A 72,089-nucleotide genomic window follows, 5' to 3' on the forward strand; every position below is an offset into this window, starting at 1 on the left:
ATCGATAATCTAAGATATGGAAGAACCAGAGTAAAAAAGGTCATCAGAAAGTAAATAAAATGCATTTGAGGACATTTAGTCAAGAATCTGCCCCATCTTTCAGAACATGTGAGACAGACAGAAAAAGCAGAATGTAAATTGTGAACATTGGATTTATTGGATGGTTGTGAAGAAGGTTGATGTGGAGCTGATCAACATAACTCTTCAGAAGCATGCCTCTGGTCTTGTCCCCCAGAGTGTTGTCGGCGTTTGTCTCTCTCATAGGTGGCTCACATCAGTTATCTACTACTAACTCAGGACTGGTAGGCAGCAAACAATGTCAATCAGAAAGGGAGGGAACACGTTAGAAGCAGGAGGACCAATCAAAGCATGGGTCAGAAGAACACAAACAGTCATCTCAGGGTTCCAAAGCCCAGGAGTAATGCCAGGGTGGGATGTACCAACCTGTATCAATTATAAAGAGTAATGTTTATAGAGGGGAGAGCTGCCCCACAGCACAAGGACTCCTGGGGAGACCAAGGCAAAAATAATCAGAAGAGACCTTGGAAGACCGCAAGCCCACTGCATCAGCCCTCCCTACCAGGCTTCCAAACAGAGACATTCACTCACAGGTAGCCATGCCTTGAGGGTCGGAGCGAGGACTCAAAAGTCTTGATCCCAGAAGCCGCCACTTCCTAACGTTAATATCCATTGATCTTGAGCAATTTGTGACTGAGGTATACAGAAGCCTGCATCACCATGATGAAAAGTGGACATATTCATCCCTAAAAAAGGCAACATGAGTTTGAGAGGATGGAGGGAGCAATGTAACCTGCTTGGCGAAGGCATCATCTGGAGTAGGCAGCACCGTCTCCTAAGTAGGCCCGCGACATAGTCTACTCCAGGAGGCTGAAAAGGATGGCGAGGGGAGTGTAACTCGCTCTGCCACCTCACAGTCTGAGGTTCCGTGAATTTTGAACCTGGGTCATAAAGGTCGTGGTTCTGTTACGGATTTGGTAACAGCAAACCGTAAACAGTGAGTTCAGCAAGTATGAGTGTTTTCATCATGTTACACCGATGGATTCACTGTGTATTTGAAGATTTCGTTCTGAACCATTGGTTCCATTTTGTGCATAGCAGCCATTTTGTGGTTGCCCTCACATAGGCTTATGACTGTGGCTGAACAAGTCTCTGGGACACATGCACCTTAGCTTGAGTTTGTACTGACTTCTGTTTGACCTGAAGGAACTGACTCCCTTGCCTGAGGCTGACCTCGTTGAGCCAGTTCCTTGTTAGGCAGCTGGTCAGATAGAGATCAAAGAACAGGAGATTGTAAAGTTTGGTATGCACATACACACCCCTTATCCTACCTCTCATCTGTTTCTGTTCCTTTTTTATGACCTGTTTACGATCTGGGTTTGTCCAGATTGTGTGGGAAGGTATGTTGGGTTTTTTGCATGCTTACATAAGCTAGGACTGCCCCTTACTTTTGTGCTGAGTCATGTAACCTAAAACATATATTAGGGCTCTGTTATCTGTATTTCCTCAGACTACCTCATTCAATTGGTAAGGCAGTTGGATGACGTAGCCTCACTTAATTAAGTTTAATAAAGATGTCTTTTTCATATTTCAGCTTCTGTGCCAAGTTCTTTATTGATATTAGTAAGACCCCTGAAAATGAAGATTTTACATTTCCTCAAATGGCGCAGCCAACGCGGGGCTCATCAGAGAAGTTACTTTCTGTGGGAGTGATCTTGCCAGGAGACTGAAATCTACTGAGGAAGACAGAACAGGATTCTACTAAGAAGGTACTCTGTGCACAGGGATTCTGGAGATTCTTTTTCTGCAGCCCAGTATATTTCTGATCTTCCTGATTTTGATCCTCCACATGATGTCACTCCTGAGTGAGAACCTTTTTGACGTGAGTATTATAAAAGACCGTTAGGTCATGTAGAACTTGACAGTTAGAATTTGGATAACGTTTTGATTAGTAAAAGTAAGAGTTAAGTATAAGTGGGTCGCTCCCAGTCCTTTGTTCTTTGGTTCTGTGGTTCTTTGCTTAGTTTGTTTGGTCCTTAGTTTTATTTGAAGATTGCAATTTTCAAAAGCCGAGGGTCTTGTATATTTACAAGTGTATCGATAGAGATAGCCCCTTGAAGTTTGAAGCTAGATTAGTGAGCTATAAGATGCCTGATCTTAGCAAATTTGGAGACTTGTGTTGGCCAACTTTGTATACGTTTAGATTAGCCGGCTTCCCCTAAAGGGAATATCTAAATAGGGTAGATTTAAAAACATATTTCTTCCTTGGTGATTTTGTATCCCCAGGGAATTAAAATATGACATAATACAAAACAAGGATCCTTTGTTCTGCGCAGTTTTATGAATAAAGATATGCAGAACGATTTTGTTTGGTGTTCTGCTAGCCAAAGTTATTGAAGTGAGTGTATTTTCGCTTCTTGGACATACATCAGTCTGTTGGGCTGTTTATGCAGTCTTTTGGAACACTATTGAGAAGCGTTTCTTGTAAATATGACTTACAACTAGTATTTGCAAATGGTTTGGTTCAAGTACAGTCTGTAGGCTGTCCTTTGTTTTGTCCTGAGTATTGATTTGTGGGTTAAATGTGTGTTTAAATGTCTATGTGGTTTTCTCATTAGTGCAACTTTTGTCAGTGAATAGCGATGGCGCTATTCACGAAAATGCATGGCGCGCCGTACTGTGTGTCCGGAGTTTTTGACCCCTTTCTGTTGATGTCTGAAATGAACTCAAATGTGTGTTTGTGTTTTTTTTATGTTTTCAGTCTATTAAGCAAAATTTTTTAAGCATATTCTTGGGTCTGTTGTTAATTACAAATTGTCCTTTTAAAGTGCGCAAACATTTTGTCATGTTATAAGTTAGGTTTCTGTGCTTAGGCTTATAAATGAATGCGTCTAAAATGATAGGTAAGGGATGCAGCTCGCTTTTATATGTGGAATTATAAAAAATGATTGGGTTTATTAAAAATAATTAATACATTTTGAAAAATAATTATTAAAAATAAGTGCTACAAAATTCGTTTTTTACTATTCATGAAGCTTAATGCTCATACTGCGACCTCCTAGCATTATAATTTAATTTAAGTTGTGTTACACTGCATAATGAGGACATTAGCAATATGGAATCTTAGCGCAGGCGTAAAAAACTAATTTTTCTAAGGATTTACATGAGATATGTCTAATGTTCAATCTCTGTAATGTGTAAAGAACATTCTGAGGATTATTAATATGTAAAACAATTATAGGATATTTATTTTTAAGTGCCCCAAACATTAAAGTCGAATTCGGGTAAAATAGACCATTTAAAACAGTATTTTTGCCATTTAAAATAGCTTTAAAGTGCATTAGGCCTCAGTAAATGCATTCATTTAGGTATAATTCAAATTTGCAGGTTGTCCCCATTTGGGTTTACTTTTAAATGGCCCAGTGAGATCCAAGAGACCCGAGAGCAGAGGACGGCCCGGGACCAGGGTTCGATTCCCGGCGCGGCAGGTTTCTGGACCAGGGTCAGCGGACTCGATAATTCTCTCGCCTCGGTGCCCACTCTGATCAGCGATCACACTCGGCAACTCTGGGCATTAGCTTGCCTCATCTTCACTAACGGCCCCACCAGACCGCCGGGGATGCCTGGTCTCACCCTGGAGATACCCATTAAGGGACCATCTCTCAGGGAAGCCAGGAAGGGTTTCGCAGCGGTCGAAGCGCCTTGGGACCCTACGGGTAAGTAGTGCGCTATATAAATGCCAATACATTTACATTTACAGTGAGATCCAATTAAGGTTGCTGAAATGAGTACCATTGCAACAAGCATTTGTTCTAAAAACTGGTATGTGTGTTATTAGGTTCTGTGAATCATTCACAGTAAATGTAGTAGGCCTTCTGTCTTAGTCAGCCTCAGAATGAGCAGACACTGTGGGCTAGGAGAACAGGCTGCTCAAGTTGCGCTAAGATGCTACCTTTAGTTTTCCTGTAAACAATGGAAGAGGCTGTCATGTTGATATTTGTGACCTTTTAAATTCGAGCCTTGTCTCTGTGGAATGCATAATGACCTTGCTAAACAGGCCTCTGAAAGGTGGGATTTCTGGTTTCTCCACAAGAACATCACTAAAATTAAAGAACTTAATTCCAAAGGGACAATATAAAAAATGTTTCTTTGAAAGTCCCAACATCATGACGTTTGTATTTTTGCTCTAAGAAATAATGTCTGCTGTTGCTTTATTTGACAGAAAATGATTGAAATTTTGAAGGCTACATGAATAAGTGAGAACGATTTGCCAATTAAGAATTATTTTTTACAGTGGCACAAGGCTAACATGGAGTGTCAGTGAAAGGATTTTACTTTTTGAAAGTTAAAAGGGCTTCATGTTGCAAGGTGACTGACAAGATGGTAACAGTTAAGTAATGGAAATTTATTTTTGTGTTTGTTAATACGTATCATGTTTTGTCTTCTGATTAAAAGTTATAAATGATATTCATTGGTTATGAGAAATGTCTCTCTTTTGTGTGTTGTGTATTTTTTTTCTCTTTTCTCGCTTCTGCCTACAGATCATTTATGGATTGTTCTGGGTGATTTAAAGAAGTCAAGACACGTGAGTTCGGTTGGTTGAAAGGAGATGTGTTTTTGCATAACTCCTTTGGAAAGAAATGTTCATTTTTTTTTTTTTGTGTGTATTTGGTCCAATCATGAATTGTTTTTTCTGGTCCTGTATGTTAGAAAGTTGTATTTGACAGCAGATATCCACTAACTGGTGATCTACTGTCAAAAGGAGGGTAAGAAGGCCCTAATGGCCCTAATATTGGGTTTTGGGACATGGTATTGTGCGTCACCGCTCATTTATATATGCTACTGTTTTGTGTATGCTTTTTGTGCAAGTATATCTGATGGCTTGGCATGTACGTTTTGTGTTTGTGTGTATCGCTGCATAACAGTTGGGTTGATTTGCTAAATTTCACAGATAATGATATTTTCCTACTGTGCACAACAGACAACACTTCATCAGTGTATGTCAAATTTGGCTTTAATGGTATTTGAAGTAAAATAAAAATACAGGATCAAAGTATGTCACATGCTGTTAGTCACGTACTGCCCCTCCCCTTAAGGAACAGGCAGCCCTAAAATTATGTATTCTGATTGAACGTAAGGATAAAATTATAGATCTGTGACTCTTGTACATGGTGACCTAATTTCTATATTACATTACTCAGTTTTGTTCTGCTTCCGAAGTAGTGTATGGCTTTGTACCATAAAGGAAACCAGGTTTCATTTTTTTCCCTGAAGAAGGAACTGGAACATTAGCTAAGGTTACCGTAGATGGTGTAGCGGCCAGCGGTAGAGTTACATTTTTAAACTATTGTGATTTTTCTGTGTATCACTCACACTCTTGGTATTGTGTCACATGCTTGACTATCACCCAAGTAATTTCTTGTTCTTCCTATACATTTTTCTTTTGTCACTACTCCCCTCACCAATGTCGCATCATGCCTAGTTATTGGGGATTTTACCTGTGACCTAGTCCCATTTCTCTTTTCCATATTTCTTTCACTAGTCAGTTTTTTTTATTATTGTTGATGTATTGTTCAGGTTCACACTTGTATGATCAGACTGTTTTTTTAAGAATTTTCTTTAGGCCTACTTTGATGTTTCCAAGTCTAACTGTCAGGGTAGTGATGGACTGGTTAACTGACTCAATATTATAGTACGATAAGTTTTCCACCTCAATAGGAGACACCTTACGTTTTTTTGAATATGACAAATTCAATGCCTATTCTAATTTGGTTTTTAGTTCCTTTTTCTGCTGCTTTTATTTTTGATGGACCAGATGTATTTTAAATAATGGAAATACCAGGACTCTCTAGTTCTTGACTTTTGTTTCCACATCTTGATCATTAGCTTTTGTATTGCATAGTCCACCTGATGCACAATTATTAAAGGGAGGTATCTACATGTCTCTGATAATATGTATCATGTGATCTCTCTTTTGAGGTGTTCTAGATAAGGAATTTAGGAACACCTATATGTAATCATTGAGAAAAAAATGTTTGCCCCATTAGACAATGCCACCATATGTGAAGACATCCATTTAGATAGAATTCTCGTGGAGTTATCTACCCTTAGATGATGGAGGATATGCTCTCACACAGAAACCCAATTGAAAAGCCTAGAGGCACTGTTTTGCCTACTGCCTTTATATTTGTATTGCTTTTTGAGAATGACAGTGTATTCTAGACCAAAATTGTCCATTGGCGTGTGGCCACTCCTTTGAAGATCGCAGGCCACCTGTTTGCAGTCCCCTTGTTATACAATGAACTGTTTAAAGCATCGCACTTGCTTCATCAGAAGGCATTCAACATCAGAAAAGAAGGAGGAGCTGGTTTTGCCACAGAACCAGAATTTCAGTGCAAAAGAGCGCCTGTCATGCGCTGGTTAACCTCTGACAGTGTGCAGTCCCTTGAGCCCCTTGGCCTGAGTTTTTGGCCACACACCCCCCTTTTTTCTTTGCTCCAATGGAAGTGCAGTGCCCGGCGGATCCAAGATTGACAAAAGGCACTACATTCTGGTGCCCATTAAAGAGCAGCCTGAGCGTCCTCTGACCCTGAATGATGAGTGTTGGAGCCTGAGAATGGTCCCGGGTCTGCACGAGATGACCTGTGCCCTTGATCAATGGAGGTACAATCAAAAAACAATGTCCCAATAGGTAAAAATTAAACAGTCAATTAAATAAGCATGCACTTCGCATTACTACAAGGAAAGGAGGAGAACACTCTAGAATTTTAAGACAAGATAGTCAAATCATCTTATTTATAATATACGCTCATGGTCGAGATTATACAGTTATATAAGCAGCACTGTGTAAACTCAATTACGTGACAACCATAAAAATTTGGTGCTCTACAAAAGTGACTGTCGTGGAAGTGAAAGTGGCAACGCAAGTGAAGAAATAAACAGCGTGAACGGCGCACTGTGAATAAGGTGCAAGTTATCTACAGTGGGTGGCTCGTATCATGTGACAAGGTGATATCACAGATTACAGTTTTTCGCATTATTTGAACCACATTGGTAAAGTACGCCAAATAATAAGCTGTGGAGTCGACGGCGTTTCGATCCACGTTAATGAGGATCATCATCAGGACTTGGTTGTCTAACTCGGGAAGTCCTGCAAAGGAAAGAGAATGTGTCAGGGACTGGGTGAAGGGAACTCGGAGTGTTGGGCAGTGGGAAACTTTGGAAAGGTAGGTATTTACCTGGGAGGAAGCTTGGTTTAGAAGCGATCAGGAGCGATCGTCAATAGTAGGCTGGGGGCCTGCCCGGGGGCACTGTAATTGGAAGAGTACAAATTGGTGCATAAGTATTCATAGTTATAGATTAATGTGATGTTAATAATAAGGGGTGCCGAGGGGGCGGATATACGTACTGGTTCGTAGGATATAAGCGGTTGTCTGTGATCCGCCAAGTATCTGGACGTGTCCTGTAAGGAGGAGAGACATGAGGGGTGTGATCAGTACATGTGCACCCACAATGCCTGATAGTCAAAATATTGGGGGGGGGCACAAAATCAACTATGGTAGGCTCTGTTTGTATTTACCTTAAGTCATTTTCTAATTATTTTTCAGTGTTTGAAACGGGAGCCGGAAACAATCCAATGGTTCGGAGCTCACCAAGTAGCTGCGCGTGTCCTGCGAGGGGATAGACACGAACAGAGCAGTCAATGTGTGGGAACGTAACCCGATATTAAAGGTGGTAAAAGGAATCTCAAATCGGCAAAAGGGAGCTCCAATGCTCTTTACCTTATGGTCTACGTGCTGGAGCCGGAGTAAATCCTCGGTTCTGGTGAACAGGGGCGTTCGTGCCGGCGAGCAAAGTTACTTCCGTGTGTGGGTGGGACTTAGGCGTCTTCACGCCGGTTGGACAGGGCAGGCAGGGGGCGGAAGGGGAGGCGGAGCTTGGGGGAATCCCGGATGATAATGTAAACAAAAGCCCGGCGACGCTATTGATGGAGTGATGTCGGACGGGCACATAAGGCATCCTAAAGTGTACATATACATATTAGCTCAACAGTTGGAGTTCTGGACTTTTTGGTTCCGTCCAGAGGTGTCAGGGATAACACCCGAAGACCCCGGAGTTCTACCTGTCTAGGTGCACAAATAAACAGAAACACGGGCTTCTCGATGGTGGCGTCAAAGACCAAAGGTTTATTACTGCAGGGACACAGAAGTCACAGAAACTACACACGGGCAGTATCTAGGAGCCTGTTCGATTTGTACATAGTGGGTTGCTCCTTATATACTAATTTTTAGGCTTGGGGCAAATTCTTTACATGCTAGTGCATTTCTAAACCTTTGTGTCCTAAACAATAAATATTTGGCGTTGCACAGGAATCGTCAACAATATCTGATGTCAAAACATTACAAATGAGGGGTTCCCACTATTCCATCATAATCCCATGTCAACTTTTCATTCAAGAGCCGGACCGCCTCATCGTAAATTTCGTTACCTCCCCCTAATAAAGGCCCAGAAGGAAAGGAGCAGAGCCAGGTGCAGAAGATAGAAAAGCAGGATAAGAGATGTTTGTGGGTCGTAAATGGGCAAGGCTACCAGCTTCGGCCGCCTAATCATGATCAGGCCAACGAACACGAGAACCAGTATAGCGGGACTGGCCTCAGGCAGAGGAGGCAGCTTCTGTCGAGTCATGCAGCCATGGCGTGTTCTGTCCTAAGGTGCACGTGTCACTAGCAAGGTGAATCTCCGGCTAAAGCTTACGTGTCCTTAAGTGAAAGAGGTCACTGCGTGTCCATTGACTATGTGAGGGCAAGAAATACAAAATGGCTGCCGTAATCTAAGATGGATGCCATGGGTAGATCAGAAATGTGTTTGTAACAGGAGTGCTCTTGCTCGTAGCATAGCGAAAAACACCAGGATATGCTAAATGGATCATTTGCGGTTCACTGATACCAAAATTATGTATTTACGACAATGTTGAAAACACGGGTTCAAATCGTCACGGAACCTCAGACCCTCCTTTTGCCCTTACATAGGCAATCACTCAGTCTATGTCAGAGTCTATCTCTATGCTCATCAGGTCAGTGACATGTTGCATCATTATCCTTTCTCGCACCTTTTCTCCAAACCCAGGTGGTTTTCTGCAACAGGTTGCAGCACAGAGACTACACAAAGCGGGACCACATTGGATAATAAGGCAGCACGAGAACAGAAATACTAGGATGATACCAATGACCATCAGAACCTTCCATCCCCACGCTGATAATAGGGTCCAAAGCCACTCCATTAAGGACCAGTTTCCCTTGTCTACATGAATAGACTCGGAAATCTTGTGTAGCTTAGAGATCGCTTCATAGACAGTCGGAGCATTATTGGGAATAAAAACACAGCAGCTCGATTGGATCATTCTGCATACCCCACCTCGATCTGCAAGTATTACGTCTAGAACCATACGGTTCTGCAACGTCATGAGACGATCCGCCTGAAGCTCAGCTGTTAAGTTACTAAGGGCACCAGCAGTTTCTGTAATAGTAGATTCAACTACCCGTGTTAGCTGACGTAGATTTCTACTATTGGCCATAGGCCCCCAGAACGGAAGGAAACCTTTGAAGAAGTCTCCAGCTTCCTGACCAGCGGTATCTTCCTTGCTGAAAACACCTCTTGCTACTCTGGTCTTGTGATAGTCTGAAGAAGCAGTGTACGTTGGAGGCAACAGTCGAGCAATATAACATGAACCTGAAAAGTCAGCAGGCAACCATGTATACGCTCTGTCTTGACAGATGAAGTAGGTACCCCTAGCAGTAAGAAAGGCAGGGGAGGAGTTAGACGGAAACACGTAAGTCTCAACGCACTCACTCTTCCCTAGCTGAGCTCTCGGATTTCTCCCATTTCCTTGCAAACAGACTTGACCTCGGTGAGGTACGACCCAAACTGGAGTGGAGCTCTTACGCTTGCTTTCTCCCAAACTAATGCGATACTCTGTAGAATTCCAACTCAAATATACCCGTAATTCATCTCTAGGGTAAGATGGGGTATTATTGACGTCTTTAATCATGTCAATGATTCCTTGAACTAAAGCTTTATTGGCAGAGTTGTATTTAGTGGAACGTGGTGGACGTGGAGGATAGGTCTCAAGGGCATAGGCAAAAATGGTCTGAAAAGCCTGAAATGATCCATTATAGCTAAAAGGCAAGACTAGATAGGGAATGCCTTTATCCATAGTGTGGGGTATCAGGCCACACACCCAGCAGTCCGTTGTGTTAACTACCAGTTGGTGTTGATGCAAGAGCTGTACAAAAGTGTTATTAATGAATTCTGAGCGTCGTGCTTGTTCATGTTCAGGAAACGAGTGAAAAGAATGCATAGAAGCAACAGTAGGAGAAACAGGATCAAGGGGAGGTACTGTAGTTGTTAGCGGTGTAAAAATTAAATGCATACCAAAGACGATTCCACCCACGAACGTTATTAAAACAATCAAAAACGTAATTGCACATTGCATCAGAAAGCATTTGCTATGAAGAATCTTGTAAAGTCTATTTCTGCGAACATAAATTACATTCTCTCGTTGCAGCTCAGGAAGCTCCATCTTCTACAATCCGCTCGCGACCACTGATGATGTGTACGTAGATGAAAATGCCTCTATCAGCCCTGGGAGTTCCCAGAAGTAACAGAAAGATCGACCTTGTGTCTGACCCCCGCAGATTCAACTAGGCACACAGCCACGACCCTACGGCTACCCAGACGGCAAGGCAAATTAAAACAACATAACAATACAAAGTATTAGCAAACTTCCTGGCTGGAGGCAATGTATCGAAATTCAAATGTGTAAAATAGGCAGTTTCCTGCTTTATTTGTCCATATTGCGAGATCGTAAATTGTATCTCAATTTTGCAGGAGCTGTTTGATCTGGAAACAGTGTATTTTCAGCAGGGGTTGCAATGTTCAAGTTCGCAGATGGCAAATGTTCTTTTGATGCAGAGGACAAATGTTCGGAGTTCAAAGGAGCAGTTTCAGAAGGGGAGTCAGAGTTCGGTGAATCAGTGATAATTCTGCATCGCTGAAAGGGATGAACCTGGGGACTTGTTCAGTTTCAGAGGCATCGATTCCTTTCTTCACCCAGTTATCATAAGGAAGCGGCAGAGGCACACGCTTGGCGTGCGTTGCATGGATCCAGTTCTTTCGGCCAGCCACACGAATAGCAGTTCTCGTTGCCAACAACACTTGGAATGGTCCGACGAATCTGGGTTGGAGATTTCTCGTCCGTCCAAAATTTCGTATGACCACTTGGTCACCTGGTTTCAGCTGATGACCTGGACTCTCCGGTGGCTTTGGCAATGCATCGAAAACCTGTTGGTGAATAAGACTCAATTTAGCAGTCAAGTCGAAAAGGTAATCAATTAACATTGGGTATTCCAGCTGTTTAAACTCCTTCGGCCTAGGTACCCCCCAAACATTTGCAGGACGACCAAAAACAATTTCATACGGACTAAGCCCTACTCTAGAATTCACGGTCGCTCTTGTGGATAACAGAGCCAAAGGTAGTGCATCTGGCCAGGACAAACCCGTGGATGCTTGTATCTTAGCAAGTTTTAGTTTGAGGGTGCCATTGTAACCCTCAACTAAACCAGCAGACTGGGGATGATTCGCACTGTGGAACTTCTGTTTTATCCCTAAGCCGGCACACACACTCTGCATAACTTTCCCTACGAACTCACTTCCATTATCGGACCATACAATCCGTGGCATTCCAAATCTGGGGAAGTATTGTTTGAGAAGGATTTTGGCAGTGGACAAGGCAGTATTGTCCTTCAGTGGATATGCTTCGATCCATCTGGAAAAAGCACAGACTACCACTAGGACGTACTTTAGATTATTGCAACGATCCATGTGAATGAAGTCTAGCTGAATCACTTCAAAGGGGCAAGAAGGAGGAGCGAAATGACCAGCGGGTGTGGGGATTCCCTTGCCAGGATTATGCATCAGGCATACCATGCAATTTCTCACCACTCTTTCTGCACACTTACTAATCCCATCATTCTTCCAGACTGGAGCCAACATCTTACAAATCCCTTTAGAACTGATGTGCGCTGCTCCATGCACCATCGTTACTACTGCAAGCACATACGCATCAGGCAACATCCAACGCTGTTGTTCTGACAAATCAATCCAACACCCACTCGAGTCCAATTTACCCGTATTCTCTTTCCATGCAAGCTTTTCCTCCTCAGTCGCCTCTTTCTGAATTTCTTTCACACTTTCCACTGTGTCCTCACACATTCCAGACTCAGAAATCCATCTTGCAGACGTTGCAACATACATTCTACTCATCATATTCCTAGCTGTCTGTTTAGCGGTCTCATCAGCAAAAGCATTCCCACGACCAACATCATCCGTGATTGCTTTATGAGCACTGCATTTCACAATCGCAACTTCAGTCGGCAAGGTTAGAGATTCCAACAAGTCATTAACTAGCTGACCATGTTGAATCTTAGTCCCATGGGACGTAATGAAACCTCTTTGTTTCCACAAACGGCCAAAACTATGGGCCACGCCGAACACGTACTGACTATCTGTGAACACATTCACTCTCTTTCCCTTAGCTAAAACACACGCTCTCGTTAGTGCGATCAATTCTGCAGCTTGGGCAGAATTCTGACTCACTCTTGCAGTCTCCACAATCGTACTCAAAGTCGTTACTGCATAAGCAGCAGTCACATCACCATTCTCCAATTTAAAGCAAGACCCATCAACATACAACGTGCCATCTGGATCTGGTAACGGAGTGTCTTTAAGATCAATTCGTCCTTTTGTCTCTTCCTCGGTTCTGAAACAACAGTCATGTGGTTCCGAATCACTCGACTCCTGATTAGTCGGCAACAATGTTGCTGGATTCAATACATTGCATCTTTTGATCTGAATATGACTCGCTAGCAGTGTCAGCTCGTAGCCTGATAATCTAGCACTGGTAAGGTGTTGCGTTTTGGTTCGGTTCATGAGTGTATCCACAGCATGAGGAACCATAACCACTAGCATGTTATTCATAACCAAACCAGCAGATTGTCGAATGGACGCTGCAGCTGCTGCTGTAGCTCTCAAACAACTAGGCAACGCTCTGGCTACCGGATCTAATGTTGATGAAAAATACGCACAAGGGCGTTGTTTATCACCAAATCTCTGTGTCAGAACACTCAACGCGCAACCTTCTCTCTTGTGAACATAGAGCGTGAATGGCTTACTGTAGTCAGGTGTACCCAATACAGGAGCTGAACATAATGCATTTCGTAACTCAGAAAAACTCTGCTGACATTCGGCAGACCATGGCACCGGACTCGGAAAATTTTTCCCAGTCAAAGCTACCAATGGTTTTGCCAAAAGAGAAAAATTTGGGATCCATTGCCTACAGTATGAGGTAATACCTAAAAACGCACGCACTTCTCTCTGTGTGCTAGGAACACTCATCTGTGTAATTGCTTTTATTCTCTCTGGGGTCAACTTTCTTCCCTCCTTTGACAAGAGATGACCTAGGTAGGTCACTTCTTGGCAACAGTATTGCATTTTCAAAGGTGACACCTTGTGATTCAAACTAGACAAATGATGCAATAAGGAAATTGTAGCTGCTTTGCAAGTTTCCTTGTCATCGGCAGCCACTAGAAGATCATCGACATATTGCACTAAAGCAGAACCAGGAGTAAGTACAAAAGAATCTACCTGACTTTTTAATGCCTGACTATAAATGGATGGGCTTTCACAATAGCCTTGTGGAGCACGTTTAAACCTGAAGCTTCGACCTCCTAGAGAGAAGCCGAAAATATCTCTGCTCTCCTCGGCTATCGGAATGCTGAAAAAGGCATTCTTCAAGTCAATAACTGAAAACCATGTGGCTATAGCAGGAATCAACGTTAACAATGCAGTAATGTCTGGAACCACAGGAAACTGTGGAATCACAATTTTGTTAACTTCTCTAAGATCGATAACAAACCTATAGACTGGAGGTTTTGAAGGATCAGTGCGTTTCAGAATTGGTAATACAGGACTGTTACAGACATTTCCTCTAGTTTCTTCTACTACGTCTTTCTTGATCAAATCTTGCACAATCAATAAAAGCGCACGTTCACCTTCACTAGAGATCTTGTATTGTGGGATTCGTGGAAATTTGACATTCGCTCTCAAAGTGACTACATATGGTGGAATTTCTAAGAGACCTACATCGTTAGGACCAGTCGCCCAAAGAGAATCAGGGAGAGAACGTAGCTCTGGTGGGAGCGCATCCATTGACAAGTACATCGGAGAGATGATTCTCTTACCCAATGTAAGCTGTACTCCTGAAGGAGAACAATACAATGTCGCGTACAGGCGTTTTAACAAGTCTAAACCAAGCAGATTTTCATTACAACCAGTCGTCAAAATCAAGGGTGCTTTCAATTGACGGGGTCCAACGGAAATAGACAAAGGACCAGATACGGGGTTGTAAACAGGGGCGCCTGAAAAACCTACAGAAACATTTGTTAAGCCAGACAAAGGTGCGCCAGGGAGTTTCGCATGAATGATAGAACTTTTTGCTGCACCAGTATCCAACAGAAACGGTTCGACTACACCTGATGTTGCTACTGCGACATAAGGCCCACTCTGATCTACTGGAACTGATACTACTCCCTCTCTTTGTCCATGGCTGTCCTAGTACTCACTTTGCTGAAATTCCTCACTAGCTTCACAGTAGTCTTCAACGTGATACTGTTGAGATCTATTTTGTTGTGCAGACTGTCCATTTCGCTGATCAAAATAATTAGAAGGGCGGTCATTCGTTTGTGGAGGCATAGCACCTCGTCCTCGACCTCTGAATTTGCATGGAACCACCACGACCTCTCTGAGCTGCTGCAGCATTATTCTGTGCTAACACTGGACACTCATTCTTATAATGACCTTCTTTCTTGCAGTAAGCACACTGATTCCATTGATATTGCGGTCTCCTTGTGGAACTCATTGCCCCTACAACTGCGCTCCGAAGCCAGTCTTCTCAGGTTCCGTAAACTTTTAAAAACTTTTTTGTTCTCCGTTTAATCCCTGCATTCTTTTAGTAGTGTTATGTTCTGATAAGCGCTGGGATGCCTATCGGTAACCAGGCGCTATACAAAACTCAGAATAATAATAATATAATAATAATCTGAGAACCATAATCTGTCCTCTGATATGATCCTTGCTGTGTATTAGTCTGATTCGTGCGGGGCGGGTATGCTTGCTGCAAAAGAACTTTAGTTTTTAAATCTTTTGTTTTCTTATCTGACTTTTCTTTCTCCTCTTTCTCCCTATTTTCATAATACTGAGCAGTTGCAAGTATTTGCGCAGTTGTAGAGACAGCCCACGCACTTTCAGAATCTTTTAATTTATTACTAAGCTCTGGTAACAGATTGTGCACAAATTTATCAACAAATAGTCTCTGTCCTCCTTCCGTGCTCATATCCTGACCACTGTGATCTACGAAAGTCTCTTCAAACCTTGTGAAAAAGTCGGAGACACTTTCGTCTTTCTTCTGCCTGCATGCGGACAACTTGTCCCAGTTAACGCGCAATGCTGGCATCAGAGTCTTCATTAAATCGATTATTCTACCCGGTAAATCAGCAATTAGAGGTTCGGGTTTGGAACCACCTACTTGTTGACCATCCGCTGCTATTATAGCTGCCCAATCACCACCTAGAGCAACTGGATGATTCTCTTTACGAATTTTAGCCCAAATTGGCTGCGGTACTACATTACCAAATAACATGTCAATGTCCGCTAAATTCATCACACAAGCTTCAACTGTCTGTGCTAACTCTTTGTAGTATCCGGCGGGATTCTTACGCGGATCAGGCAAGGCCTGTTTCACTGCTAACACTTTGGCTCGCTTCCATGGAATGTGTATCCACACTCTCTGGAATTGGGCCGGAGCGGCAGCAATACCACGGCCCGCATCAGCTTGTACAGCTTCGCGCCAAATTGGAGGAACCTCCCTCATTGGATATTGGCGACCTTGTTTCGTGCTACGTTTCTCTAACTCCCTAGGTGAACAAAGGGATGGATCATTCCTATAACTTAAAATCAATTCCATTGCTTCCTTTATATTCTGACCAACTATCATACCTGCAGCAAATTCTTTCTGGACTTGAATTAATTCTTCTAGATTTGATTCAGAGTCATCCTCTTCCAATTCCTCACGCAAAAGGGAGCACATTTCATCAAACACATATCGCTGTGTCGGTTCATTCCATTGCATAAATGTATCTAATACATCTCTAGTACTATATCTTCCACTTTTTGAAATCCATCTAAGAGCTGTGGAATCTAATATTCCCCATTCTTCAGTACTGGGAAGCTGACTACGTCTCTGCACAGAGTCAGAGGCAGGAGTCTTAATTAAAGTTTTATAGAAGGGAGATAGAATATTAGAGACAGAATCAGTGATTCTCCGACGAACAGAAAGCGGAGTCATAATGCTAGCAGAAGCCGTAAGTAGAGTAGCAGTTGGAACAGATAAAACAGGAACAGTAGGAGTAGCAGGCAAAGTAGCTTGTGAAACAACAGGTATGAGCGGTACAGGTATAGACAAAGAAGCCGGTAACCCTGGAAGAGGGGGTGCCGGAGGAACATTAGCATTGACCACAGGAGGTACAGGAGCTTGATTCAGGGGAGCAGGAGCAGGAATACCAGGCTGTCCAGCAACCGGTAATTGAACATTCGGTAAAGGTGGAGCCGTAGCACCCTGTGCATACGGTGGGGGTGACCTTAACAAGTAAGACAACAGGGGATCCTTTTCGGGGTCCTCTACTATCTTAGCTGTACTCGATGGCAAGGCAGGATAGCACTTGTCTATCGCTAAATTACGCTCTCTATTAGCCACCTCCATCGCTTTCTCAGACTCGTTGAGTTGCAGCTGCTTAGCAGACTGTTCTAAAGTCAACTCTTGCTCTTTCTGTTCTTTCTTTAACTTCTTAATTTCTCTCTGTTTAGATTCTTTTCGCCAATAACGGAAAGAATCAAACATTGCCGGCCGGGCTTTCTTCTTAAACAATTTCATTTCCAAATTATCAAGAACTTCGGGTTCAAAACTACCATGCAGTTGCCAACTAAGGACACCATCTTTCTCTGTATATCGGATCCACACCTCATTATAAGATATAGGACCCACACCAAACTTACAATACAGATCATAAAGAGGAGTTCCAATCGGAGGAACCAGACATGAGTCCTCCAACCGGGAATCACTGTTGCAACCAAAACACAACAACATACAATTTTTCCGACTTACCATTTTATAATCCGGAACACAGAACAGACAAATCACAAACAAAAGGTGCGCACTCGAACCAAGAACTTAGGCCTACCAAAGCGAACAAATGTATCGATACCCAAAACTAAACCAAATGATTATCGTAACTAGAACAACCAGTGATAATCTTACGAATCCAAACCAAACCAAGAACTAAAAGGATTATCCAAACAGGAGCAACCCTTACGAAGTAACCAACTAGCAACCACTTAATACTTAACTGAGGCACTGAAGACGTCACCAAGGAGAAACCCGTCTTGTCTCGCCGTACTAAGGACTGCACCTCGGGTCCAAGACAGGGCGACGGTCAAGGCAACGGACCACTGCAGCTGTCCGAACGGGAACCCTCGTGGAAGAGAACGTCGGGCCACTTTTGCGATATGCCGGGATCGATGAAGTGGGGCGCCTCCCTCAGGAATCTTCACACGAAGCTTCTCGAACTCTTCAGGCTTTTGGACCGGTACCGAATGAAGTCGCCCCACATTGGGCGCCAATTGGAGTTCTGGACTTTTTGGTTCCGTCCAGAGGTGTCAGGGATAACACCCGAAGACCCCGGAGTTCTACCTGTCTCGGTGCACAAATAAACAGAAACACGGGCTTCTCGATGGTGGCGTCAAAGACCAAAGGTTTATTACTGCAGGGACACAGAAGTCACAGAAACTACACACGGGCAGTATCTAGGAGCCTGTTCGATTTGTACATAGTGGGTTGCTCCTTATATACTAATTTTTAGGCTTGGGGCAAATTCTTTACATGCTAGTACATTTCTAAACCTTTGTGTCCTAAACAATAAATATTTGGCGTTGCACAGGAATCGTCAACAATATCTGATGTCAAAACATTACAAACGAGGGGTTCCCACTATTCCATCATAATCCCATGTCAACTTTTCATTCAAGAGCCGGACCGCCTCATCGTAAATTTCGTTACCTCCCCCTAATAAAGGCCCAGAAGGAAAGGAGCAGAGCCAGGTGCAGAAGATAGAAAAGCAGGATAAGAGATGTTTGTGGGTCGTAAATGGGCAAGGCTACCAGCTTCGGCCGCCTAATCATGATCAGGCCAACGAACACGAGAACCAGTATAGCGGGACTGGCCTCAGGCAGAGGAGGCAGCTTCTGTCGAGTCATGCAGCCATGGCGTGTTCTGTCCTAAGGTGCACGTGTCACTAGCAAGGTGAATCTCCGGCTAAAGCTTACGTGTCCTTAAGTGAAAGAGGTCACTGCGTGTCCATTGACTATGTGAGGGCAAGAAATACAAAATGGCTGCCGTAATCTAAGATGGATGCCATGGGTAGATCAGAAATGTGTTTGTAACAGGAGTGCTCTTGCTCGTAGCATAGCGAAAAACACCAGGATATGCTAAATGGATCATTTGCGGTTCACTGATACCAAAATTATGTATTTACGACAATGTTGAAAACACGGGTTCAAATTGTCACGGAACCTCACAGTATGGTCGTTGTATCACAGTGGCAAAACAACAATTTAGTCGTTGTGTAACAGTTGAAAAGCAATTTACATCCTAGACATGATTTTAAAGTATACATTGCAACATTCAACATGATTAAGTGTGGCCCATTTTTTTTAAAAAGAACCTACATGACGATCTGTCAGCTAGTCATACTGCTTAATTTAAAAAAACAAGAATCCACACTAAACATTGTTTGGAGTACATGTAACCACATTTGGTATATTCAACTGTTGACTGCAGCTGGGGGAGCCCATGTGCATTAACCAACATATACCTTTGTCAGTTATCTAATATAGGTAAACATGACCGTACGCCGGGTGTAACATTATTTAATCAGTAAAGGCGTGACACCAGTAATGTCTCGGTGCATGTAGGAAAGGAAGGAAAGAGAAAAGGAGGGGGGGGGAGGAAGGGGGAAAGGGAGGGAGGGGGGGGGGGGGGCGGAAGAAACCACCAGGTGTCAAAGTCGTGGACTTTTTATTTGCGGGGCAAGGTAATTTGGAGCGGAGGGGGAACCTAATTGGAAACAGATACTGGATGTCAGATTACCCAGGGGCAGGTTTTGTATTCTAAAGGACTGGTTACAGAGTCAGAGGGAAAGACTGGTAGGTTCATGTGGTCACAGTACTATTCCATTCGTCAATGGTATTGAGGCCATTGTTCACTGAGTCACAGATGGTCATCCACTTGCATTCCGCCTTGTTAAGTAGAGATCTGATGTCGCCTCCACGGATGGGTAGAGAGGGCTTTTCCACTACTTGCCAAAGAATGTCTGTGTCCACATGTCCCATTTCTAGGTAGTGTGCCACTAGAGGTGCGGTCAGTGTTTTACAGTTTATTCTGCTTTTATGTTGGATGATACGCTGTTTAATCATCTGTGTGGTTTGTCCAATATAGTGAAGTTGGCATGGGCACTTTATCGCATAGATGACGTTTTGCAATCTACAGTTCGTATGATTTTTTAGGCTGTATGAGCGTTCATTGATTTTGAATTCCTTTGTGTTGAAGGTCAGACTGCACACACTACAATTTTGGCATTTGTAATGTCCCACAACCGGGTCAAGGCCTCAGGCTGCTGTGATGGTGTTTCTCTTAAGATTGGTCACTGGCCAAGTGATGGCATGTACTAAGTGGCTGCCCAGATTGTCGCCTCGTTGGTAAGAAAATAGCGGGGCTTCATGAAAATGTTCGTTGGCGCGAAGGAGGGGCCAATTTTTCTTGATGATTGCGCTGACCTTGTTACTGTGTGGGCTAAATGTAGAGACAAATGGGATCCTTGACATGGATTTCTTGGGTTGAGTTGTGAGGAGGGCATCCCGATGGCAATACCATGCTCTCTTCTTTGATCTATTCACCAACCGTCTGGGATATCCCCGGTGTATTAGTTTTTTGGAAAGGATGTCTGCTTCCTTGAGAAAATCTTTCCGCCATTTGCAATTACGGCGAATCCGCAAGAATTGGCCGTACGGTAAACCATCACGAAGGCCGCGTGGATGATAGCTGGAATAAAGGAGTAGCGTATTCTTTTCGGTGGGTTTCCTATACAGGGAGGTGCCCAATAGTCCCTCCTCAGCATGAATGGTTACGTCCAAAAATGGAAGGTCGTTGTTTTTACATTCGCTGGTAAATTTCAGGTGTTCTTGGGAGCCATTCAACCAGGTAATGAAGGGGTCCAAGGTATCAGAAGTGCCATTCCATAGTAAAAGCACGTCGTCTATGTATCGACGCCATAAGTTGATTTGTTAGAAAAAGGGATTGATTGGTGTTAGGTTTAGGGTTTTCTCTAAGTTGTGGACAAAAAGGATAGCAAAATTTGGGGCAAAGCCAGCGCCCATAGAGACTCCCTTGACCTGAAGATAGAATGTATCCCGGTACAGAAAGTAATTATTTTGTAGGGCAATTTTAAGAAGGTTCATAATGAAATCCGTTGGAATCCGGGTGGGTTGGGGTCTGGAAAGTAGAAGAGTCTGAATAACTTGTAAGCCTTCATCATGCGGGATATTCGTATAAAGGGACTCTATGTCCAATCCTGCCATCACTTGATTGGTGATGTCGAAGGGTAGTTCCTCTATTGTATTAATGAGATCCATTGTATCTCGAATGTAGGTGTCTGTAACAGGGACAAATTCCTTGATGATTGAGTCTATATATTTGCCAAGAGGTTCCAAAATAGATCCGCATCCAGAGACAATTGGTCTGCCCGGTGGATTTTGATTGTTTTTATGGATCTTGGGCAGGACATATAATACAGGAGTACGAGGATTCTGGGTGTTTAGAAATTCAAACTCCTTCTTGCTGATAATGTCCTTGTCTTTGGCCTCATTGGTGATAGTGAGTATTTTGGTGCGGATGTCTTCCAGAGGGTCTTTAGGCAGGGGGCGATAGTGTTGTTGGTTTGTCAGTTGTCTTTGAATTTCCTGATCATATTTGGAAATACTCATCACCACTATTCCGCCCCCTTTGTCCGCCGGCTTGATAATGATGTCCTCATTATTCTTTAGTGTCTGCAAAGCTTGTCTTTCTGACATTGGTAAATTGTAGGGTATGAATTGGGATTGGCTTTTGAGGTTCATCACATCTGCTAACACCAGACGTTCAAATGCCAGGATTTCAGGTGGCATGGCATGTGAAGGGGGGTTGAAGGTGGAGGGTGGGCGAAATGGAGATATCATGGTGGAGTTGCCATCTGGTTTATCTGAAAAGAATTGTCTCAGTCTTATCCGCCTGAAGAATTTAAGTAGGCTGGATTGTAGGTCTAAGAAATTGGTTCGTTCAGTTGGTACAAAGGTTAGACCTCGAGAAAGTAGAGCAGTTTCATCATGATTGAAAACGTGGTCTGAGAGATTAAAAATAGGTATTTGTAAATCTGTAGTAGGCATCAAGTCAGTTTCACTCACTGGGGATGTCCCCATTGGTAATATCGATTGCGAGTTTGACGCTCGCCGGGTAGTTGTGGTTGGTATTGTCGATTTCTTGTACCGCAGTTTGATGGTGGAGGATGGCCGCGTCCGCGGCCCTGTCCTAAAAAACCGGGTGGGAGTAATGGTTGTGGTCGGTTGGACGCAGAGGAAGGTCCTGGACGGTTGTCAGAGTCAGAGTCTTCCACAGAGGTATTGGATGAGTCGGAGAATGTGACTCGTTGGTTGTTTCTAAATCGACCCCAGTTGCGTGTTCTCGGAGGGATATATGGGGTATTGAAAAATTCCTCGTTTAAATATGGATAGGTATTTTCTACTTTGTAGTTTTTTATATCCTTTTGGACTTTGTTGACCTTCTTGTTAACCTCAAAGGTATTGAAAGTGGAGATTGTAGTGTTGATCTTCTCTAGGAGGCTTTTGGCATCCGTGTGTGAGGTATCTGCTAGAATTAGTTTCTCAAGTTCAGCTATTTTCTGAAGTTCCAGGCGGCTATGTTCAATGGCCGTATCTATACCTAAAACCATCCAATGGCGAGAACATGTGGTGGCAAGGTAGCTGAATTTAGTACGAAAAACCGGATCAGTGGTGAAAATGGCAGGAGTGTTGCGGATTTGTAATCCCAAGGGGATAACGCCCGATCTGAGATAATCCGTCAGCATACGGGCATGGAGGTCCGTTCTGATTTGTTTCTTTTTTAATTTTCCAATTTCTCTAGTAATGCTTTGGAAGTATTGGGTGTGGTGGAGGGGGGGGATGCAGGGAGTGCTCCAGAGAGAAGTGAAGGACCAGCCGTAAGTGAAGCAATATATTCTTCAGAGTAAGAGAGGGACTCCTTCGACATCGTATGTGTCCTAAAAATGGACACTCCGGGAAAGATCTAATAAATATGATCTCTAAAGTAGGTACCAGTGGTACGAACTCTCGCAGCCAGACGGCTGCTCACACTATGTTATAGTTAACAGGAGTATGACCCATATACCTGATTAGGACTGGGTAAGGAAGGTACAATCAAAAAACAATGTCCCAATAGGTAAAAATTAAACAGTCAATTAAATAAGCATGCACTTCGCATTACTACAAGGAAAGAAGGAGAACACTCTAGAATTTTAAGACAAGATAGTCAAATCATCTTATTTATAATATACGCTCATGGTCGAGATTATACAGTTATATAAGCAGCACTGTGTAAACTCAATTACGTGACAACCATAAAAACTTGGTGCTCTACAAAAGTGACTGTCGTGGAAGTGAAAGTGGCGATGCAAGTGAAGAAATAAACAGCGTGAACGGCGCACTGTGAATAAGGTGCAAGTTATCTACAGTGGGTGGCTCGTATCATGTGACAAGGTGAGATCAATGGAGAGCGCACTACCTGTAGTGCCTGCCGCAAAGGAGAGATACTGGTGCACTGCCTTGAGACATTGAGACTTTTGAATGAGCTATGAGTGTTTGCCAGGAGGGCACTCCAACGGATCATGAAAGGCTTGAATGAAGAGGCCCATGCGGAAGAAAACAACAAAAGAAGATTTGATGGACAATAGAAGCCTGCCAGAGAGGCTTTTTGAACGGACTCTGGGCATAGTTGGTTTCACAAGAGGTTTCCGTGTGATTGTATAGACTAGGTGTTAGGAGACTGATTGTTTTGCTGGCATGGTTTTAAAGTACTATTCTGTTTAGTAAAAGCAGAATAAAGTCCATTTTCTGTGGAAGAGTACCCCCTTTTCACCTCAGAGCATTGATGAGTGTCACCACTGTTTCACCTGAACATACAAAAATTACTGAAATGCATAGGAGCCCTAAAAATGTTACTAGATAATTTTAGGATTTGCTTTTTGCTTAGGGTTGTGAAAAATTATTATTTCATTTGTAATAGTGGTCACTACTTTCTCCTGTTGTCTATATGTTCTTAATAACGTGTTTTCTAGTGTCTTTTTAAACATGACGTTGTCGTTTATGGGTGGGATTGTTTTTCTCTACTCAATTGACTTCTGCACCCATTTCCCAACCTATGTCTTTTCCTACTACTGCTTCTTTGCATTCTTTTCACCCTTTTCCTGAACATGAGCAGGTTAGAAGATCAGAATTCGTAAGCAATTCTTTTGTACCGCTTCTGCATCAACACCAGTTAGTAGTGAACATCACTAATTGTTGGGTGTGTGATCTTATGCCACCTACTACAGATAGAGGTATTCCCTATTTTGTCCTGCCATATGTGGCCTTTGTGCTACTACATGTGTAAGGAGACGTGTCCCGAGAGAGTTGCTAAGCAATAGGATTATGCTCCAGCAACATCTTGATGATCTGATGAATGTAGACCTGGATTCAGATTGACATGAGTTTAGGTTATTGCCTATGTAAGGGCAAAAGGAGGGGCTGAGGTTCAGTGAATTCTGAACCTGGGTCATAAAGGTCGTGGTTCTGTTACGAATTTGGTAACAGCGAACCGTAAACAGTGAGTTCAGCAAGTATGAGTGTTTTCATCATGTTACACCAATGGATTCACTGTGTATTTGAAGATTTCGTTCTGAACCATGGGTTCCATTTTGTGCATAGCAGCCATTTTGTGGTTGCCCTCACATAGGCTTATGACTGTGGCTGAACAAGTCTCTGGGACACATGCACCTTAGCTTGAGTTTGTACTGACTTCTGTTTGACCTGAACGAACTGACTCCCTTGCCTGAGGCTGACCTCGTTGAGCCAGTTCCTTGTTAGGCAGCTGGTCAGATAGAGATCAAAGAACAGGAGATTGTAAAGTTTGGTATGCACATACACACCCCTTATCCTACCTCTCATCTGTTTCTGTTCCTTTTTTATGACCTGTTTACGATCTGGGTTTGTCCAGATTGTGTGGGAAGGTATATTGGGTTTTTTGCATGCTTGCATAAGCTAGGACTGCCCCTTACTTTTGTGCTGAGTCATGTAACCTAAAACATATATAAGGGCTCTGTTATCTGTATTTCCTCAGACTGCCTCATTCAATTGCTAAGGCAGTTGGGTGACGTAGCCTCACTTAATTAAGTTTAATAAAGATGTCTTTTTCATAATTCAGCTTCTGTGGCAAGTTCTTTATTGATATTAGTAAGACCCCTGAGAATGAAGATTTTCCATTTCCTCAAGTCCGGCACATAATCAGTGTGGCACGCGTGATTTCCCTTCTATGTAGCAGAACATATGCCTGTACTATGAAGGCTGCAGCCAAGATACAAGCAGCAGGTGGAAGGCCAGGTGCCTCAAAACTGGACAAGTCTCCCTTCACTTTGGAAAACCCTCCCTAGACACTAATGAAGGCAACAATTGCCGATCTCCAACCGGCCTTTACTCGCAAAACTCATTGAAAGATCTGCCGCAGAGCAACTCAACCACCACAGCAAAAACAACAACCTCCGAGACGAATAACAATCTGGTTTCAATCAGGGCTACAGCACAGAAACCCACTACTACAGGTCTCGATGAGGCTCCTTGAATACTAGACTCTGACAACTCCTGCCTCCTGATTCCTCTTGACCTATCATCAGCATTTGACACAGTCAACCACCACAAGCTCCTCGACACACCCAAAAATCCAATAGGCATTGATTGCTTGGTACTTAAATGGCTCGCTTTATTTTTCATGGACGGGTCGCAGAGGATACAAAATTATGATTATCTCTCTATTCCGATCCCGGTTGAACGAGGGGTCCCTCAGGGGCTACGCTTGCACTAACCCTGTTCATCCTATACATTGAGCTACCTGGATCCCTCCTTACTTGGAAAGGGCTATTCTTTCATCGATATGCTGATGACACATACCTGTACCTAAAGGTCTCCTCACCAAATGACATCTCAGACCACGTCAACACCCTTACTCTGTTCCTGACTGGGTGACCTCTTACCATCTAAAAGTAAACCCTTCTAAGCCGAATCTCTCCTCATCTCCCCTTCTAAATCAAGACTTCTACTGAACACCTGGATGAGCCCACACACCATCCTTAACAGTAAACCCATCATTGTTGACAGTGCGAAATCTCTGGGAGTCATCCTGAACAAACGACTCAACATTCATTCTCAAATTAGTACCGTGGGCAGAAATGCACGCTATCAACGATGTCTTCTGTGGGGAATCTGAGGTTACATTCCTGAGCAAGATGTGAAATCTCTTGCTCATGCACTGGTGTTCAACAGATTAGACTACTGTAACCCTCTTTTGACTGGTCTCCCTAAAAGCCATCTCACCCCCTAAAATCAATACTACACTCAGCAGCACAGTTCTTCCACAGAGCAAAACAAATGACCACGTTACGCCTCTGCTGATCACTCTCTGATGGTTGCCAATTGAAGCCAGGTCGATCTACAAGACTGCCTCCATCTCCCATAACGCCATGCACACATCCATCCCCCGTTACCTGGACATCAAAGACAACCTACTAGGCGGCTCTAGACCGTTTCCAAACCCCAAGGCAAGGCTTCTTGAACCCTCGCCCTTTAAAAAGGAATGCCTGATGCAGTGGTGGTTCCTCATCTAAGGCGGAGGAGCGTCGCCCCACTGCTTTATGCAGTCTAAAAAAAGGAAAAATAAAATGATAATAACTCGAGGTTATGATCATTTTATTTTTTCCCGTTGCTGTGGCGTCTTTCTGGGGCGGGGCTGCTCTCAGAGCAGAGGGAGGAGTGGTTTGCACTCGCTAGGTGAGCATGAATGGTTGGTCAGCCCTTTTGAGCCGGCAAAACAGTCATGCGCACATAGCACGTTCTCCATGCAGGCTGCATTACAGACTGTGTAGAGAACATGCGCAGGCCTCCAGCCAGTGGCTGAGCGCCGTGTCACGGCACTCAGGTCCTGCGGAGGAGCAAGGGAGCCCCGATGCTTCCTGCTTCCTGTTTCCCCCAAGAAGCCAGGAAGAGGACACAGGAGATGCAGCAGTGGCCGGCCGGGAGGTAAGTGATTTTTTTTTTGACCTCTATGCAGTGCTTTAAATGGGCTAGTACTCACCGGTACTTAGTACCGGCACTTCTACATTTTCTACGTTTGAGTACCAGAACCCAAAGAGAGTACCGGTACTCGTAGGGGCAGCCATTCAAACGGACATTTGTCATTTCAAAAAAGAAGCGCGACAGAGAAGGCGAGTCGGCCGTTTTGTTTAAGCACTCTGATAATCAAGTGCTGATTTACTCTTTCAAGGCGCTAATTGAGCAGCGGTCCGTTTGCATTTATTTAGGGCTGGCAGGGAGTTTGGGAGGGGCCGGAGTCACGCTGCCATGATTGACACAGGGTCCACCCGGGCTCCTTGGAATCAATAGCACAGTAGGTGTGTGAGCAGGCCCTTCTCACAGCCATGTCTCATGACAGGGCGTGAAAGAAGGCTTCCTGCTGGCATAACACCGTAGGGCAGCACGTGTGGGAGCCAGGCTGGGGACGGAGGTGGAGAGAGTGAGACAGAAGCAGAGTGGGAATCGAGGTCAGCGAAGGTGAGCATTTTCTAAAACCCCTATTGAATGTCCTGTCTGCGGGCACCAGTGCTTCGATGTCACTGCGGGTGTGTCTTGCACGAGTGCTGTTGTCTGCGGGGTCCAGCACCAGATATATAGCGGCAAGCCTTGAATTACCGCACTCTCCCCATAAGGCGCACGTGAAAGGGTCTGCATGTTGCAAGTGCTGGGCCACTTTCTCTCCACTGCAGATCTGATTTCTCCGCAGTTTCAGCACAACTGTATTTTGTTTTTTAGCAGCAAGGAGAGCCCAGACAGAGCCAAACCACACATTCTGGCTTGGTCTTAAAAGCCTGTGCATACGTGGAGCCTTGACAACATTCCCACTGAAGTAAAAGAAGTATTTTTTTATCCCACGGAAGCATTTCACATTGGTGCATAAGCTTAAATCACAGCATTGAAAGGAGTTTTTGCTCTCACGGTTTCAACACAGCCATTGGTGAACTAGGAAGCAAGGTGATTTTGATGTGTGCATTATGTATGACCTATTTTCTTTTCATGAATGAAGCAGCAATATAGTATATTACATCTAACACAATATTTTATTGTACAGCACACATCTGGAACTTGTGCATTTGAATGTACTATCTATCATATGTGTTTACGAAGAAAATGGAGGCTTAGTGAGATAATATATGTGTCTGGGATCACACAGTTTGGTCAGTGGGGAAGCCGGGATTGGTCCCAGAATGTCTGCTTTCACTTTGTGCAATTCAGCCTCTAGGAGGCTGTATCTTTCTTTCACTGCTGTATTACAATAAAGTTCACTATTTTGTCTTTATTGTTTGCACATGAGATTAGAGTTTGGTTGACAGGCAGATGCAACATCAACGTTAGGTTAATTTTCGGCTTGAGGGCGCAAGAGGACCTGGAACTGAGCCAGAGCCGGGCATCCTAGCACCATTTTTCAGCATCTTGCCCACCTCCAGAAAGAGAGAATCACACTTTAGAACATGTAAGGAGCGTTGAGGCAAAGCTATGCCATCTAGGGGCGCTGGATGGTGCCTGCTAGGTGGCATTGAGACAAGAGGGTTAACCATAGATAAGTATTTCCCAAAATGTTTTAAGGAAAATATGTTGTGCACGTCATATGTGATTAAGGAGTTGCACCAAGAGAAGCCCACTTTAATATTAAATGTATCTTTTTGTACTTATAAGGGGAAAGGAAATGCTTTAGTATCATTATACACATCTGCACACCAATTAAATATCAGTAAAATTAAATGTGTGCCCCGGGCCAGGTCCCATAGCACTGCCCGTAGCCCCGCCCCCAAACCCCAGCCCCTAGTCCATATCTTAATTTGGTGAGTACCTGCACTTATTTTTTTCCATTTAAAGCCCTGCCTCTATGAACCCCAGTCCCCCCCCCCCCCCCAGGCTTGAACTTGGCAGGAATGGGACCCCTTGCCTCAATATGCATTAATACCCCACATCGACGTCACCCTCTGAACTGCTGTGCTGAAACTGGTCCCCAGTAGCTTGTCTCCTTTCTGGTGAAGAATTGGCTTGGTAGTTTAGTCTGCCCTGTTCCCATGATGCACTGGGCCAGGGACAGATTGATTTGCATATAGCCAGGTTCTGAGCTGGGATGGGGCAGTGAGATAAATAACGGTGATGGATCAAGCCCTGATCTTTGGACTGGGTAAGAGTGGTCTGTTTAACTCAGACACTCTGTTCATCACCACCCCCCTTTTCTAAATCGTTTTTGGCCACTATAGGTGTGGCAGGGTATACTCAGACATGAGTCCCTTTCTCACTGCTCCATCAGGATTCAAGCAAGCCGGGCCGAAGAAGGCTGAAATGCCAGAAACCGGTCCCCGGTAGCTTGTCTACTTTCTGGTGAAGAATTGGCTTGGTAGTTTAGTCTGCCCTGTTCCCATGATGCACTGGGCCAGGGACAGACTGATTTGCATATAGCCAGGTTCTGAGCTGGGATGGGGCAGTGAGATAAATAACGTTGATGGATCAAGCCCTGATCTTTGGACTGGGTAAGAGTGGTCTGTTTAACTCAGACACTCTGTTCATCACCACCCCCCTTTTCTAAATCGTTTTTGGCCACTATAGGTGTGGCAGGGTATACTCAGACATGAGTCCCTTTCTCACTGCTCCATCAGGATTCAAGCAAGCCGGGCCGAAGAAGGCTGAAATGCCAGAAACCGGTCCCCGGTAGCTTGTCTCCTTTCTGGTGAAGAATTGGCTTGGTAGTTTAGTCTGCCCTGTTCCCATGATGCACTGGGCCAGGGACAGACTGATTTGCATATAGCCAGGTTCTGAGCTGGGATGGGACAGTGAGATAAATAACGGTGATGGATCAAGCCCTGATCTTTGGACTGGGTAAGAGTGGTCTGTTTAACTCAGACACTCTGTTCATCACCACCCCCCTTTTCTAAATCGTTTTTGGCCACTATAGGTGTGGCAGGGTATACTCAGACATGAGTCCCTTTCTCACTGCTCCATCAGGATTCAAGCAATCCGGGCCGAAGAAGGCTGAAATGCCAGAAACCGGTCCCCGGTAGCTTGTCTCCTTTCTGGTGAAGAATTGGCTTGGTAGTTTAGTCTGCCCTGTTCCCATGATGCACTGGGCCAGGGACAGACTGATTTGCATATAGCCAGGTTCTCAGCTGGGATGGGGCAGTGAGATAAATAACGGTGATGGATCAAGCCCTGATCTTTGGACTGGGTAAGAGTGGTCTGTTTAACTCAGACACTCTGTTCATCACCACCCCCCTTTTCTAAATCGTTTTTGGCCACTATAGGTGTGGCAGGGTATACTCAGACATGAGTCCCTTTCTCACTGCTCCATCAGGATTCAAGCAAGCCGGGCCGAAGAAGGCTGAAATGCCAGAAACCGGTCCCCGGTAGCTTGTCTCCTTTCTGGTGAAGAATTGGCTTGGTAGTTTAGTCTGCCCTGTTCCCATGATGCACTGGGCCAGGGACAGACTGATTTGCATATAGCCAGGTTCTGAGCTGGGATGGGGCAGTGAGATAAATAACGGTGATGGATCAAGCCCTGATCTTTGGACTGGGTAAGAGTGGTCTGTTTAACTCAGACACTCTGTTCATCACCACCCCCCCTTTTCTAAATCGTGCTGAAACCAAGGCCTCGAGGCGCGCTATGATGAACCCCTGTCACCGCCCTGCAGGCACGTGGCCTGACTCCCAGCCCTTCCTCAATACAGGGACGCTCTGACGTAACCGGTGCCAGTCCTGCCTGCTTACGTCACGTGCCCATGGCGTCAGCGTCTTGCCATAGGTAATGTGTATTTCATGATCAGAGCTGTGTGCAGATAGCTGTAGAAAAATGCACCACAGAAAAGAATAAATACAACTCCTGTTTTCTTCAAACAATTCTTTCATGAACGTTTACACTTAAACTTAGCATGATTGCTTAATGCCTGCAGTTTGCAGATGTTTTACGAGTAGAATATTAAATTTGCTAGCATTCGTGCCAAGAATATTCAATTCTGTTAAGGACATGGAGGAGAGGATTATGCTTTTTCTTTCTTTACTGCAAAAACACAGCAGCCAATAAAAACGTTTTTTACATACAAATAAACATTCCCAGAATGCTTTGCAAAACATCGTAACAACCATAGAGACTTGCTCTATATATAGTCATTAACACTTGGGGGTAGATGTATCAATATACCTATTTGAGATTCTCAAATAGCGATATTTTGAGAATCGCTATTTGAGAATTTGCAAAATGGTATGTATGTAAAAATTCGCTATTTTTTAGCGATTTCTTAAAATTCCTTAATTGCGATTAGCACATTGCTAATCGCAATAAAGGAATAATTTCCCATTCATTTCTATGGGCCAGGCGGCCCATAGGAAGGAATGGGAAGTTATTCTCAATTTGCGATTCGCAATTTGCTAATCGCAAATTGAGAATAATTTCAAGGGTGCAAGGGTGTCTTAAGGACACTCTGCTGCACCCGTGAAATTTACATGTGTGCACATATGGCACCTTTACAAATGCCAAAAAGTGCATTTGTAAAAGAATTCACAAATTACCACCAACTACAAGTTGGTGGTAATTTGCAATTTCTTAAGGGAAAATCGCAAAAATTAAATGTTTCTTACATAGCATTTAAGGAATCGCAATTTGCGATTCCTTAAATGCTTTCGCAAAATTAAGGCATCGCAAAATTTGCGATTCCTTAATTTTTGCATCATACATACCATTATGAGAATTTTTAGTCGCAAATGCTGCTTTTTTGCGAATCACAGCGTTTGCGACTAAAACATCCCTTGATACATCTGCCCCTTGATCACTTCCTCTTTCTTTGCTAATGAGCAGTGTCCAAATTAACAGTCCTTCAGTAATCCATAATGAGGTTCATCAAACAGCAAAATTGAAATTGGAAACCAAGGCATCGGTCCCGAAGTGGAAGAACGTAAGGAGAATCCTCTCCAAAGACCAAAACACCAGTTCAGTCGCCTTTTTGTTCAGCACCTGAAAGGAAACATCAGACTTGTAACAACTGATATAGCCTGAATACCAGGGAAGGTAACATCATCACAGTTATCAACAATACATGCAATGTGGGCTGGATAATCCTCGTGTGAGAAGTTAGCCTGGCATATGATGTCCACTATTCTAGTGGGCACCTTGCACCAGTCTAATCGACCCTTATTGATGGTGGTTGTAAAGTCAACCTTATAGACAAGCTATCCTAGTGATAGCATGGACCAGCAGTCATCAGGCTAAGACTTCAGAGAGCGCATTAAGCTAGTTTTTTTTACCAATTATAATCCCTTGAATACCAAATGAAAGGACACCACACAAGGCATATATCAAATATATATGTATTTATTCTAAACACAACCCCTCTGCACTCTTTATGAGATCAGAGGTAAAATTACATTACAAGTTACTCAATTAGCATACGATAAGTTGCACAGTATACGTTTTGCCCTAGGGGCCTCACAAACCATATACTAAAATAGTGGTATAAGAACCACGTCTGAAATAGACAGTAGGCCTAGGGCCTAGCGAATCGCTGGGGCTACACTAAACAACCAAAGGTTAGGAAGTAGGAGGCCCATGGGAGACGCGTGCAGTGTCTGAACACAGCCTCGAGTTACCATTGACTTTCAATGGGAAATGAAGAAGTTACAAATATACAATTTAAGGGCACTTTCGAATGGACTACGACAAAACCCCTTTAGACTAGGACACTTCGGGAGTCAAGACCCACAGGAGCACTGGAGTACTCGTGTTAACTCACCCAGGAAAGCCGGGTGCATATGTGTCTTTTGGTGTCGGGTTTCGTCGTCATTGTCTATGGAGATCTGCACGGAAGTGCTGCAAGAGATCAGAGGAAAAGTGTCCGGGTGGATCCAAGGGTGGATCAAAGATCTGAAGAAGCTGAAAGCAGAAGGGACAAAGTCTGGGTCACTAGCCAGTGACCAGGAAGGAACCAGGCGATGTCGCGTTGATCTCAGGTGAAGAGGTGAAGCTTGTCTCTGCAGCCACAAGGTCCAGGAGGTGTCGACGATGACCAGGAGCTGGATTGGAGCTGCGCCACAAAAATCTAGTTGACTGTTGTGTCGATATCCGGATTAGACCCAACAAGCCTTGACAAACGCAATCCACACAGGTGATGAAGATTGGCTTAGGTGCAGACCAGCAAGGTCTGTGGCGCTTCTCCTTTGTAGGGAAGCTGAAGCAAGCCTGGAGCAACCAGGAAAGCAAGTTAGATTCAAGATGGAGTCCTCCGGGGGCTCACTAGCCAATGGACTAGGAACCAGGAAGACGTGTCGAGCTGAAATGCAAGAGCGGGCCCAACGGGACACTCGTGGAGTGTAGAGGGCTAAGCTTCGATGCAAACGGTGCTCGGGTCTGGGGCTTCTCGTACCCCAATGCACAACTGCGAGTTACCACGGGAGTCGATGCAGTTAGCAAAATGCAGGATGTCCAGGAGTTCCAGTCCAACGTCTCTCGTGTCCGACACGTGTCTCAGCTTTGCTGTGGGTGTGGGTCGGGGTCAGAGATGTGTGGAAGTCCGTGTCCTGTGTCACAGATTCTTCGGGATCCGGCAGGAGCCTTAAAAATGCAGAGTGGTTGCTGTTGGTGCCTGTTTGCACAGGGTGGTCACTCCTTGACCACAAGGGAGATGTCTTCCTCCTTCCAGTCGAAATGGAATGTTGAAGGTCCAGGATATGTCTTGCAAAGATTCGTACAGGGTAATCTGAAGTCCTAGGGACACAGCTCCTATACTTATACTAAGGTTAGGGGCTGGACTCCCTGGCAGGTCCCCCTATGGGTGGACCTGGGAAGGGGGTGGTTACACCCCTTTCCCTTTGTCCAGTTGCATGCCAGAGCTGGGGCTGGCATGCCCCAGCAACTGGTTTGAACTGGGCTATGCATGGAGCACCTTCTGTGCCCCAGGCAGTGTCTGGAAAAGCATCTGCTGATGCAGCCCTCCCTGCCCCAATACACAAAACCCTGTCTGGGGAGGTGCTGGCACCTCCCAGGACAGGAAACCTATTGTCCAGGCCTCCCATGCCGGAGTTTCGTCCAGCAGCAGGAGGTCAGACTCGTGTCTGTGGCAGCAGCATCCATTTTGTGATGCTGAGGCTCTGTTTAACTTTGACCGGGTAAACCAGTAACTACATGTCTTCTCCCTCTAGAAGTGTGGAATGCTACCCCCGCCGCCAGGACTGGCAGGGGGGATAGTATTCCAAAGTGTTTGATACCTTACCCAACATGCTTTGATGAAGCCAAACCAAAGTTAGCATTAACTGCGAGAAATATAATGCACTTAAGAGAATATGGTATGGCTATATCATAGAACAGCTATAAGGAGATGGTTACGAAAGCTGCAGAGGGGCTCAGCTCATGCTAGGGCACCCTCTCACATAAAACCAAGCACTCTGCCTCCAGGATTGTGGAGGCCTACAATAGGAGTGGTTTATAGGTGCATATGTGTCTATATATATATAGGTAGATGTAGGTCTACTGTATCTAAGTACGGGGTGATTACACCACCTTACCCAGGCTGTGTGAACAGGCCTGTGGTGTCAGTTTGGAGGTCCAGCCAGAGGTGGCATAATACATGCTGCAGCCCCTGCTAGGCCTTGGATGCACCTATGCCCTGGGTACCTATGGTACACTATACAGGGACTCACAGAGGTGACCCAATACCCAATCTGGTATGTACCTAAAGTACATGGTAACAATTTAGAGAGAGAACAGCTGGGCTGGGGGTCTGATTAGCAGGGCCACAGCCAGACTAAAGTTAAAAAAACAGACAATCACAGCAGAAAGGGGTTGACCATAGGAAGCAGACCCTACTCTCCTACCCCCTCCACCCCCCAACACAAGGACATTAAACTAACCTTGACCAGGTGAGTCTTCTTGTTCTAAGTGGAAATATCTGGAGAGTCCATCTGCATTGGCATGGTCAGTCCCAGGTCTATGTTCTGCTGTAAAGTCCATCCCCTGTAGGGAAATGGACTTCCTAAGTGTTACAATAAAGAAAGATCCATAGTCTGTAGGTAAATTCAGGATCATAACTTTATTTCATCTTCAGATCCATGTGATAAAGTAGAGACAGACTAGAGACCCCACCAGGAGCAGTTCCACTGCTCAGCCCCTCAAGCCAACTGACATCTCCTTACTGTTCAACCGTCCCAACATTCCAATGACATCATCAAGGGCCAAGCAGTACAGCAGGGAAAAGCATAAGGAGGATGCACAAGACATGTTACATTACAACACAAAGCAGTTTGGGATTTTCACCCTTCATCTGATTTAGCCACAAGAGGGGCTTATGGTCGGTCTGAATCTTGAAGTGAGTGCCAAACAAGTATGGCCTCAATTTCATCAGGGCCCGCACCACAGCAAAGGCCTCCCTCTCAATAGCAGACCAACGTTTCTCTCCAGGGGTCAGCCTTCTGCTAATAAAAGCTACTGGCTGGTCCTGACCTTCATCATTCAATTGTGACAGCACAGCTCCCACTCCCAACTCAGAAGCATCTGTTTGGACAATTAATTCTTTGGAGTAGTCTGGACTTTGCAGAATAGGAGCAGTGCACATGTCCTGCTACAGGTCATCAAATGCCTTTTGACAGCTTACTGTCCACTGAACTTTCTTTGGCATTTTCTTTGAAGTTAGGTCATTGAGAGGAGTCACAATGGACCCATAACTTTTGACAAACTTCCTGTAGTACCCAGTCAGGCCCAAGAAAGCTCTGACCTGTGTCTGGGTGGTGGGAGCTGTCCAGTCCTTTATGGTCTGGATCTTGCTCTCCAATGGTTGAACCTGACCTCCACCTACAAGGTGGCCCAGGTACACAACCTTACCCTGCCCTATCTGGCACTTGGTAGCCTTGATAGTTAGGCCTGCCTTTTGCAAGACCTCCAAAACATTTTTCAGGTGGATCAGGTGATCTTCCCAAGAGGAGCTAAAGACAGCAATATCATCTATATAAGCTGCACAGTAGTCATCCAGGCCTGAGAGGACTTGGTTCACCAACCTTTGGAATGTGGCTGGTGCATTTTTCAGACCAAAGGGTATTACAACAAATTGATAATGTCCTCCTGGGTTTAAAAATGCTGTCTTCGCTTTTGCCCTGGGTATTGTATGGGCATCTGTCCCAGTGATAGCATTGAGACCTCTGTAATCCACACAAAACCTAATCTCTCTCTTACAATCTTGGGTGTGAGGTTTAGGCACCAGGACTACTGGACTGGCCCAAGGGCTCTCTGGGGGCTCAATGACTCCCAATTCCAACATCTTTTGGACCCCTGTCCTGATACAGTCCCTGACACGACCAGGTTGCCTGTAAATCTTACTTTTAACAGGCAGACTGTCCCCAGTGTCCCCTTCATGAGTGCACCAGGTAGTCTGACTTGGAGTCAGTGAAAACATATGTCTGTAGGACTGTAGAACTTGTCTGCAGTCCCTCTGCTGCTGATCAGTGAGGCTGCCTGCCAAGGCTACACCATCTACTGCCATCATCAGGGTTCTAAGAGAGCAGGTGTGTGAGAGGGTCACTCTCTTCCTCCTGTCCTTCATCAGTAGCCATGACTAAGCTCATGTCTGCCCTGTCAACATATGGTTTCAGTCTGTTGACATGAAGCACCCTGTGGGGGCTCCTGGGAGTTCCAAGATTAACCAAATAGGTTACCTCTCCCTTTTGTTCAACAATAGTGTGGGGTCCAGGCCATTTGTCTTGGAGAGCTGATGGGGCCAAAAGCTCCAACACCCACACTTTCTGTCCTGTCTGGTAAACAGTCAGCTCAGCCTTTTGGTCATGCCAGGCCTTTTGCACTTCCTGACTAGCCTCAAGGTTTTTGGATGCCTTTTTCATGTACTCAGCCATCCTGGAGCGGAGACCAAGTACATAGTCCACAATGTCTTGTTTGGGAGGTTTGAGAGGTAACTCCCATCCTTCCTTCACCAGACAAAGGGGTCCTCTTACAGGATGCCCAAATAAAAGTTCAAAGGGCTGTAGCCAACCACCTTTTGTGGGACCTCTCTATAAGCAAACAAAAGGCAGGGCAGTAGGATATCCCATCTCCGCCTGAGCTTTTCAGGGAGACCCTTAATCATGCCCTTCAAGGTCTTGTTGAATCTCTCAACTAGACCATTGCATTGTGGGTGATAGGGTGTGGTGAACTTACAGTTCACTCCACACTCCTTCCACGTTGCAGTCAGGTAACTAGACATGAAGTTTGCACCTCTGTCTGATACAACCTCCTTAGGGAAGGCTACTCTTGAGAAAACTCCCAAAAGGGCTCTTGCCACAACAGGTGTTGTTGTGGTCCTAAGTGGGATGGCTTCTGGGTATCTGGTGGCATGATCCACTACCACCAGAATAAACCTGTGTCCAGATGCTGTTTGGGGATCCATTGGTCCAACAATGTCAATCCCTACACGTTCAAATGGAACCTGCACCACTGGTAGTGGTATAAGGGGGGCCTTTGTAGTGCCACCTGATTTGCCACTGGCTTGGCAGGTGACACAGGAGCGACAAAACTCCTTTGTGTCTTCTGACATGTGAGGCCAGTGAAAGTGAGGGACAAGCCTGTCTGCCCAAGATGTCCTACAAGGGGAATATCATGGGCTAGTGTCAAAAGGAAGCGCCTGAATGTTAAAGGTATGACCAACCTCCTGGAAGCACCAGGCTTGGGGTCTCTAGCCTCTGAATACAGGAGCCCCTCATCCCAACAGACTGTATGGGTTCCACTAGCATTCCCTGCAGCCTCAGCAGCAGCTTGCAGTCTGAGGGGTTAAAGAGAAGGACAGTCCAACTGCGCCTGCCTCAGATCTGCCCTGGAAGGTCCCCCTGTCCCAAGAAACTCAACCTGATCAGGCTCAAGCTCTTCTAGGACAGTTCCTTCTTGGGTCTCACAATCAGCTTCCACAGAAGGCTGAATCTAATCCCGAGGCAAGGGGGAAGGCACTGCCTTAACCCTACTGCTTCTCCTCCTGGTAGGCAACTGGTCCATTATTCCAGAATCAAGTGCCTGTTCAGTTTTGTATTTTTTGACCTGTGACCTGGTCGAAGCTAGCACATGTGCTGAGATGCCCAGCATCTCTGCATGAGTCCTATAGTCCACTTCAGCCCACGCTGAAGATTCCAGGTCATTGCCAAGCAAACATTCTACAGGGAGGTCTGAGCTAACAACAACCTTCTTTAGGCCAGTTACCCCTCCCCAGGAGAAATTAACAACTGCCATACTGTGCGTGGTAGTGACATTGCTAGCTTTGGTCACTAGGTAATTTTCACCTAGTATGATCTGTCCAGGGTCCACAAAGCCAGCCGTCGCCAGTGTGACACTAGCACAGGTGTCCCTGTAGGCCTGAGCCATTCTTTTATTAACTCCTTCGCTGCTGGCCCGTTTCCGCCGCTGTGCGGTAAACAAACGAACAGGGGCGGGCCATGACGAACCCCAGCCGTCATCAGCACACGAGCACCGTAGTGCATGACGGCTGGGGTTCGTCATCAGCATGGAAGGGGTTAATCAAAGGAGTCTGCCTGTACTTGCCCAAGTTACTGCGACTCACAGTAGAGGACATAGCCATGTCCACATCACAAACTACAACAGCTTGAGTTGGTATTCTGACTGGGAAACATCACTTACAATGCATTTATTACAACGCACTACCATTACAACGCAACCATTACAACGCAAACCATTACAACGCATTGCGCTGGGGGGCGCTCTAGGATAGGGAATATATTTAATTTACTATCCAACACCTTCCCTACTATCCACGGGGACTGGAGTTGGAATAGTAAATTAAATAAATCACTATCCAGCGCTTAAAAGCACTATGCGTTGTAGTGGTATGCGATGTAAAAACCGCGTTGTAACAGCAGGTGTTGCAATAGCCAGCGTTGTAATGACACCAATCCATTCTGACTAGGCCAGAACCCATCTCAGTTCCCAGGGTTAACCCTACTACACCCTTCTGTTGAGAACCACCACTATTAGCTGAACTAGGGGGAACAGTTGCCTTGGGGGCAATGGTGGCTGGAGCTGCCTCCTTCTTGGCACAATCACTGGTCCAGTGAGTATTTACTTTACAAATCTTGCACCAAGGTTTCTTAGGACCTTCTTTCTTTTTGGATTGTTGCTAACCCCCTCCATTAGAAGCTTTTTGGGGACCTTGAGAAGACTTCTGGTCTTTTGCTTTCTCCCCACCCCTTTGGTCTTGCTTCTTCTGGTCACCACCTTGGTTTTGTACCTTCTGCTTCACCCTGGTTCTGACCCATTTGTCTGCCTTCTTACCCAATTCTTGGGGAGAGGTCAAATCAGAGTCAACCAAGTGCCGATGCAATAACTGGTTCTGACAATTATTAAGAATTTGTTCTCTCATTAAAAGGTTCTAAGATCCTGTATAGACACTTACTTTACTGCCCAGTAACCTGCCTTCCAGAGTCTTAGTAGCAGATTCTACAAAGTCAGTCCAGTCCTGAGTCTGTGTCTTCTGGGTATCTCTGAACAGCAACCTATACTGCTCAGTGGTTAAGCCAAACCAATCTATCAGAGCACTCTTCAAGACAGTGTAGTTGTTAGCATCCTCTTCTTTAACAGTGAAGAGCTTATCTCTGCCTTTGTCTGCAAAGGAGAGCCACAAAATTGCTGCCCACTGACTCCGGGGTACCTGCTGTACTTTGCAGGCCCTCTCCAAAACAGTGATCCACTTGTGGATGTCATCCTCTATCTGATAGGTGGGCACCATTTTGTTCAGGTTTCTATGGTCATGAGACCTTTACCTACCACTAGGGATGTTGCTGCCACCAGTGGGCTCTTGCCCACACAATTTCGTCTCTCTCTCAAGAGCTAGGGTCTCTTTTGCAAGAGCAACTTCTTGCCTCTTGATCCGAAGCTTGGCCTCTCTCATCCTAGCTTTATGCTCCCTTCTCTGAGGTGAAGGCATTCTCCTCAGAGCAGAGGCATTGGACCATACTGATGAATCAGAATGCTCAGATCCACTGGAAAGTGATCTGGGTCTTCTGGGCTCACCATTAGGCCTACTTGGGGGTCTGGATTGGATCCTTGCTCCTCCAGTCCCTGGTAGTCCTAGGTTTCTCAGGTTTAGTTCATTAACGTCTACCTGGTTCAACTCCTCATCATCTTCAGAATCCAGTGGGGATGGCCCAGTAGGATCCTATTCCTCTCTACTACCCTGGTTATCTGGATCTGATGCTTTTTCTAAGTCATCTAATACTAAGATATCTACCAGGTTCTGAGAGGTTGGACTCTGTCCTTGTCTGAGCTTTCTGACTACACACAAGATTCTCAATTCCAGAAAAGTGAATGAGTCATACTTAGTAGGCAGCCTTGGGCTGGCCTCCTCTAGGGGCTCACTAGTCCCTGCTCTCAAAGACATTGCTAGTGTGGTGTGGTGTATGCACCTACCTACACTACTTGTTTCCTACTAGAACCTCTCTAGGAGTTGTAGTCAGGGTGTGCTAAGCCCTTACTACCTACAAGTGCTAAGTTCAGTAGAACGTATGTAATATAAGAACTTGATTTATATGTACCTACTGGTACTTTAATGTGATCTTTCAAATGATATCTCAAGATTATTTGGTAAAACAACAGCAAGCTCTTATCCCATCCGCTGCACACCAACGTGAGAAGGTAGCCTGGCATATGATGTCCGCTAGTTCTAGTGGGCACCTTGCACCAGTCTAATCGACCCTTATTGATGGTGGTTGTAAAGTCAACCTTATAGACAAACTATCCTAGTGGTAGCATGGACCAGCAGTCATAGGGTAAGACTTCAGAGAGCATGTAAAGCAAGATGTTTTACCAATTATAATCCCCTGAATAACAAATGAAAGGACACCACACAAGGTATATATCAAATATATATGTATTTATTCTAAACACAACCCCTCTGCACTCTTTATGAGATCAGAGGTAAAAGTACAATACAGGTTACTTAATTAGCATACGATAAGTTGCACAGTATACGTTTTGCCCTAGGGGGCCTCACAAACCATATACTAAAATAGTGGTATAAGAACCACGTCTGAAATAGAAAGTAGGCCTGGGGGCTAGGGAATCGCTGGGGCTACGGTAAACAACCAAAGGTTAGGAAGTAGGAGGCCCACGGGATACGCGTGCAGTGTCTGAACACAGCCACGAGTTACCATTGACGTTCTATGGGAAACGAAGAAGTTACAAATATACAATTTAAGGGCACTTCCAGATGGACTACGACAAAACCCCTTTAGACTAGGACACTTCGAGAGTCAAGACCCACGGGAGCACCGGAGTACTCGTGTTAACTCACCCAGGGAAGCCGGGTGTTAGGTGTCTTTTGGTGTCGGGTTTCGTCATCGTTTTCTATGGAGATCTGCAAAGAAGTGCTGCAGGTGACCAGAGGAAAAGTGTCCGGGTGGATCCAAGGGTGGATCGAAGATCCGAAGAACCTGCTAGTTTTGTCTGCAAGCGCTGGGACTCCCTGTTGCTGGGGTAGCCATGCACTATATATATGCAAAGTTAACATAACATAACAAAGTTAACAGAGTCTGGGTCACTAGCCAGTGACCAGGAAGGAACCAGGAGATGTCGCGTTGATCTCAGGTGAAGAGTGAAGCTTGTCTCTGCAGCCACGAGGTCCAGCAGGTGTCGACGATGACTAAGAGCTGGATTCGATCTGTCTCACAAAGGATCTAGTTGACTGCAGTGTCGGTATCTGGATTGGACCCAACAAGCCTTGTCAAACGCAATCCACGCAGGAGATGAAGATTGGCTTTGGTGCAGACCAGCAAGATTTGTGGCGCTTCTACTTTGTAGGGAAGCTGGAGCAAGCCTGGAGCAACCAGGAAAGCAAGTTAGATTCAAGATGGAGTCCTCCGGGGGCTCACTAGTCAATGGACTAGGAACTGGGAAGATGCGTCGAGCTGAAGTGCAAGAGCGGGCCCCACGTGACACTCGTGGAGTGTAGAGGGCTGAGCTTCGATGCAAATGGTGCTCAGGTCTGGGGCTTCTCGTACCCCAATGCACAACTGCGAGTTATCTCGGGAGTCCGATGTAGTTATCAAAACGCAGGATGTCCAGGAGTTCCGGTCCCACATCTCTCGTGTCGGACACGTGTCTCAGCTTTACTATGGGTGTGGGTCGGGGTCAAAGATGTCTGGAAGTCCATGTCCTGTGTCGCAGATTCTTTGGAATCCGGCGGGAGCCTTGAAAATGCAGACCAGCAAAGTTGCTGTTGATGCCTGTTTACACAGGGTGGTCACTCCTTGACCACAAGGGAGATGTCGTCTGTTTTCCAGTCAAAATGAATGTCGAAGGTCCAGGATATGTCTTGCAAAGGTTCGTCCAGGGTAATCTGAAGTCCTAGGGACACAGCTCCTAAACTTATACTAAGGTTAGGGGCTGGACTACCTGGCAGGTCCCTCCTATGAGTGGACCTGGGAAGGGGGTGGTTACACCCCTTTCCCTTTGTCCAGTTTTGCACCAGAGCTGGGGATGTAGTGCCCCAGCAACTGGTTTGGACCGGGCTATGCATGGAGCATCCTTCTGTGCCCCAGGCAGTGTCTGGAAAAGCATCTGCTGATGCAGCCCTCCCTGCCCCAATACACAAAACCCTGTCTGGAGAGGTGCTGGCACCTCCCTGGACAGGAAACCTATTGTCCAGGCATCCCCTGCCAGAGTTTCGTTCAGCAGCAGGACGTCAGACTTGTGTCTGTGGCAGCAGCATCCATTTTGTGATGCTGAGGCTTTGGTTAACTTTAACCGGGTAAACCAGTAACTACATGTCTTCTCCCTCTAGAAGGGTGGAATGCTACCCCCCCCCCCCCACCAGGACTGGTGGGGGGTGCAGGGGGGGTAGTATTCCAAAGTGTTTGACACCTTACACAACATGTTTTGATAAAGCCAAACCAAAGTTAGCTTTAACCACGAGGATTAAAATGCACTTAAGAGTATATGTTATGGCTATATCATAGAACAGCTATAAGGAGATGGTTCCGAAAGCTGTAGAGGGGATCCGCTCTTGCTAGGGCACCCTCTCACATAAAACCAAGCACTCTGCCTCCAGGATTTTCGAGGGCTACCATAGGTGTGGCTTATAGGTGCATATGTGTCTATATATATAGGTAGATATAGGTATACTATATCTAAGTAAGGGGTGAGGCTGTGTGAACAGGCCTGTGGTGTCAGTTTGGAGGGCCAGCCAGGGGTGACATAATACATGCTGCAGCCCCTGGTAGGCCTTGGATGCACCTATGCCCTGGGTACATATGGTACACTATACAGGGACTCACAGAGGTGACCCAATAACCAATCTGGTATGTACCTAAAGTGCATGGTATCAATTTAGAGAGAGAACAGCTAGGCTGTGGGCCTGATTAGCAGGGCAACAGCCAGTTTAAAGTTGAAAAACCAGAAAATCACAGCAAAAAGTGGGGGTGACCATAGGAAGCAGACCCTACTCTCCTACACCTCGCCTCTGTGTCCTTAATAGAATTGAAAATTCTTGGCACGAATGCTAGAAAATTTTATATTCTATTACAGGACTGAAGGCTTCGGATTATGCTAGTTTAACGCACATCCAAAACCACAGAAGCAACATCGCTCACAGGCTTATAATAAAAATGTTTAAATGTAGAACTAAATGACCAATCAGCTGCTTTCATTTCAGCTGCTTTCATGATATCGTGAATGCTTGTTCCAAACATAAAGGACTTCGAGGCCATGGCACCTCTGACTGAATGGGCACCAAACAATTCCGCATGAATACCCGCCTCTGACATAATAAACCTGAGCCATCTGGCGATTGTAGCAGAGGTAACGGGTTTAAAAGGTTTTTTCAATGCAATCAACAACCTTGAGCACCCCACAGGTTGCAAAGGGCGAATACATTCTTTGTATACCTTAAGACATTTTACCACACACAGTTTATCATTCAAAGGATAAGCATCATAGTCAATATATTTAGAAAAAGTTTTTGTTCTTGCTGTAATTACAAAGGATACTCCTTAAGGAGAAAAGATCCTGCCTGCTAAATCCAAGACACACACATCAGAAACTCGCCTGCATGCTGATAAACAAAGGAGCATAGCTAATTTTGCAGACAACTGTTTACTTGACAATAGTTCATTTTTTGGCAAGTTTTCAAACAGATTCAATACCTTAGACACATCCCATAAAGAAAAATACTCAGCCTTAGGTGGACTCGTTACTCGTATTCCTTTTAACAACTTACAAACCACAGGATGCATGCCCACTCCTCTTCCATCGATATGTGCGTGGCCCGCAGATATGGCTGATCTGAAGTTATTAACTGATCTATATGACAATCCGTCCGTCGCCTTTTTGGACAGGAAATTCACAATGTGGGAGAGGTCTGCCTCCACAGGATCCAGGTGCTTTTCCAGGCACCAACCCCACCATGCTCTCTAAGTCGATGAGTAGCGCTTCCTAGTCGAGGGAGCCCAGGCTTGTTGGATGAAGTCCACTGTTGCCTGAAAGCCTCCAGGCCATCAGGGATAGCTGCTCCTCGAGAACTAGAGGGTGCAATTCTCCCTGAGGGCCCTGGAGCATTGTCAGAAATGATAGAAGAAGGAGAGGGAAGTCGCACGCCAATTCCAGAAGAACTGGGAACCACTGTTGAGACTTCCTTACTGGAGTGAGCAGAACAATCTCTGTTGATTGCAGGAAAATGTGATTGGCTACCCTGGGGATCAGGACAAAAGGAGGAAATGCATAATTGAGAGTCGGCGGCCAATTCTGGGTGAAGGCATCCGTAGCTCTCGCCATCAGATCCGGTCTCCGACTGAAAAACACTTCTAGCTGGCGATTCAATCTGGATGCGAAGAGGTCTATCTGACATGGACCCCAGATTGATTGAAGCAACTGGAAGAGCGACGGGTGAAGTTTCCAGTCGCTGTAGTCCATCAAATGACGGGTGTTCCAATCCACTATTGTGTTGTCTCGACCAGGAAGGTACTCCGCTATCTCCATCAGTTGGTGATCTAGGCAATAATGCCAGAAATCCTTGGCGATCTCCGCCAACATCGGGGATTTGGTACCATCCAGTTTGTTTATATAACTCACTCCGGAGATTTTGTCCATTCGTAACAGAATGCAACAGGAGACCTTCCTGGGTGAGAGAGTGCGAATCGCAAATGACCCGCCAGGAGTTCGAGGCAACTGATGTGCATCTTCAACTCCCGGGGAGACCATCTGCCCCCCGTGGTCACCTTCACGCAGAGGGCTCCCCAACCCGAGCGACTGGCATCTGATTCTATAATCACTTCCGGGCAAGATCCGAAGATCGCTCGCCCGTTTCATGCCTCCTACGTGGGTCAACCGACACTTGATCTCCTCCCGGGCTTCTTCCGAGAGGGGAACTTGATCTGAGTAAGAGAGACCCCTCTGAAGGTGCTGAATCTTGAGGCGCTGAAGCACCCAATAATGCAATGGTCCGGGAAAAATAGCCTGAATGAATGAGACTAACAGACCCACTAGGAACGAAACCGCTCGAAGGGACATCAACTGCGTATTCAATGTCTTCCGCAGTTCCTGCTTCAAATCTCTCAATTTCTACTTGGGCAACTGTAATTGGGCTGTTTGAGCGTTTATCACAAACCCCAAGAACTCCAGGGACTGAGTCTCCCTATGTCTGAACAAGAAACCCTCACCTACACCGATGATTATATAACTAAAATAGCTGGTGGTCCCTCACTGTTAGGGCCACAAAATTGAGGCAATACCCTAAATATCCAACAGCCACAGCCAGGAACACCCTAGAGCGACTGCATAAAAAACTCATAAGAACTGAGTTACATGCTAAATTTCTAACAGATTGTTTGAGCAATAACATTATACCCATCGGACTACAAGTCCGTAACATACCAGCAATCTTCATAGAGGACGAAGACTATAAGGTGAGCTTCATCTTTGTGGGTAACAAATGCTCTAGAAGCTGGATGGTCCTGAGTATAGAGACGGCACTAAAACATATTGACAAATTAAGGTTGGAGATTGCGGAACTAGAGAAACAGGTCCGTGAAGATACTGTAGCCACGGATACTGAGGAGTTTCTAAAACAGCTTGACACCATCATTACTGACTTCCCAAAAAATAATATCATCAAAAAAACTGAAAAACTACAAAAGGATCTAAAAAACTATAGTAAAGAACGGACGTATCCTTACTTGAAAAAAGATTTTTTTCAGTCCACTAACAACCAGACAAACCAGGTTCCCAAACATACCACTTTCTCTGAGACTGGCTCCTCAAGCTCAGACGAAAATCTGAATCGAGGTAGTAGTTCAAACTATAGAGGAGGAAGAGGACATAACCCCCCTTCTTTTTTAGGGAGGGGTGCACAACAACAGAGGGGTCGTTCCCGGAACACCAGGAGGGGTTGGTACAGGAACCAGTACACCCCGGGGTTCCGTCAAACATCGAACAGTTATTACGAATGGTAACTCCAGAACTTGACACAGAAATGTAAAGTAATCAGAGTTTGGCCATTGTCCCAATTTTCAATTTATCTTCACATGAGTTAAGTTCACAAGAAGTGGAGATATTGAGTCATGGGTTGTCTTTCGTCCCCACTAATAGAAATGATGCCTTTCTGACATTCGTTGAGCTTTATAAGTTCTTCCGAACTATACGTCTGAAGTTCTACTTCTCTGCAAATCCCCAAACGATATTTGAGTCTAACATCAGTGGTCTGAAGTGTCCCTCAACCTTTTTTCCACCAACCAATATGATGCCAAAAGATCTCATCACGTTTGAAAATGTGGTACTTAACGAAATCCAACAAATGTTTCAGAATAGAAAATATGTCAAATATAATTTTTCTAAGGAGGCTAAATTGGTGCTACAGTCCCTGTCCAACCTGGATGATCTTATAGTGAAACCAGCGGATAAAGGGGGTGGGATCATTCTGCAAAACAAAACAGATTATGATAAGGAGGTTTTACGCCAACTCAATAATCCTACACACTACAAAAAACTCAGAGGAGATCCCATGATGAGAATACGGAAAGAGATCCTAGCACTAACAACGGTAGGCCTAGAAGGGCTTTGGTTAAGTACTAAAGAATTTGACTATATGAATAAAAAGGATTTTACGATACCAGCGTTTTATACGCTCCCTAAAATTCATAAAGACGCCCAAATGCCCCCCTGGTAGACCCATTGTGGCAGGATGCCAGTCCATACTCCAACCTTTAGCGGAATATGTCGACTATTTCTTGAAACCTTTCATTCCTTTGACTAAGTCATACACACAAGACAGCAGAGATGTGAACACTAAACTTGAAGGCCAATCATTTGATCCAACCAGTGACATCTTGGTAACTATGGATATTAATAGCCTGTATCCGAACATCCCTCAAGAAGATGCACTTTCTATAATCAGTGATATTATGGAAACACGTACACGACCGCACCAGGTGCCCACTGATTTTATAGTTCAATGTGCGAGAATTGCTCTTAATGAGAATTATTTCATTTTTGGTTCTGACTTCTATTGCCAAGTCAAAGGCGTGGCAATGGGCGCGATTTTCGCGCCTGACATAGCAAATCTCTATGTGGCAACCTTTGAGGAAAGTGTAGTGTATAAAAACAATCCCTATTCTAATAAACTACGCCATTACTTACGTTACATTGATGACGTTTGTTTGATTTAGAATGGCACAGAGACTACATTGACAGAGTTCCACGAATGGTTGAATATACAGGACAGCAATTTACAATTCACATTAGAGAGTGACAGTTCTACAATTAATTTTCTTGACCTATCCATTTATAGCGAAAATAACATCTTAGCTATGAAGCTCTATACTAATCCTACAGCGAGGAATACCCTCTTAAAATATGATAGTCATCATCCGCGCAGCCTACGCGATAATCTTCCTTTTGGGCAGTTTTTGCGTCTCCGACGCAACTGCACCAAGAAGACAGATTATTTTCGCGAGGCCAGGGTGCTACAACTGAAACTGGTAATGCGGTCTTATCCTCGCAGACTAGTGAAACGGGCCATGAAGCGGGCCTGGTATTACAACCGGGAGGCTTTGTTGACAAAAAAAGAAAAGACTGGTATGTCTGAGATCGGCACAAGGCCCCTTACCTGTGTCACTACGTTTGGTTCCGAATCCCATCAAATTAAGACTATTATAAAGAAGAACTGGCATCTAATCAGTAAAGTTGAACCTCAACTTGAGCTACCTCGCTTCGCTTTCAAAAGAGGAAGAAATTTGAGAGACTATCTGGTGAGGGCTTACAATGAACCATCGCCCAACACTATTCAGTCGCAATGGGGGTTACCACCTGTGATTGGGCATTTCCCATGTGGCTCCTGTGCAGCTTTTGGGACTACTAAGACACTGAAAAACTGTACTGTGAATGACAAACATACAAAATACAGAACTCCTTCTCCTGGATTTAGTAAATCTTGAGTAAAATACATCCCTAGGGGGCGTTTTCATTGGACACCAAGGGATTTGCAGTATTGTACGGGTTACCAAATTTACAACTAAAACACTCAGTGGATGGTAACGCTTGATATAGAAGCGTTATACACGAACATTCCCCAAAATGACACCATAACAGTAATCAAAAAGTTGTTAGCCAATGAGGAAGATCTGTCAGAACACTCCATCTTTATGATAGAGTGTCTAGAGCTTATTCTACAGAATAATATTTTTTTATTCAAGGAAAACATGTACAGACAAACAAAAGGGACCAGCATGGGGGCCACCTGTGCTCCCAGCTAGGCGTGTCTGTACGTAGCGGATTTTGAGACTAAACACATTTTTAACCCAATGGCGCCATTTTATGAAAATATTTCAAAATGGTCAAGATTTATCGATGACATCTTTTTCATATGGCAAGGGAATGAGGAAGGTCTGCTAGATTTTATCTCATGGCTTAACCTTGGAGATGAGAACCTGAAATTCACGTCCTCATACAGCAATGAAGAGTGTAATTTTTTAGACATCAAAATAAAACACGTGGAAGGCCATCTGGAGGTGGAATTGTTTACGAAACCATCGGATCGTAACACCATGCTCCATTTTAAAAGTCATCACCCAGCTACACTAAAAAATAATATACCGTTCAGGCAATTTCTAAGGGTACGGCGAAACTGTACTTCTAAAAAAGAATACGATAAACATGCAAATGTTTTAATAAACAAATTTGTAGAGAGAGGATACCCGAAAAAGATGGTAAAAAAAGCCTACAAACGGGCTAAGTACTTTAACAGAGAGAGTCTTTTTGTACCAAAAACCAGACAAGAGAAGGAAACTAAACCTATGGTTTTTGTAACAAATTTCTCGTGTATATCTAATAAACTGAAAAACTGCATCAACAGAAATTGGAAGCTGATAAATGACCCTGGCGAAGTGCCCATTCCGAAACCCATTTTCGCCTTCAGACGGAATTGGACAATTAGGAACTGTCTGGTTCAAACCTACCCAGATAGAAACAAAAGAAATCTGATCAGAACCATAGATGGTTCAACACCGACAGGCAACTTTGCCTGTGGACACTGTAAGAACTGCCCTCTGATAATATCAGGTCCAACTATAGATTACGGCAGAATAACACATACACACAAGGCCCTGTTTAATTGCCGCACTCAAAATGTCATCTACATGATCAAGTGCCCGTGCGGAAAAGCATACATAGGCGAAACCCAGAGGGAAATACGAGTCAGAATAAATGAGCACAAGTCAGCCATCCGCACCAAAAAAACAACAGCCCCCTTGGTGACACATTGGATTGAGATGAATCACAAAGTGGAGGATCTGCGATGGTACATATTAGAAACTGTAAACTTAAACAAAAGAGGAGGTGACTCAACCAGAAAACGAAAACAAAGGGAACAATACTATATGTCCAAATTCAGTACCTATAAAACAGGATTAAATAATAAAGAAGACTGGGAAAGAATCCTTTAATATGAACCTGAAGGGAATTAAATCTGATCAGAATAATCCAAAATGTAGAGATTAGTTTACATCCACAGATTATTCAGTCAACCGAAACTATTACCATCACCTGAGTACCTATGATACTAAATAAATGTCCATGAAATAAAAACTCTTTTTTATTATTGTGAGTAAATAAATACCTACCATTTGTGGAAATAACAATCCCACAACTGACAAGAGAAAAACGATAATTGAAAATTGTCTTGTCATGATACTAGAGAGATGGATAAATTAAAATAAATATCAGAGGCAACCATCCCTTCACCCTTCCCAAACCAAAATGGCGCGCTATAGGTATAAACACAATGAGCGCTGCCCATTAGGGGAGACTAGGGTTCTGTATTGATTTAAAACAATACTGATGAACAACGAACTTCATGTACAGAACACCTGAAATATTTAGATGTCTAAATAGAGTTGAACAATTGCAGCGATTAAAGAAAGACCGATTGTCAGATCCAAAATGGCGGCCATAATCACCTAGTGTTAGATCTCGAGTTAATAATATAACCATCAAATTGACATTTGGGAAATAACAATTCTATAATTATTAAGAGGTCCCAATAAAGAACTTTAATTGAATTTTGCCTTGTGTTGACATCAGAAACAATGATAATATACAAGAGAGGCCGATTGCCCGATCCAAAATGGCGGCCGTAATCACCTAGTGCCACATCTCGTGTGAATAATATAACCATCAAATCGACATTTGGTAAATAACAATTCTATAATTATTAAGAGGTCCCAATAAAGAACTTTAATTGAATTTTGCCTTGTGTTGACACCAGAAACAATGATAATATACAAGAGAAAACCATCGCTTTATCTATCCCAAACTAAAATGGCGCGTCATACATGTAAATATAACGAGCGCTGCCCATTGTGGGACACTGGGGTGTAACATGTATTTGTAATAATACGGATTAAACAACGAGATTCGAGCATATTACAACTAAAAAATATCTTGATCTACATTTAGTAAATAATCGCCATGATCAAAGAAAGATCGGTTACCCGATCCAAAATGGCGGCTGCGAGTGAAGTCCGTTTCGGTAAACTGGACTCACGAAAATGCCTCATGTAACAAGGCGGTAGAAAACCTTCAGGTTAAATGCGCAAATTAGGAAATATACACAACAACAAAAGGAGATGACAATTTAGATAAAGCCCATTCGAAAGAAGAATGATGTTCAGGAGATGATCAACGACCAGAAATCTAGCCCATATAAATAGGATCGGATGATTAAAAATCGTTGAAAATATTAAATTGTGGGTAGAAGGTAAGCAATATAGACTTAATAGTCTGGCTGGAACCACACATGTAAATAAATGGACACATTACAAGATGGCTGCCCTAGAATCCAAAACAAACCAACTAGCTAATAACACACAAACTCCAGGTGGAAGGAATGAACCAATTAACAAAGGTATATAAACTGAAGACAGGAGGTGGGGAAACTAGATGCAAAATATCCTGAGGAGAGGAAGGCGCCACGCAGCTCAGCTACCACTGTCAAGTAAGTAGGACAAAAAGAGGGGGCTCCACTTAGAAAGGGAATAGGCACAATATCATTTTCCCTATTCTTTTATCTATTTGTATTCCTAGAGTTGTCAGCTAATTTAAAAAAAAGCTCCAACTGAGATACTGCAGAATCTAGGGAATTGGACAAACACAGAGAGTGAACTAAACAGAAAGTAACTCCTTGTCTAACCAAAGAGGTAAGATTGTCACTGTAAACACAAGATATAGTACCAGGTGTCCAGGAAAGACCTAGATTAAAACTTGATTTGTCTCTTAGAGAAAGCAGCTAAAAAGACAGAATACAAAGAAAAGGTAGCTCCCAGAGGCGTGCTTCCCACCACGCAAAGGGATATGAAAAGAGGACCGGTAAGAACTGAGAATAGCAATATGTCTGACTGATGCAAGGAAAAGTGTAGTATTATATAAGTACGTCTTTTCCCAATTAGGATTGAAGTGGGTCCCTTCCATATAAACAGAGTGAAAACCCGAAATAACCAACATATAAGGTAAAAACCAGAACCATAGGTCTTCTTATGAATAACCACATAAGTTAGAACCTTAATCATATGAAAAGTTTTTTTGTTCTAGCACAAACAAAGATACAGTGTAAAGAGCGGATAGAAACAGGCTCATAGACATCAGATCCAGGACATTAAATCACCTGGGTAAGTCAACGTGTGGGGGGGACTGCAGAGTTAATAAAGCAAACAGTCCTTGATGTTAATTAAATAAACATCCAACATGTATCTAGAGTGAAAAACTATGATATATGTCCTCAATATAAATTCTTAAGAGAATATGCAGTAAACTAGAGATGCATTAGAACAATATAAATGAACTTTGGATTGTAATGTGTGAGGGTTACCAAATACTAGGGCAAAATTGAATAGATGCAGCAAACTAAGTGCTTTTGATGTTATAATGGAATGGGACCTAATGAAATGTACTGTGATCTTTGTAGATGTGACAATACAGGGAACGAGTCCTGAAGAAGGTGCAAGAATAAAACAAAGGGCACCGAAACGCCGAGTCGACAGTTTGTTCCTTTATCATTGTTTGACCAATAAATGTGATGTTTTAATATGTTGATGTAGACAGTGCTATAATAGCATTTTTTAACCTTATAACTCTTTTTAACATTTGAGTGTATATTTTTGCAAAAATTGAAAGTGTATTCCTTGTTGTTTCATATAACATGTTCAATGTTAATATGAATTTTTAACTTTTATAAAATAAATTAATGATATTTTACATAAACTTTTGTCCGTGTACATGAGGTTTCTATAGTACTTGTGGTCCAACAGATTGTTTTAGTTGTAAATTTGGTAAACCGTACAATACTGCAAATCCCTTGGTGTCCAATGAAAACGTCCCCCTAGGGATGTATTTTACTCAAGATTTACTAAATCCAGGAGAAGGAGTTCTGTATTTTGTATGATTGTTGACCCAATCCTTTTCCTGTAAGAAAGGGTAGCTCCCTACTCTAAACTTTCTAGATCTTTAAGCACAGTTTTTTAACTGGGGAGTTTTTGTTCTCTCGTCCTCACTAAAAAGTGAGGTGCGATTTATCGCACGGTGTTCCAAATATTAACAAATGGACACCTTTAAAGTGTTTAGTTTCTCAGAAGATCAATTCAACAAATTAGTTAACTGTCCAGACAAAAGCGTCAGTGCAATAACAACAACAAACACTGACGTAGAACAATGGAAAGAACTTTGGAACCATAAGAAAAAGATAATTAAGACCGAACTACACTCAGACTTCCTAATACAATATTGCAAAAAGGGAATGATACCCAAAGGACTACAGGTTAAAAATGAACCAAGCCTTTTTGTAAAAAATGAAAAGTTCCTAGAGACATGGACTTTTATAGCCAATAGATGCAGCAGAGATTGGCTCTTATTAATTATTGAGACAGCACAAGCCACACTAATCATAGAAAGAACAGAACTAGATGAAATGGAGAGGAAACTTAGGGACAACACCACAGTGGAAGATGCTAAACAAAAGTTAGAAGAAATACAAAGGGATTTGGATGGCTACAAAGACTACCTAATAAATAAAAAGAGTAATAAATTTAGGAAAGACCTTAACCAGTACAAACAGGAATTAGTCTACCCTTATATACAAAAAGACTATTTCGACAGACCTAGGGAGGACTGGTCCAGTAAAAACAACTGGCAACCTAACAAACGTAATGGTTCGAGGAAGGCAGTAACATTCTCCGACACATCCTACACCAGTAGTGAGTCAGAAAATGAAACGACTTCAGCAAACCAAATTGAAAAAGAAATGGATATGCCCCAAAAACAGGCCAGAGATAGTCTCATTTTTTTAGACCGACACAAGGGAAATGCAAACCAGAACCCTACCCCAAGGGGACGAGGGAGAGGGAGAGGATACCATCAGACGAACCAGGGCCAGCAACGTCCAAATATGAGAACAAGGAGTCAGAAAACATGGGACTAACCCATGATACTAAAGCACCCATAATTAATTTATCAAAAAGAGATATGACTAATGATGAAATAAGCTTACTAGAGAAAGGTTTAGGCTTCGCAATAGCGGGACCCCCAGATAGATACACACTAGAAAGGGACCTACAACAACTGATACGGAAAATAAGACTCCATAAATACTTTGAAGGCAAAGAAAGAGTGCCCACCGACAATAAATCTGGCCTACGTCCTAAGTCTCTATGGACTCCATTGAGCTCAATGGTAAATAAAAACGTAGAAACATTTGAGAAAGTCATAATAAGAGAATTAGATGATATATTAGAGCAAAAAATGTGGGTCAAAAACAATCTCACAACAGAGGAGAAGAAAGCTCTTAAAAATCTAGAACAAGATGACAAAATTACAATTAAGCCTGGAGACAAAGGTGGGAGTGTAGTGGTTTTAGACACAACAGACTATGACACAAGAATGAATAACTTATTAGATAATCCAAGTCACTATGTGAAGTCTGATATGCAAGAATGGCAAGCTTTAGGGAACCGCATAAAAAGTCTATTACTCCTAGCGAAAGAGGATGGTGTAATAAATCAGGAAGAATTCAATTTTCTTAATAATGAAACCCCCACCATCCCAGCAATATACGGTCTGCCAAAGGTACATAAAGATATGAATGACCCACCCATGAGACCCATAGTATCTAGCCTAAACTCTTTGACGGAACCTCTAAGTAAATATATAGACAGATTCATCCAACCCTTGGTTACAGTCCAACCTGCTTATATAAAAGACACAACAGATATGATAAGCAAAGTAGAAGGTGTGGAGTTTAACCCTTGCACTCAGTGGATGGTAACGCTTGATATAGAAGCGTTATACACGAACATCCCCCAAAATGACACCATACCAGTAATCAAAAAGTTGTTAGCCAATGAGGAAGATCTGTCAGAACACTCCATCTTTATGATAGAGTGTCTAGAGCTTATTCTAAAGAATAATATTTTTTTATTCAAGGAAAACATGTACAGACAAACAAAAGGGACCAGCATGGGGGCCACCTGTGCTCCCAGCTTGGCGTGTCTGTACGTAGCGGATTTTGAGACTAAACACATTTTTAACCCAATGGCGCCATTTTATGAAAATATTTCAAAATGGTCAAGATTTATCGATGACATCTTTTTCATATGGCAAGGGAATGAGGAAGGTCTGCTAGATTTTATCTCATGGCTTAACCTTGGAGATGAGAACCTGAAATTCACGTCCTCATACAGCAATGAAGAGTGTAATTTTTTAGACATCAAAATAAAACACGTGGAAGGCCATCTGGAGGTGGAATTGTTTACGAAACCATCGGATCGTAACACCATGCTTCATTTTAAAAGTCATCACCCAGCTACACAAAAAAATAATATACCGTTCGGACAATTTCTAAGGGTACGGCGAAACTGTACTTCTAAAAAAGAATACGATAAACATGCAAATGTTTTAATAAACAAATTTGTAGAGAGAGGATACCCGAAAAAGATGGTAAAAAAAGCCTACAAACGGGCTAAGTACTTTAACAGAGAGAGTCTTTTTGTACCAAAAACCAGACAAGAGAAGGAAACTAAACCTATGGTTTTTGTAACAAATTTCTCGTGTATATCTAATAAACTGAAAAACTGCATCAACAGAAATTGGAAGCTGATAAATGACCCTGGCGAAGTGCCCATTCCGAAACCAATTTTCGCCTTCAGACGGAATTGGACAATTAGGAACTGTCTGGTTCAAACCTACCCAGATAGAAACAAAAGAAATCTGATCAGAACCATAGATGGTTCAACACCGACAGGCAACTTTGCCTGTGGACACTGTAAGAACTGCCCTCTGATAATATCAGGTCCAACTATAGATTACGGCAGAATAACACATACACACAAGGCCCTGTTTAATTGCCGCACTCAAAATGTCATCTACATGATCAAGTGCCCGTGCGGAAAAGCATACACAGGCGAAACCCAGAGGGAAATACGAGTCAGAATAAATGAGCACAAGTCAGCCATCCGCACCAAAAAAACAACAGCCCCCTTGGTGACACATTGGATTGAGATGAATCACAAAGTGGAGGATCTGCGATGGTACATATTAGAAACTGTAAACTTAAACAAAAGAGGAGGTGACTCAACCAGAAAACGAAAACAAAGGGAACAATACTATATGTCCAAATTCAGTACCTATAAAACAGGATTAAATAATAAAGAAGACTGGGAAAGAATCCTTTAATATGAACCTGAAGGGAATTAAATCTGATCAGAATAATCCAAAATGTAGAGATTAGTTTACATCCACAGATTATTCAGTCAACCGAAACTATTACCATCACCTGAGTACCTATGATACTAAATAAATGTCCATGAAATAAAAACTCTTTTTTAATTATTGTGAGTAAATAAATACCTACCATTTGTGGAAATAACAATCCCACAACTGAAAAGAGAAAAACAATAATTGAAAATTGTCTTGTCATGATACTAGAGAGATGGATAAATTAAAATAAATATCAGAGGCAACCATCCCTTCACCCTTCCCAAACCTAAATGGCGCGCTATAGGTATAAACACAATGAGCGCTGCTCATTAGGGGAGACTAGGGTTCTGTATTGATTTAAAACAATACTGATGAACAACGAACTTCATGTACAGAACACCTGAAATATTTAGATGTCTAAATAGAGTTGAACAATTGCCGCGATTAAAGAAAGACCGATTGCCCGATCCAAAATGGCGGCCATAATCACCTAGTGTTACATCTCGAGTTAATAATATAACCATCAAATTGACATTTGGGAAATAACAATTCTATAATTATTAAGAGGTCCCAATAAAGAACTTTAATTGAATTTTGCCTTGTGTTGACATCAGAAACAATGATAATATACAAGAGAGGCCGATTGCCCGATCCAAAATGGCGGCCGTAATCACCTAGTGCCACATCTCGTGTGAATAATATAACCATCAAATCGACATTTGGTAAATAACAATTCTATAATTATTAAGAGGTCCCAATAAAGAACTTTAATTGAATTTTGCCTTGTGTTGACACCAGAAACAATGATAATATACAAGAGAAAACCATTGCTTCATCTATCCCAAACTAAAATGGCGCGACATATATGTAAATATAACGAGCGCTGCCCAATGTGGGACACTGGGGTGTAACATGTATTTGTAATAATACGGATTAAACAACGAGATTCGAGCATATTACAACTAAAAAATATCTTGATCTACATTTAGTAAATAATCGCCATGATCAAAGAAAGATCGGTTACCCGATCCAAAATGGCGGCTGCGAGTGAAGTTCGTTTTGGTAAACTGGACTCACGAAAATGCCTCATGTAACAAGGCGGTAGAAAACCTTCAGGTTAAATGCGCAAATTAGGAAATATACACAACAACAAAAGGAGATGACAATTTAGATAAAGCCCATTCGAAAGAAGAATGATGTTCAGGAGATGATCAACGACCAGAAATCTAGCCCATATAAATAGGATCGGATGATTAAAAATCGTTGAAAATATTAAATTGTGGGTAGAAGGTAAGCAATATAGACTTAATAGTCTGGCTGGAACCACAAATGTAAATAAATGGACACATTACAAGATGGCTGCCCTAGAATCCAAAACAAACTAACTAGCTAATAACAAAGAGACTCGAGGTGGAAGGAATGAACCAATTAACAAAGGTATATAAACTGAAGACAGGAGGTGGGGAAACTAGATGCAAAATATCCTGAGGAGAGGAAGGCGCCACGCAGCTCAGCTACCACTGTCAATTAAGTAGGACAAAAAGAGGGGGCTCCACTTAGAAAGGGAATAGGCACAATATAATTTTCCCTATTCTTTTATCTATTTGTATTCCTAGAGTTGTCAGCTAATTTAAAAAAAAGCTCCAACTGAGATACTGCAGAATCTAGGGAATTGAACAAACACAGAGAGTGAACTAAACAGAAAGTAACTCCTTGTCTAACCAAAGAGGTAAGATTGTCACTGTAAACACAAGATATAGTACCAGGTGTCCAGGAAAGACCTAGATTAAAACTTGATTTGTCTCTTAGAGAAAGCAGCTAAAAAGACAGAAGACAAAGAAAAGGTAGCTCCCAGAGGCGTTCTTCCCACCATGCAAAGGGATATGAAAAGAGGACCGGTAAGAACTGAGAATAGCAATATGTCTGACTGATGCAAGGAAAAGTGTAGTATTATATAAGTACGTCTTTTCCCAATTAGGATTGAAGTGGGTCCCTTCCATATAAACAGAGTGAAAACCCGAAATAACCAACATATAAGGTAAAAACCAGAACCATAGGTCTTCTTATGAATAACCACATAAGTTAGAACCTTAATCATATGAAAAGTTTTTTTGTTCTAGCACAAACAAAGATACAGTGTAAAGAGCGGATAGAAACAGGCTCATAGACATCAGATCCAGGACATTAAATCACCTGGGTAAGTCAACGTGTGGGGGGGACTGCAGAGTTAATAAAGCAAACAGTCCTTGATGTTAATTAAATAAACATCCAACATGTATCTAGAGTGCAAAACTATGATATATATCCTCAATATAAATTCTTAAGAGAATATGCAGTAAACTAGAGATGCATTAGAACAATATAAATGAACTTTGGATTGTAATGTGTGAGGGTTACCAAATACTAGGGCAAAATTGAATAGATGTAGCAAACTAAGTGCTTTTGATGTTATAATGGAATGGGACCTAATGAAATGTACTGTGATCTTTGTAGATGTGACAATACAGGGAACGAGTCCTGAAGAAGGTGCAAGAATAAAACAAAGGGCACCGAAACGCCGCGTCGACAGTTTGCTCCTTTATCATTGTTTGACCAATAAATGTGATGTTTTAATATGTTGATGTAGACAGTGCTATAATAGCATTTTTTAACCTTATAACTCTTTTTAACATTTGAGTGTATATTTTTGCAAAAATTGAAAGTGTATTCCTTGTTGTTTCATATAACATGTTCAATGTTACTATGAATTTTTAACTTTTATAAAAATAAATGAATGATATTTTACATAAACTTTTGTCCGTGTACATGAGGTTTCTATAGTACTTGTGGGTCCAACAGATTGTTTTAGTTGTAAATTTGGTAACCCGTACAATACTGCAAATCCCTTGGTGTCCAATGAAAACGTCCCCCTAGGGATGTATTTTACTCAAGATTTACTAAATCCAGGAGAAGGAGTTCTGTATTTTGTATGATTGTTGACCCAATCCTTTTCCTGTTAGAAAGGGTAGCTCCCTACTCTAAACTTTCTGTGAATGACAAAAACATCAAATTGTATCACCACTCAAATTGTAACACTAAGAACGTTATTTATTGCATACAATGTCCGTGCATGTTATCGTACATTGGTAAAACCACACAGCCAGTAAAGAAACAAGTGTTACAGCATCAATCTAGAATAAGATCTAATGTTACAACTGCCCCGCTGGTAGAACATTATCAGCAAAAATTACATATGCCTAATGAAATGTAGTGGTTTGTGATTGATGTTATCAAATGTACTAAGCGTTGCCAGAGTGTTGATCGCCTACTCACCCTGAGGGAGAATAAGTGGATCTGGACTTGTGACACGGTGGATAGGGGCTTGAATTCTCTCATTGAGTGGCATACTGTGGCCACTTTGTGAGTTTAATGTAGGTCTTTGTTGATCTTACTTTGTGTCAAGATTCCTGGTAATTCTGGATAAATGGGAGTTATTGATTATGGTCTTGCTACCCTTTGAGAGGTTTGATGTACCATAATACGGACGGGGCTCCGTCCTGCAGATGACCTCTGTGATGGCAGTATCTGATGACTGGCTATGTCAAGGTAGTGATTTTAGACTGTGGTAGGTTGAGACCCTAATACCATAGCACCTAGGTCCTCTTTAGTTTGACTGGCGCCTATCTCTACTTTTATCATACTTTGTGTCAAGATTTCATACAATTTTGGATAGATGGTATTGATTGTGGTATTATTGCCTTCTGATAGATTCAATGTACAGTAACATACTGACGGGGCACCGTCATAAGATGTCCTCTGTGATGGTAGTATCCGATGACTGGCTATGCCAATTCTTCATTGTTGCTAGACAGTGGCAGGTTGAGACCCCGATACCAGTTCACTTAGGTCCTATTTAGTTTTATTAGCTCGCGTGCCGTTGAGTTATGGCCATGGACAGTATGACTATTTGTAACCCTCCTTTTCGTGGGTCCGCGATAGCAGTACTTACTTTCGCGGCTTCACACTACACCAAAATGGTTCCCCTTCACGTGTGACGTTATTACGCGTCTTGCGTATATACACGGAAGTGATCCGGCGTTTAGTTGAGACGCTGATGCGGAGCGGTCTATTATGGCGGTGTTTCTCTCACGCCAATAAGTACGTCTGACTACACCTTTTTGACTAAAGATTAGAGGCTTCGGGGCTTCAGTTCATTAGCGTTTAGATTAAACTTACACTGGAAGTACTTCCTTGGAGTTCTAACTGTTACTTTAATTGTAATTTGTAGGTGTCGTGATTATTTTGGACTAACGCCTGAATTACGCATCTGGTATATATAACAAACGAGATTATTGGAGATATTAACAGCACTTATAGGTAGGTGGAATGACATGGGGTGTCACTTTGCATCTTGTAGTGAGGTGAGCTATGGGTGACTTAATACTTATGGTTGTTTCTTTGTTTAGACATTAGGTTTATGCAGTGCATAACCTCATGACTTCTGGCTGGAGGTCCTGGGTAAGCCCTTTTGCTTTCCAGATTTTGTGTGTGTAATGTGTGCACTTTAGTGTGCTCATGGTGATGGCACGTTAATGATGGTGTCCTTTGGTGTTGGTGGATAGTTTAAGTCTCACTCTCAGGGTGTGTGTCACAAGTTCAGTTTCAATCTTCTTTGGACTGGGTGGACGATACTATTGTGGCAAGGCCATAGTATTTATATATATATTTGTTTTTAGATACATATGTGCAGCGCATGGTCCTGAAGATGGTCCTATGGATTGTTTTAACCAACTAAGGACCGAAACGTCGACGCCTGGCAACGTTTTGTTCATTTTTGTATCATTATTTGATTACTAAATGACTGTATAGCGATAAGTACTGTTTTGGACATGATATTTACTTTTTCATGTGTATAGCAAAAGTTGCCTGATACTACTGAGAATTTTTCTGCCAACATAGTAGTATTTCTGTTGCCATATTTTAGATTTGTGTACGAAAAAAGATATAAAGAATATTTTGAGTAATAAGAAACAGTTTAAATCTGTTTTCCTTGCTCCTATTTAATTATTGACCACTTTTGTGGCAACATTGTAATTCAATAAATAGAGTTGAAACAACTCCTACAGGGACAACTGTATAAATTGTTATTGAAAGCCTCCAGGCCATCAGGGATAGCTGCTCATCGAGAACTAGAGGGTGCAATTCTCCCTGAGGGCCCTGGAGCATTGTCAGAAATGATAGAAGAAGGAGAGGGAAGTCGCACGCCAATTCCAGAAGAACTGGGAACCACTGTTGAGACTTCCTTACTGGAGTGAGCAGAACAATCTCTGTTGATTGCAGGAAAATGTGATTGGCTACCCTGGGGATCAGGACAAAAGGAGGAAATGCATAATTGAGAGTCGGCGGCCAATTCTGGTTGAAGGCATCCGTAGCTCTCGCCATCAGATCCGGTCTCCAACTGAAAAACACTTCTAGCTGGCGATTCAATCTGGATGCGAAGAGGTCTATCTGACATGGACCCCAGATTGATTGAAGCAACTGGAAGAGCGACGGGTGAAGTTTCCAGTCGCTGTAGTCCATCAAATGACGGGTGTTCCAATCCACTATTATGTTGTCTCGACCAGGAAGGTACTCCGCTATCTCCATCAGTTGGTGATCTAGGCAATAATGCCAGAAATCCTTGGCGATCTCCGCCAACATCGGGGATTTGGTACCATCCAGTTTGTTTATATAACTCACTGCGGAGATTTTGTCCATTCGTAACAGAATGCAACAGGAGACCTTCCTGGGTGAGAGAGTGCGAATCACAAATGACCTGCCAGGAGTTCGAGGCAATTGATGTGCATCTTCAACTCCCGGGGAGACCATCTGCCCCCCGTGGTCACCTTCACGCAGAGGGCTCCCCAACCCGAGCGACTGGCATCTGATTCTATAATCACTTCTGGGCAAGATCCGAAGATCGCTCGCCCGTTCCATGCCTCCTACGTGGGTCAACCAACACTTGATCTCCTCCCGGGCTTCTTCCGAGAGAGGAACTTGATCTGAGTAAGAGAGACCCCACTGAAGGTGCTGAATCTTGAGGCGCTGAAGCACCCAATAATGCAATGGTCCGGGAAAAATAGCCTGAATGGATGAGACTAACAGACCCACTAGGCGCGAAACCACTCGAAGGGACATCAACTGCGTATCCAATGTCTTCCGCAGTTCCTGCTTCAAATCTCTCAATTTCTACTTGGGCAACTGTAATTGGGCTGTTTGAGCGTTTATCACAAACCCCAAGAACTCCAGGGACTGAGTCGGAACCAACACAGATTTGGTTCTGTTGATCACAAATCCCAGGGACTCTAAAAGTGACACAGCCATTTGAAGGTGTTGAGTCACCAACCGAGCAATAGGAGCTATTATCAGGATATCGTTGAGATAAATAATCAGACGACCACCCTGTTCCCGAAGATGAGCAACCACCGGCTTCATCAACTTGGTGAAACACCAAGGAGCCGAGAAAGTCTGAAAGGCAGGAAAAAAATACTCCAAGCGCCTGCCACGCCACTTGAACTGCAAGAACCGACGATGAGGGGGAAAAAATTGGAACTTTCAGGTAAGCGACCTTGAGATCAAGGTAGACCAACCAGTACCTTTGTCTCAGAATGTCTGTCAACAGATAAATTCCCTCCATCTTGAAATGTCTGTAAAGGACGAAAGAATTGAAATCCTTCAGGTTGAGCACAAGTCTGTAACCTACTCCTCTCTTCTAGACTAGGAAGATGTTGCTGCAGAAACCTGCCAGTTTGCTGTCGCAAAAGGCCAATGCTTGCTTCTGCAGCAAAACCTCTACCTCTTGATCTATAAAAAAGCTTTTCTTGATGGGAAAAAGACAGAGGGATAGGCAAGGCCATCTGAAGGGGTGTCTGATAAAAAGTCTATATGGAACCCTTGCACCGTCTGTAGAACCCAAGGGTCCTGCGTAAGAACAGACCAATTGTGAAGAAAATGTCGAATTCAACCCCCCAGGGGACACAAAGACAGAGGTATTGGACTCACCTGTAGTAATCTGAGGTTGGAAATTGCCTCTTTGACCTCCCCGGTGGTATTGGCGGCCTGGCGAGCGGCCCCTGCCTTGCCAGGGCCATCCAAAAAGGCCAGCCTGGAAAACTCTCTTAATATTGGTTTTAGCTTTGTCGAGAGAGGTGAAGGTCCCCACGTACTTTGCTACATCCTTCACAAATGTATCCCCATATAGGAGACAATCCGTCAGCGGGCCTGGTTCTGCTGAGGCTAACTCTGTCAAGTTGGTGTCCATGCGCATAAGTAGCGATTTCCTGCACTCTGAGGAAATGGCACAGTTTGCGTTTCCTAACAAACAAATAGCGCGCTGTGTCCAGCCCGTGAGAATGTCCGGGTCAATAGGGCCCCCATTGGATTTTGCATAGAGAGCCATTTCTAAAATGTTCACTAGGGGGCCAACAGTGTCCAAGAGCTTATCTCGGCACCCGCGCCAGGCACGATCAATGCCCTTTTTTTGGTCCTTCGTGAATTTCTTAATGAATACCAGCATGGTAGGATCAATTTCGGCCGTGTCTGCCACTTTGTCCGGGACATCAGGGCGGGGACACTCCGAACGTAAACGATTCTTCACATCCCTGTCGAAATTGCTCCGAAGATGCTGGTGTAAGTAGTCCGCCACTTCGGATGGAGGAGCCCAATCCGAGGACCTCGAATGGAAATCAAAGGGGGTAGAGTACATGGGCGCAGATAGGGGCTCACTTGCCACTTGCCACTTTTTTACTTTTTTCTTCTTGGGGGACGCAGCCTGTCCTGAAGGGTCAGTGTCTGTGTCCGTGTCCATATTGGAATACATTTTAGAGGACGACGGAACAGGAGTAGCGGATCCTGACTATTGATGATCATTTAACAGATGGAGGGGAAAGTGTAGATAAGGCCTGGGAGTGCGGACAAGGAGCTGCTGAGGAGTTTGGTGGGGTGTTCACACCCGAGGGACCCGGACCCAGTTCTTGAGGCAGCATGCCTCTTCGCAAAATTCTCCAGTTACGGCGTGATAGGTTTGTTACAAAAAACGGAAAAAAAGTCAACAGAACGCCAAGTTTGTGTGACAACTTTCTGCCCTAATTGGAATCTGTTTAAAACAAGCATTTGCAAGGCAACAGGTCTTGCATTAGGAAAGTTTGAGCTATTGGTATTGTAAATGACACATTTTTTATTTATGTGTTGGTTTTGAAAATAGCGAAATTAATAGCTTTGTCATTTACAATGGCAATAGTTTTAGCTTTCCCAAATGTGACACCTATAGCATTTGTAATGCAATATGCGTAGTATTTACGTGACTTAGATGTATTGATATTACAAATAACAATGGCTTTTAATTTTTTTAAATAATTAATACATAAATAAAAGTTATTGTAATTCATAATGGCAATAGCTTAAACTTTTGTAAATAACTTTTGTGAAGATTATGTTCAGTGTATTTTATTGTGACGAAAATCCAAGAACAGAAGTGAAATATTAATACTTTTTGTGACATTTGTAATAATGCTTGAAACATTAAGAGAACATATTTGAACCAGTTGTTGTTGAATGGTTGTACAGATTGATGCTGCTGTGGCGCTGAGTGATGTTGTGGTGGCGACGAGTGATGCTGTGGCGTTCAGTGATGCTGTGGTAGAGCATAGTGATGCTGTGGTGGGGCTGAGTGATGCTGTGGTGGTGCTGAGTGATGCTGTGGTGATGCGATAGATAGGTAGAGTGAGTGCGATAGATAGATAGAGGGAGGGCGATAGATATATAGAGTGAAGGCGATAGATAGATAGATAGATAGATAGATAGACAGATAGACAGAGATAGATAGATAGATAGATAGATAGATAGATAGATAGATAGATAGATAGATAGATAGAGTGAGGCCGATATATAGAAAGATAGAGCGAGGGCGATCGATAGATAGAGTGATGGTGATAGATAGAGTGAGTGCGATAGATAGACAGATAGAGTGAGGGCGATAGATAGACAGATAGAGTGAGGGCAATAAATATATACAGTGAGGGCGGGTGATAGATAGAGTGAGGGCGACAGATAGATAGAGTTAGGGCGATAGATGGATAGATGGCGATAGATAGATAGATAGAGTGAGGACGATAGATGGATAGAGAGATAGAGTGAGGGCGATAGAAAGATAGATAGATAGATAGATAGAGTGAAGGAGATAGATTTTTTTTTTTAAAACCTTTATTAGTTGCGTTCAACACAGAGTCATGACAGTAACAGCATCTGCAATCCAGTAAAGCAATAATCATGGTACATTCAGTAGAGAAGCATCATCTTCACAAGGGCTAATATAATACAAGCATATTTTCCAATGTACAGCAGCGGGAGGCCAGTAAACTAGGAGCCCCCCCTCTCCAGTCAGGGGCTTAAGGAGGATGGAGATCTCTTCCCCTCCGTATACAGGTGTGATGGCAGGCAAGTAGGGGCGGCATCGCCAAAACCCTCCGACCCATAATTGTCTCCGTTCTTACCAGTCAGCCGGCTACGTTATCATGTGTAGTAGTGTGCCATACGTGCGTCAAGTGTGTGCGTCTTCGCTTAGCAGCTCAGCTAATATCAAGTGTAGGGACAATCGGGATGCAGTATAGTGTGAAGTGGTGCACAGTGCCCCCCTTCCCAGATGTCATCTGTAGCGTCATGCAAGCGTAGTTTCTAGTGTGTACGTCCGCCACCACCATCCCATTGTATCAAAGCGGTGGAAGGGTTAGAGAGGTCCCTCCCTTAAGCAGTATCTCATGGCCCTCAGGTATCCCAGTCTCCCCAACAACACTATTTCAACAGTCACGTCTTCCCACCTTATGCAAGGCGGTTCAAATTACCTCCCGTCATGTGAGATGTAGTATGGCGAATGTAATGTAAAGCATCTATACGCTCACGGGCCCGGGATCGGCTCGTCATCTCCAGAGGAGTCGCTATGCGTCGCCTGAGACATCCAGTACACCTGTAAGGGGGACCAAAAATCGCTGGGTGTACACCGGGCGGGTAACAGTTCCGCATAAACGCCATGTTGGTCCTGGCAGTACGTGAGGTCGTCTAGCCATTCCTTAAATTTTGGTGCCCTCCCTCTCCCCCATCTGCAAGCTATCCTCCGCTTAGCGAGGAGCAGCGCAATGTCAACAAATTTGCGGTCTGACTTGGGTACATTTTTGGTATATCCCAGCAGCATCACTACCGGCTCCATGGGCAGAGGGCCAGCAATCATTATTTGGAGCGCGGCATGTACCTGCTCCTAGTACGTCTGTATTGCTCCACACTCCCAGGCCAGATGGAGGAAATCCGCGCCGACCGTCCGGCATCTAGCGCACCTATCGTCCTCTGAAAGGTGAAACCGCAGTTTCCTGACTGGGGTATAATAGTATCTTTGCACAAACTTTTAGTGAATAATTTTCAAACGACAGCTGGAGGAGACTCTAGCCGTGATCGAGCAGCAATAACTCCACTGCTCATCTGTGAGTGCAGTAGGTAGTTCAGAGTCCCAGTTAGTCCGAGCTTTAGACAGAACCCCTGGGCGCTGCTCACGTACGGCGGCATATAGTTTGGACACCAAGTGCTTGCCATCCGATACGAGCATGACATGCAATGGCAATACCGTCCCCGGTTCCTCCGGGAAGCTGGGGAGAATGTCTCGCATACCCTGCCGGAGTCTAATATAATAAAACACCTCCATGGGGAATATCTGATCTTTGGTACGGAACATTCCATCCTGAAATAAGTCACCCCATGCATTAAGGTGTACGCGATTGCACATGGACCGAAATCCGTTTTCCGTTAAGAGTGAAAGCTTCGGGTGGTATGCAAGGGGCATTGCTGGGGAATAAAGCATGGGGGCGTTCAGCAGTTTAGTTACTCTCCGCCAAGCATCAATAGTACAGGTAACAGTGGTAGCAGGCGTCTCAACATCCCCAATCAGTCCCATCAGCATGCCCTTGAGCGGGAGCGGATGCACGATCCAGTCCTCAGCAGCGACCTGTGGCATAAAGGGAGCGGGGTTAACCCAGTGATAAGAATGCTGAGCCTGAGCACTGAGGTAGTATATTTCCAAGTCGGGCACATCAAATCCTCCCCTATCATATGGCTGCGTTAGGAACCTCCAACTAAGGCGTGGTTGCTTACCACCCCAGAAAAGGCGAAGCAGCTCAGATCGAAGCCGTTTGAAAAAGTAGGCCCCTGGGTAGTAGGGAATGTTTTGGAATAGGTATAAGAACCGTGGGAGGACGACCATCTTGATCAGGGAGGCTCTTCCTGCCATCGAGAGCGGCAGGGCCAGCCAGCGGGACACAGTATCAGTCAATTGCGAGATAGTCACCCCATAATTTGATCGGATAGTGTTGTCTTTATTGAGTGACACTTCTATGCCCAGGTACCTTAAGTCAGAACTGCACCATTCCAGGGGGTAATCCAACGGAAAATGGGCAACTGATGCTGTGAGGGGGAAGAATTGCGACTTCTTCCAGTTAATGTGTACTCCGGATATGCCGCCCAACGCCACGAATTCTCTCAGTAGCGGGTTAAGGTGATCTTGTGGGTGACGCACATACAGAGTGACGTCATCTGCATAGAGGGAAATACCAATCTGCCGTTGATTACAGTTAAAGGCACTGGCCTTGTGCAACTGTCGGATCCTACAAGCCAACGGTTCTATTGCCAGGGCAAAAAGCAGGGGTGACAGGGGGCAACCCTGCCTAGTCCCCGGCATCGTGATCGGCATCTGTGCCGAAAGCATCCCATTGACGACGACCCTAGCGACCGGAGAGGTGTAGAGCAGTTTCACCCAGGCGATAAATATCCGGGGGAACCCCATTCTGCTCAATATAGCCATCAGATAACCCCACTCCACCGAATCGAACGCCTTGGTGGCGTCCAGAAACACAGCAGCAACCGGCAAGTCGGGCGAAATGGTAGGTATTAGGGAGAACAGTGTACGTAGGTTATGGGACGTAGCTCTCCCCGGGACAAAGCCAGATTGATCCGGCAGCACCAGAGTGTTCATAAGTAGGGACAGCCTAGTTGCTAGCACTTTTGCGAGGATCTTCGCGTCGCAGTTTAGCAGCGACAGGGGTCTATAGGCATCAGTGTCCACCGGGTTCTTCCCCGGCTTCAAAAGTGACGTGATCGCCACCTCTCTCATGGAGCACGGCAGTATCCCTACCTCTAGCGAGTCCTCAAAGACTTCCTTCAGTACCGGTGCCATGATGTCAATGTAGCACTTATAGAATTCGTCCGGTAGACCGTCCAACCCCGCCGCTTTGCCATTGCTAAGGGACATGATCGCCTCCCTGATCTCGTCCAGTTCGAATGGGCACCCCAAGAACGCCCTGTCACTATCACTTAGCCAGCAAAGTGCGATGTCGTCCAGGAAGTTACCGAACTCCACCTCGCCTACCTGCTGCGTGGAGTATAGACGCTTGTAGTGCTGTAGGAAGGTATCTTGAATTCCTTTAGAATCCTGGTAAGTCCTACCCTCCCCATCAGAGATTTCCAAGATATGGGTGGCGAAGCGCTGGTGCCTCGTGAGCGCCGCTAGCACCTTCCCCGGACGGTCCCCCTCACAATAGCACCTAGCCGTCCAGTATTTGCCCCGGAATTTCATTTCCCTGGCTGCTTCTTCCTCATAGGTCGACAGTTTAGTCCTGAATTGCCCCGCTAGGTCAGGGCAGGGATTTTCGACCATCTCTGCCTCTAGCGCCTTAAGCTCCGCTTCAAGTTTAGTTAATGTGCGCACTATGTCCCTCAGTATTCCACAGCTTTTAGAGATCGTGATCCCCCTCACAGTCACCTTAAAGGCTTCCCAAATTGTTTCAACCTTATCGACTGATCCCTTGTTCCTAGGGAAGAAGGCTTCAATCTCCTCACCCAGTTCATGTTTAAAGACAGGGTCCAGCAAGGCTGAGGGAAAGAGCCGCCATGGCGGTCGCACTCTAGCATACCCCGGCATTTCCAAGACGGTCAGTACAGGACAATGGTCCGAGTAGGTACGTGGCAGATGTTTCACCCGAACAACCCCCCCAGCTAGGCCTCGCGAGATAAAGCAGTAGTCGATCCGTGCCCATGAGCGCGCGTGAGCTGTGAAATGGGTACCTTCCCTATCTGCCGGGTGTGTGTGCCTCCAGCTATCCACTAGTCTAGCCTCTGTTAGTATGCCCTGAAGTGTATCCCTGGCATTCGTGTTGTATTGCATGCTACCGTCCGATCTATCCGCCATAGGATGTAACGATAAGTTGAAGTCCCCCCCCCAGACAATGTGCATGACTTCGGTTTCCAACACATGACCCCACAGCGACAAGAAGAAACCAGGAGTGTCAACATTAGGTGCGTAACAATTCACAAGCATTATCACATCAGTGCCCAGCCTCCCCCAAAGGATGACGTACCTCCCTTCCTTATCCGCCCGCACCCCCAACTTTTGAAACGGTAGTTGTTTATTGATTAAAATAACAGTCCCCCTAGAGTACGTGGAATAGGAGGAAAACTCTCTTACACTTGCCCATCTGCTCGCAAACTTGGGGACGCTAGTTGGGCTAAGGTGGGTTTCCTGGAGCATCGCTATCTGCACATGGTGCCGATCTAAATATGCAATAACATTCCTGCATTTTCGGGGGTTATTAAGGCCACGGACATTCCAGGACATTATGGAGACAGTAGTCAAAGCATCATCACCTATGTTTATCACCGTATCCCTGAAAGAAGCCTATGGTCAATGCTCCAGCCCACAGTCGAAACGTACCAAGTGCCAATCTTTCCGCTGTCCAGAACAGTCTCTTCATACGACCAACCGTGCTTACACATACCCGAACTCCAGTACCTGCACACATGTCATGAACGCCATCCGCAACAACATTTCCACTTTCAACAACTCGCATCCCAACAACCAGACACCTCCCCTCCCTCCATGCACAACATTCCAACCCCCGCTCTCCAGCTCCACCCCCCACCCACTGAAGCAACCCAAACTTGCCAGTATCACGACACCCCCCCACCCCGAACCCAACAATCGAGAACAGTTGAAAAACCATGTGGGGAATTCCCTCCTGGGGACACTAGAGGAATGCATCCGAACACCCCAACACTCCCCTCTCGACCCGCATGCGCCATACGGGGAAGACAGAGAAGGTGGGGCGGTGCCTGGCATGCATTACCCCTGCAGGCTAGAGCCCATACATCAAGCCAGCGTCTCTCATCACCACCCTCTATGCCGGAGAAGTTACCAAATAGTTCAGGTGGACTGTCCAAGGAGCAGCCGCTGCTCATTCCAGTTTCTGCTCCGCCATCGGATTGCCCAGTCCAAGATCAACCCCAGCATAGGGGCAAAGTACACGAAAGCAGATGTCGCTCACCAGTAATCCGCAATGCAGCAATGCAGCAAATCAGTCATCCATGTCTCTACAGGCAGGGCCGGGCCTCCCCGACGGTAGCAGGCAACAAAAAAATCCAAGTCCAGCCGCTGTACCATCACAGGGAGTCAACAATCAAATGTTCACAAGGACACAATCAGGACTCTTCGTGCTTGGCAGGGTTCCCGTCTGCCTCATCTTCTCCCTCGTTTCGCCTGTCCCTCCTAGCAGTGCGAAGCTTCCGAACATAGTCCTCAGCCTGCTGCGGGTTTGTAAAAAAATGTTGTTTGCCTTGATGGGTCACCCTAAGTCGCGCCGGGTACAGAAGCGCGTAATCCACTTGCATGTCCCTCAGCTTCTTCTTCACATCTAAGAATTTCCTCCGTTGGTCCTGCACCATGGGCGTAAAGTCCGGGTACAAGGAGAACTGTACACCATCACAAGCCAGGTTCCGGTTCTACGAGCTGAGCGAAGTGCCGTGTCACGGTCGCGGTAGTTAAGCAACCGGGCGATGATGGGCCGTGGCTGCGCCCCCGGCTTGGGAACCGGACCCAGGGAGCGGTGTGCCCGTTCAACAATAAATTGACTGGAGAAGGCCTCCTTGCCCACTGCCGTGATGAGAATGCGCTCTACATAGTCATGCGCCCAGTGTTGGTGGACTCCGGAACCCCCGTGACGCGAATGTTATTGCGCCTGCTTCTCGCCTCCAACTCCTCGTTCTTCGCCGCTATCACTCTCAGGATATTGTCCATTCTAGTTAGGCGCGCATCGTGGGCAGTGGCCGTGTCCTCTGAGGTAGAGATGCGCCGTTCCGCTTCCCTCAAGCACTCCTCGTGGACCTCTAATTTCTAAGCAACCCCATCCATTCTGGATGATAAGCGGTCAACCTTGTCCACTATTGTGGCGAAGCCCTGCCGCATCTCCTCCATCATCAATCTCAGCTCCGGGGCCAAGGGGGTAGAGGGGAGTTCAGTGCCCGACAGTCCCGGGGCACCACTGGCTCCCGCCATGCTACGCAATGGTTTTTTGGCGGCCGCAGGTTCGAAAGAGAGCTTGGGCTGTTTATTGTCATTCTTGCCCATCGCGCCTCGACTGTGAGCACCCACTTGGTCCGGCGAGTGGTACTAGGGTTTGTGCCCACTGCTCCCAGATAAGTCTGCGCGTCCTGACAGCCCCCCGCGTGGCGGTCGTGTCCGAGGCGGTATCGCCTCCTCGAGGAAGCAGGCCAGCAGTGTCCCAGTTGCCCTCTCACCCCTCAGAGCCCCTGCTCCGGTGATTCAGTTGCGGGCGTGGTGGTGAGGTGCTGCATCAAGCTATGTGGATCGGAGCCCAAGGAGTGCCAGCGGGGGGTGGTGGCAGGCGGCTGGACGCTGGGGAAGTTCAGCGCGCCAAATGCGGGAAGCAGGAGCCGCAGGCCGGGCAATGCTTATGTCCTCCGGAGGTCCACAGTCGCTCCGCAGGTCTCCTCACCCAGACACAGCAAAGTCGCAACAGGATTCCGGGGCCACTGCGGGGCTACGAGGCACAAGGCCGGGGAGATGTCCAACCCCCTCGTCAGGCCCAGGCGGGCGCCGCGATGTTCGCTCGGTCCCTCAGCAGCCCACCGGAGCAGTGCACAATATCCCAGCACACTGCAGTGGCTCCAGGGGGGGAGAGACTCACCTCCGCTGCCACCCGATAAGCCTCCAGCAGGCCTCTCTCCCACCAATCCGAGCCCCGCAGCTCCGAGGCCTAGCCACCTCGTGGGGAGCCGCGGCCTCGCGTGGTCCGGTGGCCGGGTCGCCTCGGCAGCTCTCCACAGCAGCGATCTCCGGTCAAAGTACACAGCCACGTAGTTCAGGCATCTG

Source organism: Lissotriton vulgaris, chromosome 4_1 (genome assembly GCF_964263255.1).
Source record: "Lissotriton vulgaris chromosome 4_1, aLisVul1.2, whole genome shotgun sequence".
Classification (NCBI taxonomy): Eukaryota; Metazoa; Chordata; class Amphibia; order Caudata; family Salamandridae; genus Lissotriton; species Lissotriton vulgaris.